The sequence below is a fragment of the Carex rostrata genome, chromosome 12 (assembly GCF_964058835.1).
Source record: "Carex rostrata chromosome 12, lpCarRost1.2, whole genome shotgun sequence".
NCBI lineage: Eukaryota > Viridiplantae > Streptophyta > Magnoliopsida > Poales > Cyperaceae > Carex > Carex rostrata.
In genome coordinates this window covers 11,484,961-11,557,049 of record NC_135929.1, presented here as the reverse complement: position 1 = coordinate 11,557,049, position 72,089 = coordinate 11,484,961, and the positions used below count along the sequence as shown (strand labels likewise).

Sequence of the window (72,089 nt, the reverse complement as noted above, 5' to 3'; positions counted from 1 at the left end):
AATTTTCCTGCCATCTATGAAAACTAATCAATCCTAGTCTGCCACGTTTCAGACCTCTCAATGATGGTTTTTACAATAATTAAATACTTGGTCCGTCATTAATATTTCTAAACATAGAAAAATTGACTCAGTCAACAAAAATAGAAAAAAAAATCTAGTTTGTCTTTATGAAATAGCCATTCTTATATTATGATACCACAAATAAAATAAATTTATAACAAATTACCATAAGATTTTATTCTATGAAAAAAAATGTAAGTTATATAGAAGAGAGTTCCAATATAATAAATTTTGTGTCAATTTGAGTTATAAATTTTCAAATATAAAGGAAAAAGTAAACTTTGAACATTTTATAGCACAAAAATTTTGCCAGAGAATTTTGAATTTTAAAATTATTATTAAATAATATAGGAAAATTGATTGAATACGTTAGATTTTCAAAGATCTAGAAAGCTCTGAGTTAGTGATTTGAATTAAAACTTTTGAACGCCAAGTTAGTAGTTCAGATTCAAACTTTGAAGCCGAATTAGTGGTTCCGACTTAAACTTTGGACCCAAACTACCAACTCAATTCCAAAATTTAAATCCAAGTTACCCACTCAGCGCCTGCTATGCCATAAAAAAAATTCACGTACTGAATCTATATTCTTATATTATTTAATAATAATTTCTAAAAATAAAAAATTCTCTATAATGCTATGACATTTTGTAGCAATTTTTTTAACCCAAATTGCACATTAAATTTGTTATATTGAAACTCTCTTCTGAATAACTTCACATAAAGAATACCTTGTGATATTCTTATTATTAATTTTTTTATATTCATTTATATTCATTGTAATGATTATTCTCTAGATAAATTGTGGTATTATTTATTATTTCATAAAAGACATTGGATTGTATTTTTCTATCGTTGTTCATTATGTGAGTTAATTTTTCTGCATTTAAAAAACTTTCTATATAAGTTAGTCTACACATATTAATGACAATTGATTATTGTAAAAACTTTCATTGAGAATTAACAAAATGAGGCATACACAGATTCATTAGTTTTTAATTTTTTATAGATGGCAGGGAAATGAAACGGAGAAAATGGAGAAATAAGTAAATAATTTAATTGGTAGAATAGAAGATAGATGTAAGGAGAAATAAGGAAACAAATTGCTAAAGATTTATTCAATTTTAATATGATAAACCATGTAGCAGTCTGTGTGGCGAGCATGTTTTTAACTAAATTTAAATTTATACACATAAAATAGATATATATAATCAAAAGAAGACAGATTATGTGATTGGAGGGTTGATATTCAATTGGAAAACTTATCTTTCAATCTCGGCCGTTGAAGGATCAGGACAACTACGTGCATAATATAAGAATGGAGATATTATTGAGATAACAAGTTATAATTTTGCTGACTTGCAATAAATTATTCCTAAAAGGTCCATTATAAACATTTCACTTGTGAAAACACTTCGAAGGTTTAATTTTTCTTATTTTTTTATATTTTTGATTGAGATAACAGGCCTACTCGGAAGCATCTAGTTCCAGTGCAGGTCATAATTATTGAACCATTTCTTTGAGGGTTATAAAATAATGATAAATATAGATTACATTATTCTTAGCAACATCGATCAGAAAGGTGTCCTGTAATCAATAATAAACGAAGGAGAAATTTAGTTCCAGAACCACATTCTCCATACACTAGTTAAGAAAAAAAAATAGTTATGAATTTAATTAGGAAGACTTAACTTTCTCTGCATTTCTTGTGCATTACGTGGCTCACTGTTAGACCTAATTTATTTCAGGAAAGAGTTTTCAATAATGCAAGGGCTATGTTGAAAAGTAGCATTTTCCAGCTCAGCGTGATGGGGCCACACCTACTAATGATCAATATAAATACAAATGATAAAGGTCGATCGTTTTGTTCAAGTTCAACCAAAACTCTTCCATTCACCAAAAAAATATTAATGGAAGAAATCCAGATAGTTGTAGATCTCGATGCAATGCACCACACATACACTCCTTCAGAATCAATGCAACTTGAAGCCTCTCCTTTGTCAGAATCCTCTCCTCTGTCAAAAGTAGTTGTATCTCTGCAACGTGAACTCGATACATGGGCCAATACGGACGAGGCGAAGAACTTCACAATCTTTCGCACACCACATAACATTTCAAAAAGCAAGAAGGATTTCTTCGAGCCCTCTGCCGTCTCCATCGGCCCATTCCACCATGGTCAAAAGCACCTTCGAGCCTTGGAGGAACAAAAAATGCGGTTCTTACAGGATTTCTTGTCCCGTGAGGACCACATAAGTTTGGATCTCTGTTTATCAGAGATGAAGTTGCTTGAAATGAGAACACGGAAGTGTTATAATGAGACGTTTGATCATCTTGACAGCAACGCATTTGTCAAGATGATGCTGCTTGATGGATGCTTTGTGTTCGAGTACTTTTTAAAACTTTTAGATAACAATGTCATGGTTTTTGGTGAGATTGGCTGGAATTCTATTTTCATAGCGCGTGAGTTGCTACTTCTAGAGAACCAAATTCCCTTCTTTATAATTGATAAGTTGTACGAGATTGGTAATTTAAATAAAGCATTAGATAGAATGGTTTTTGTTAAATCAATTACTTATATTCTTTTGTTCCAAATTCGACCCACAGAGTACTCCCCAGACTCCCTAGACTCCCTAGACTCCAAAATTCCAGACCCACCAACTGAAATTCATCATTTGATCCATCTGTGTTACCACTCTTTAGTGCCCATCTCAGAGAAAGCAATTGTATTGAGTTCCAAATCATTTTGCACCAATAGAATCAAAGGTTTGCTCACAAAAAGATTTCCTCATTCAAATTCACGAAGCTTGTCAGTGTCATTGCTGAATTCTACCAGGAATATATCCTTGATGATCCCTTCTGCCACTGAGCTCAAACAAAAGGGCGTGAAATTCGCACCACAGAGCAACCCGAAACATATGCTCGACATATCATTTGAATATGGTGTCTTGAAAATCCCTACACTACAAATAGGCGATGACACTAAGCCTATTTTCGCAAACCTTATGGCATTTGAACATTCCAAATATGGCAAAGATCAGTTACCCTTTACAAGTTTTGTATCATTCTTGGATAGTCTAGTGAGCACACCATATGATGTGACAATATTACAAGAATGCGGAATCATTGAGAACTGGCTAGGCAGTGAAGCAGATTTGGCTGATTTCCTCAACCATGTTACCGAAGGTTGTGTTGTGGAGAAAGATCACTATTTAACGAAAGTATACACGGAAGTGAAGAGATACAGTGAATCATGGTGGAATAAGCAGCGAGCAAAATTGATTCGTGATTACTTCAGTAGTCCGTGGTCAATAATTTCTCTCATTGCTGCTTTCATACTTCTAGTTCTTACATGTGTACAATCTTTCTATGCAGTTTATGCCTACAAATACCCCCCGAGTTCATGATGCTTAAATTTCACAGTACTATTCGGGGCTTTTAAATTGAACAAGAGAAAAGTGGCGTTACCATGTATGTTAGTGTTAAAAATAACGGCTAATTGTAAGAAATAGTGTCATGTAATTAATAGGCTAGAATATAGTGGTTAATGGTCGTAATTAATAGTGCAATAGTTAGTTTTTTTTTATTTCTTTTATAAATAGAGATACATCTAAAACAAATAATAAGATTGTAATAGTAAGTTGTTTTCTTACATCTCTTTTCTCTTACAAAAATTAACAGTTAGGAAAGAGTTATTTTTTTAATTTTTCTTTTCTTTTTTGTTTGTCATTCCTTTTAGGAGGTGTTTGGTTCGTGCTATAAATCATTTTAGGGAGTAGAAGAATTCCACAACATTTCGTTTTTTGTTTTTATGATTCGGTACGAAGTATTATTCAATTTTCAAGGTTATTTTTGGCACCGGTTACATGTCATGTATTGTCTTTTTCTTTTTTTATAAGAGAAATGAGAATCATGTCCATATTTATATTAAGTACTTTTTTTTGAGAAATTTGACTTTGGCAGTTGCTGTCAAGTGACTTAATTAAAATTTAAATAAAGTACATGAATCAATACAAAACGCTACAGGTAATTGGACAAAACAAAGCAAAGTTTGCAGACATGTTTTGATCGATTTCAATATGCACAATTCATCTAATAACAATAAACATAAATTAAATACACCGGATCTGCCTTGACAGCAACGGTAATGTAATTTAACAGCTATCAAGAAGAAGATAAAAGAAGAAATTCCGGCCATCACTGCTCTCTTCTTCCTCTACCTCTCTCTCTATTTCATTCTTCTCTCTTTCTAATTTTTTGCCTGGCATAGTGATATCCGTCTCTCTCTCGTCTCTATCTCCTCAAGCGGAGAAGAGAATGAGGGAGAGAGGAGAGAGCCAAGTCGATCGGAGCAGAGAGTGCGGTATCGTCGAAACCTAAAGTGTAGAGTCTTTACTCCGATTTTGATCGGAGCGCGGCAAACCCGTTGTCAGAGTGCGATGGCTATCAGATGAAAATACATCTAGTTGTAGATAGAGATGGAGAAGTAATATGATGTTTTTTAGAGTAGATAAATATCATTAGTTGATTAGAGTAATTTAAGTGATTTCATGAAAATAAATGAGTTTAGATCTATAAAAGAGGATCATTTGACCCGTTGTAAGTTCTTTTTTTATTAATGGAATTGTTAGTGTGCATTAAAAGCCACTAATTAACCTTCAAAAAATTTAACAACTATCCCAGACAATTACACCGCACCTTGAATCTAAGTTAATTAGTAACTTTAATTAATATCGTTTCTAAATATTAAATACTTTTATTATTTGGTTATTTTAAATCTTTATATATCATAATTTTAAATTCATTAAAATATTAAATCCGAAACTAAATAATTTATTGAAAAAAAAAACTGAAAACTTACATTTAATTGGTTAAAGTCATATAATAGTTCTAATTCAAAACTGCAGATCACCTCTGTGGACTAATTTAATCATACATTTTCACTGGAAAATACAATAAAAATGAATTTGGATCCGTTAGAATTGTAAAATAAAATCCTACGACTTTAAAGATCTTTTTTGAAGGCGAAATTTGAGGAGAACAAAAATATTGTTCTATCAAATGTTAAAGAAAATGTACCGTAATAAATTTCTATCAATAATCATCATTTTAAATAATGTTCTATCAATGTTAATATGAAAATCTAATTAATTATAATAGTACTTGTGAAACAAAAAAAAGACGTAATATGATAATCATGCTATTTAAAAAATATTCATGATTTTCGGATATGAGGATTTAATCTAATATTGACCGATGACTTATCTTTCACTTTGAAATATAATTAAGAAAAACACTCTTTCTTCTTTGTTATGTATAAAAGATTCCGGCTAGTATGACATTGGTGTCATATGACGCTAACTTCAAAATTGATTGAATAGACTTCAAACGACTAATTCAAACCGTTCAAACCTACTTACTTTATGAGTGATATGCGTTTACATGCAATTTTTTTTTACATTTTTGAGTTATCTTAGTATCAAATCAAGTGGTAAAAATGTTGAAAAATGAATGTATTAAAATTAACTTAAAAACTCACACATTTGACCGCTTGACTTTATACTAAATAAATTCGTAAAATTATAAATTTTGCATGTAACGCACAACTAATGAAGTAGTTTGGTTTGAACGGTTTAGATTCACCATTTGAAATCGATTCGATAGGTTTTGGAATTGGGGTTATATAGGCTGAAATAACACTCATGTTATACTAACCATACTCTGTATAAAGCTCTGACAAGCTGTAAAATCTATTAATTGTTTTAATATGTTTTGTATAATGCTTTGTCCACAGCTCGTCACACTTTTTTTTTTTTTTTAATTTAAGCTTGACGTTAGAATCTAGCTATATGTCTCTAGGAGCGTGGCATTGTGTAGGGCTCATAAAAATATACAATTAAATTTTCAGTTCTAAAACTGAGACAATAAAAGATAAATTTTGTAAGTACAAATCGCTAGGATGATATTAAAACACAAATTATGTTACGTGCATCTTTATGGTCATTTTAATTTTTGAATAATCTTAACGCATGTAATTTTTAAGATACATTCTATTATATCTATATCCTTAGCAGTTAATTTTAACAAATTGTGTTCATTAGTTAAAATCTCCAGAAATCATCCATGAAAAATAGCAATTTTCGTAGATATATCACATCTAAAAAGTAATTTGTTTGCTATCAGAAAATCTTTACTATGTATAAAAGAGAAACAAAAAGTTGCAAAGCAGCAAATAGTCAACAGCTTTCTGAAAACAAGTCTAACATAATTACGTAAAACATTCGAGATGCACTATTTCATCAGAGGAAAAAAAGATTGTGAGATGTGAAATATATTTTATATGAACTTTCCCGTCTTATTTTTCAGGTAATACATTATTATTTTTGTAGCTAGAAAAATTATGAAAGAAAATATAAGAATATTACGATCTATAGTAAATTATTAGTAATACTGTTATTTCTTGAAAACTAACCATACATATTTTGTTCTAGTAACCAAGAGAAGTGAGAGTATAGAAGGACTTAATCCTCTTATAAATATAAAATTAGTAATCTTTTGAGTCTGCTTATAAAATAAAATTATATTATATTAAATTATCTAACTCAATTTGATTTTTCTGAGCTTGTCCCTGATTTAACCCGTCTATACTAATTTTTTTGAAAACTTCTTATAATTAACATTTTTGGTGTAATTTTGTTGTGTCAAAACGCATAACCCTTTTGTTATTCTTTTAAGATAAATATTCATTTCCAATGATGTCCCCTGCTTCTCTCCATTTGGCTCTCCTCCATAGATTTATAATTTCTTCTCGGTTCCTTCTTTTTTGTATGAGCGGTGTTGTGCCTTGAATTGGGTAAACAATTTAACACAGTAGTTTTAGAGTCATGCAGTGCACTGATTACAGAATCAAAACAGCACTTTATAGTGTTCCTGCTCTGCATTGAGCCAAAATCTGCTCTGTTAATATCCTTACCCCATGAATGGCCTTGGAAGTTGGAACTAGAAAGTCGGTGAGCTAGTTTTTGTTTTCTTATTGGATTTATTGTGTTACCTGCCGTATAGTATCTATGTAACGGATGCAAAGTCTTTATGTAAGGTATGATATATATATATATTTTTTATGAAAATTGCTTCATTTATTTGTTGTGTGGTTCATATTTATTTGATCTAATAATTAATGAAGTATTTTTGGATTTTCCGTCACGCAAGTATTTTTACCTCGTCATACAAGTATTCATACCTCATTGAGCAAATATTTCTACCTTGTTGTGTCAGTATTCATACATTGTTAAGCAAGTATTCATACATTATAATACAAGTATCCATATCTCCTCAAACAATTATTCACACCTTATCATACGAGTAGTATTTTATTTAGTGCACAGCAAGTAGTATTGTTCTTCTTGACAAATTAGTACCAGTACAACACTAAAATGCTCAAATATTCCTAATTCTTGCTCTAAGCGCACAACAAGTAGTATTCGAAAAAAAAACAACTAGAAGAGGATAAAAGACAAGTAGCATTTTATTTAGTTTATATTTAATTTATTTTAGGCATAATTAAATTTTCCAACATGTGTAATGCTGGAGGGAAAGAAGGGGAAATGATTTTGCTTATAACATTGTTTTTATGATGCTCTATGAGGAGGAAAACTGATGTGTTAGCATTTGTAAAAATTATAAAATATAAATAACAAAATTATTAATTTTTATTTATAGAGAACATAGTCATCTCCAGCACCTTCTTAAATCCATTTGTTAGGTCCTTCATCAAAACTTGTGTACCACACAAAATATCCCATATAATGTAAGAGCCTGAATCATATAATTTCATGTTTTCCATCATTGTTTCTTAGAAAAAAAAATTGTTTATTATGCAAGCAATAAAAATTGACAATACATTAAAAAGATTTAAAAAAAAAAAAGTGCTAAGCACACATGTCATGTGCTTGATCTTGTGGGATCAAGAGGCCGTCACTATCAATTTTCACATTATGAATTGCTAAACGTGCATGTCGCACGTGTGGACTGCCTCTGTCAATCCATTGCTGTGCCTTCATGAGGACACATTTCCCTCCTCTCAAATCCCTATAATATCTAGTTAATAAACTACATCAATAAGGAATGTGGGACTAATAAATGTCAAAGAGGAAATAAGGATCCGGATTGAACAAGTCTTGGATTTCAACAATATTCTATTTTTTTAAAAACATAAAATGATAAAAACTTGCATTATAGATTTAAATTAAAGAAGCGCGTAGTGAAAAAAAATGATAAATTGTGTAGTAATTGTAGGAATGTGAAACCATAAATCATAGTGATTTCTAATTAATCTGAAATTAATTTCAATCGTTGTTTCTTACATTAAAAACATTTGTCTAACATACAAGCAATAAAAAATAATAATACATGAAAAAGGAGTGATTTCTAATAAATCTGAAATTAATTTCTATTGTTGTTTCTCAAATAAAAACATTTGTATATTATACAAGCAATAAAAAATTGAAAATACATTAAAAATATGAGTGATTTCCAATAAATATGAAATTAATGTATATCGTTCTTTTTTTTAAATAAAAACATTTGTCTATTATACAAGCAATAAAAAAAATTGAAAATACATTAAAAATATGAGTTATTTCCAATATATCTGAAATTAATGTATATCGTTGTTTTTTAAACAAACACATTTGTCTATTATACAACCAAAATTTTTATTTATATCCTTTCAAAAAAAAAAAAAAACGGACAATTTTAAAGATCTTTTGAAGGCGAAATTTGAGGAGAACAAAGATATTGTTCTATCAAATGTTAAAGAAAATGTAACCTAAAAAACAGGCAAATTAAACAGGACACTTTCCGATAGTGCGCACCATAGTTATAATTAATACCTCTCACTACTCATTAAAAAAAACATTCCAATCACTTGCCATTGGTGAAGAATTAAGAGCTTAAGGAGCGCTAAATAACTGATATTCGGTTGTCTTAATCCGTTGATGAAAGCTAAAAGAAGAGGTAGAGGTGCCTTAAGGTCCGGGTAGAGAATTAAGATTCGGACAAAAGGAGATTAAAGAAGGTGTTCTTAATCCGCGCTAAGGAATCGGCGTTCGACATGATTAAGCAGCTAAGGAAGTTAAATGAAGCGGATTAAGCTTAAGGAGACTTAATCCGTTGTTATTGAACAGCTCCGCTGAAACAATATATATCCCTACTTGTCACCGGAAAAAGCGTAATAATTAAGAGTAATTTGGACAAATTCCTGCAATAGCATGTCCCATATATGAATGGAAATCCCATATCCAAACAAAAGAAGAAGAAGAGAGATGATGACGCTTGAGTTTCACCATTTATTCAAAATGGTTAGAATGAGGCAATATAAACCAGTTGTCATGGAAAATTTAAAAATTCAATTTTACTCTCTGAACATTAAACAACACTTTTTGATAAATTTCAAGTTTTAACATAGTTAGACAGAGATCTTGGTAGTCTCTACCGAGCTTTCAAAAATAAACATAGTTGACAGAGAGCAAAAGAGAGAGGTTGCTTGGGAAGTATACCCATTTTAGATGAGTCCTATTGACTTAGGCATCATGGCCCATTAGCCCAATAACGACTCAGCCCAGTCCAAACTTCTCTTTAATTAACGCACGGAGCGGCGTTGGACGGTTATGAAAATGAAAAATACTGAAAGATAAGAAGTAAGAACAATGAACAATACAGTATGCCCATTAGCCCAATAGCGAATAATAATAATTGTCCGATTCATATATATAAAGAGGAAGAATTCAATTACACTATTTTTTTAAATTATATTTCTTATTTTTAAAGTTTTCAAATTTCAAACAGTCGATCTAAACTGTTTAACATACTGGATATATTAAAATGTGCTTGCAATTCAAATTTTATATTTTTTGAATTCTTTTTACTATATTAAGTATTTTACAAAATTATTGTTTTTAGACCATTGAATTTTTGTACTTATTTTAATAAATAGTAAAAAAATTCAAAAAAAAATGTAAAATTTGATATGCAAGTACATTTTAACATATCTATCATGTTGAACGGTTTGGATCGATTGTTTGGACTTTGAAAATATAGAGTATAATCCGGTGTTACCAAAAAAGAGTGTAAGTGGATTCCTCTTCATATATAAAACCAGGGTGTTGTCTTTGTTGTATAAGAAAAATATTTGATAATAAATTTTTAGTTTTCAATTGTACCTAAATCTTGTCATTTCTTTTTCTTTTCTTTACTGTAATTTAGAAACAATATGTCAATCTCAAAGACATGCTATCCCAATAAATAAGTAACCATAATTCAATACTATTACTAGGATCAAAGATAATTACTTATTCTTTTCGTTTTGTGGTACCTTTTCCTTTTGATTTCTCTTCTCTTTTGCAAATTTAAAGATTTAATTTTTTTAAAAGAGGTGGAGCATAATGGCAACACAAGGATACTATGAAATACTTTTGCTTTTGCATTTGCTTTTGATTTCTTTTCTGTTATTCATCACTTCATTTCCTCTTTGATGATATGGAAATTCATTGCTTGCCTCAAGGATACTATGAAATACTTTTGCTTTTGCATTTGCTTTTGATTTCTTTTCTGTTATTCTTTACTTCATCTTTCCTCTTTAATGATATGAAAATTCATTGCTTGCCACAAGGATACTATGAAATACTTTTACTTTTGATTTCTTTTCCTTGACACAAGGATACTATGAAATACTTTTGCTTTTGATTTCTTTTCTGTTATTATTTACTTCATCTTTCCTCTTTGATGATATGGAAATTCATTGCTTGCCACAAGGATACTATGAAATACTTTTTCTTTTGATTTCTTTTATGTTATTCTTTACTTCGTCTTTCTTCTTTGATGATATATATGGAAATTCATTGCTTGCAACAAGGATACTATTAAGTACTTTTGCTTTTGATTTCTTTCCTGTTATTGTTTACTTCATCTTTCTTCTTTGATGATATGAAAATTCATTGCTTGCCACAAGTATACTATGAAATACTTTTGCTTTTGATTTCTTTTATGTTATTCTTTACTTCATCTTTCCTCTTTGATGATATGAAAATTATTTGCTTGCACCCATATGTTTTATTCTTTACTTCATCTTTCTTCTTTGATGATATGGAAATTCTTTGCTTTACTTCATTTCGTAGTATATATATTTCATTTTGAGAGCAAAATAAGTCCAATATTAGATATACTTCTAGGTTTTATTGATATCTTTTTGTGATGAATTAGTTTTGAAACACAAAATACATGATTAATATCAAATTTTGCATATAAGCTCGCATTATTTTAATGGTTCAGTAAATCATTTTTATAGGATAGTGGAAATATTCAAGGTGCCTTTAAACCTCACTATACATATCAAGTTGGATTTAAATTATTTTCTAAATAGTCATCTCATCTATACATGGTTGCAGTAAATTATTTTCTAAATTATTAATATCGTTTTTATTTTTGATTGAGATAACAGGCCTACGTACTCGATCGGAGGCATCTAGTTCCAGTGTAGGTCATAATTAGAACCATTTCTTTGAGGGTTATAGAATAATGATAAATATAGATTAAATTATTCTTAGCAACATGTCCTGTAATCAATATTAAAAGAAGTAGACGTACTAATGATCAATATAAATACAAATGATAAATTAAGGTCGTTTTGTTCAAGTTCAATCAAAACTCTTCCATTCACCAAAAAAATATTAATGGAAGAAATCCAGATAGTTGTAGATCTCGATGCAATGCACCACACATACACTCCTTCAGAATCAATGCAACTTGAAGCCTCTCCTTTGTCAGAACCCTCTTTGCAACGTGAACTCGACACATTATGGGCCAATACAGACGAGGCGAAGAAATTCACAATCTTTCGCACACCACATAACATTCCAGAAAGCAAGAAAAATTTCTTCAAGCCCTCCGCCGTCTCCATCGGCCCATTCCACCATGGTCAAAAGCACCTTCAAGCCTTGGAGGAACAAAAAAGGCGGTTCTTGCAGGATTTCTTGTCCCGTGAGAACAACCTAAGTTTGGATCTCTGTATATCAGAGATGAAGAAGTTAGAAACAAGAACACGGAAGTGTTATAATGAGACGTTTAATGATCTTGACAGCAACGCATTTGTCAAGATGATGCTGCTTGACGGATGCTTTGTGCTCGAGTACTTTTTTAAAATTTTAGAAAATTCCAAGTTATTAAAAAATTTAGAAAACAATTCCATACCTTTTCATACCTTGGTTTTCAAAATTTTAGAAAACAATTCCAATTTTATTCATGAGATTGGCTGGAATTCTATTTTCATACTGCGTGAGTTGCTACTTGTAGAGAACCAAATTCCCTTCTTTATAATTGATAAGCTGTGGGAGATTGGTAATTTAAATAAAGTAGCAGATAAAAAGTATTTTTTTCAATTTATTGCTTATTATTTTTTGTCCCGAATTCGAACCATAGACTCCAAAAATCCAGACCCTCCAGCTGAAATTCGAAACCCTCCAACTGAAATTCATCATTTGGTCCATCTGTGTTACCACTCTTTAGTGCCCACCCCAGAGAAAGCAGTTGTATTGAGTTCCAAATCATTTTGCACCAATAGAATCAAAGGTTTGCTCACAAAAATATTTGCTTGTTCGAAGTCACAAAGCAAGTCGGTGTCATTGCCGAATTCTACCAGGAATATATCCTCGTTAGCGATCCCTTCTGCCACTGAGCTAAAACAAAAGGGTGTGAAATTCGCACCAAAGATCAACCCGAAACATATGCTCGACATATCATTTGAATCTGGTGTCTTAAAAATCCCTAGACTACAAATCGGCGATGAAACTAAGCCTATTTTCGCAAACCTTATGGCATTTGAACATTCCAAATATGGCCAAAAGCAGTCACCCTTTACAAGGTTTGTATTAATCTTGGATGATCTAGTGAGCACACCACATGATGTGGAAATATTACAAGAGTGTGGAATCATTGAGAACTGGCTAGGTAGTAAAATGGAGTTGGCTGATTTCCTCAACCAGGTCACTGAAGGTTGTTCTTGGCAGATGGATCACTATTTAGCGGAATTATACACGGCAGTGAACAGATACATTGAATCAAGCTGGCACAGGCATAAAGCAAAATTGATCCGTGATTACTTCAGCAGTCCGTGGTCAATAATTTCTCTCATCGCTGCATTGATACTTCTAGTTCTTACATGTGTACAATCTTTCTATGCAGTTTATGCCTACAAATATCCCCCGAGTTAATGATGCTTAAATTTCACAGTACTATTCGGGGCTTATAAAATGAACAAGAGAAAAGTGGCGTTACCATGTATGTTAGGAAGGAGTTATTTTTTTATCTTTTTTTTTTCTTCCTTGTTTGTCAATTGTCATTCCTTTCAGTGTTCTATCTTGTCTGTCTTGTTTTTTTTTTTTTTTTTATGATTTCCTACGAAGTTTTATTCAACAGCACCTTGTTACTCTGCACTATATATATATTTGAATTCCTTTACTTTGTGTCCTTTATTATTCAATTTTTAAGGTTAATTATTTTCAGCACCGGTTACAGGCATGTATTGTCTTTTTTTAGATTGCGATCAGAAAATCTTTACTATGTATAAAAGAGAAACAGTAAGTTGCAAAGCAGCAAATAGTCCACAGCTTTCTGAAAACAAGTCTAACAGAATTACCTAAAACATTCGGCATACAATTTTGTTAACTGAATTTCCAAACTCTGGTGTCACAGGGCAACCTAAGGAAAGCTTGTACTGCTCAATTTTTGTTTCCTCGCATTCTAAGGCCCTTATCCTGCATACCCTTTATGCAGCATACGAAAATTGAAAGAGAGACAAAGAAAGATGTGATAGATACAGAAAATTGAACTTTTGAAAATTTCAAAAAAAAACAAAAAATTTAATTCTAGGGCCCCACCCATAATGACAAACCACATAGGTGCTGTTCTAGATTGTATTGATGTGAGGCTGTTCTTATTTAATTTTATTAATTACTGTAATCACTGATAGCTTCTATCAGTTTTTCAAAAAAGAGAAAAACCACATAGGTGCATGCCTAATTAATTTGCGCATGTATGATATTGTACAATGACTACACAGGATTAAGCATTTCAATAAAAAGCAGATGATTGATATATCTAAAATTGTATTGTACCAGTACAACAATGTTGATAAAGTCTTACCACTCGAGTCTAATAGGTTGAACAAAACAGGGCACTTTCCGATAGTGCGCACCATGGTTATAGCGCGCAGCCCAAATTTTTTGGTGATCATATCTTGAGGCTGTTATAATACATATCTTGGTGATTTTATTTATATATTTCACTGCACGAGTGAATTATGTAAATCAGGGCTAATTTTACACAAGCACTGCATTCTGGAAAATAAATCAAGATGTGGCAATATCATCTCTTAAAATTGTTAATTCAGAATATCAAGAATTATAACTAGTCATAGTGTGAATCAAAAGTAACTATGCACCAAAATTACGCTGGTTGAAAAAATAAAACTCAAATTAAGCTTATTAATTGGGTCCTAGTTATAATTAATACCTCTCACTACTCATTAAAAAAACATCCCGGCCACTTGCAATTGGTGAAAATTTGACTCAACTGGAACAATATAATCCCTACTTGTCACAGAAAAAAGGGTAATAATTAAGAGTAATTTGGACAAATTCCTGCAATAGCATATCCCATATCTGAATGGAAATCCCATATCCAAACGAAAGAAAGAAAACCCAGAAAATGGTGAAGAAAGATGATGACGCCCGAGTTTCACCATTTATTCAAAATGGTTAGAATGAGGCAATATAAACCAGTTGTCATGGAAAATTCAGAAATTCAATTTTACTCTCTGAACATTAAACAACACTTTTTTTTGATAAATTTTAAGTTTTAACATAGTTTGACCCAGAGCAAAAGAGAGAGGTTGCTTGGGAAGTATGCCCATTTTAGATGAGTCCTATTGACTTAGGCATCTATGTTATGGCCCATTAGCCCAATAACGACCCAGCCCAGTCCAAACTTCTCTTTAATTAATGAAAAATATTGAAAGATAAGGACAATACAGTATGCCCATTAGCCCAATAGCGAATAATAATAATTGTCCGATTCATATATAAAACCAGAGTGTTGTCTTTGTGGTATAAGAAAAACATTTGATAATAAATGTTTAGTTTTCAATTCTACCTAAATCTTGTCATTTCTTTTCTTTTCTTTACTGTAATTTAAATTAGAAACAATATGTCAATCTCAAAGACATGCTATCCCAATAAATAAGTAACCATAATTCAGTATACTATTGCTAGAATCAAAGATAATTACTTAGGGCCTGTTCGGCCGACAAATGGGAATGGGCACGGGCACGGGAATTGAACTGAAAAATACTGTTCCCGTGGGAAAAAAAAATTTCAGTTTTTCCCACGTGAACAGTGATTCGGCCGAACAGACCCTTATTCTTTTCGTTTTGTGGTCCCTTTTCTTTTTGGTTGTCTTTTCTCTTTTGTAAATTTGAAGATTTATTTTTTTTAAAAAGAGGTGCAGCATAATGACAACACAAGAAACTATGAAATACCTTTGCTTGTGCATTTTCTTTTGATTTCTTTTATGTTATTCTTTACTTCATCTTTCCTATTTGATGATATGGAAATTCATTGCTTGATTGACTAGCCATTTGTTACTTCCTATAATCATCGTTTTCTTTAATTTGCTGGGGCTTAAAAAAAAATATTGTACTTGAATAATTCTTGTGGTAAACATTTATTTTATATATATATATATATATAGAGAGAGAGAGAGAGAGATGGGCTACGGTGAGTTGCGAAGTAAAGCGACTATTTTACTTCACGCTCATATTTTGCGATTTTAAAGTTCAAAACGTCGATCCGAACTGTTCATCTTGTTCTCCATATTGAAATGTGCTTGGAGACCAAATTTTACATTTTTGGAATTTGTTTACTATTTATTAAGCAATTTTGAAAGTCGCTGATCTGATGGTCCAGAAAATTTTACTGTTTTTTTACTGTTCACAACAAAACAACAATTTTCAAAAATGCTTAATAAATAGTAAAAAAATTTCAAAAAATGTAAAATTTGGTATCTATGCACATTTCAATATGAATTAAACATCTAACGGTTCGGATCGGTCGTTTGGACTTTCAAAATAAAAATACGGCGTGAAGTAGAAACGCGTTTTACTTCGCAACTCACCGTAGCCCATCTCTCTCTCTCTCTCTATATATATATATATACAAAATCAGTAAATCTGAACCATCTAAAAACATTATTTTTCTACCTATCTAAAAAAATAGTAAAAAAATTCCTAAAAATATAAAATTTGGTCTCCAAACATATTTTAGTATGGAGTTTAGGTTGAGCGGTTCGGATCGACTGTTTGAACTTTGAAAATGATGGAGGGAGATGGAGGCATGATGAAGGCACAAAAACATGGAGGCATTTGAACCCTCCTCATATATATATAGCTCATTACTCGGTCATTTAACGACTTGCTTCCAAATAAGTTTAAATAAAATAAATACAACTTTCAAATGGACTGGATTACTATATATACAAACATATCAAATTATTGTACAGTCCTGGCAAATCAATTAATTAATATAATTCCAAAATGGATACGGCTCTTCTGATAGATGGACTCAATTACGGTGTCTCTATCTTTGCCTATGCTGCATGCACGTACTCAATGATTTGCAATTTCATTTCATTGGTAGCCTTAAAACATTTGTTAATAATTTCTTTTTGCCTTTTTTTCATAATACATTGTTAATAATTTGTAAGCATCATGACGAAATCAATTGACTAATTCATTTCTACTAATGATAAAAAGAAAGAGAGATCAGAATGGGTCCGGATCCCCTAAAGTAATCCAATCTTTGAGTTTTGGATTGAGACCATCCGATTCGAATCCGTCACTCGAGATTGCTTCGTGATTCGAATTCATGTCTCAGAATGTGTGCGCTCCATTTCGGATAGATTATCACGGATTCGAATTGGACGGTCTCAATTTAAAACTCAAAGATTGGGTTACTTCACTGGATTTGAACTCAATCAGAATGGAATATGTGGTTATTGGGCAACTAAATTCCTTTCGTTTCCAGGGTACCTTTTCGTTTTGATTTTCTTTCCTCTTTTGTAAATTTGAAGATTTCATTATTCGAAAGAGGTGGAACTGAACATAATGGCAAGACAAGGAAAGGGTGAAAGTACCTTTGCTTTTCGTAATGTCGAGACACCCATATGTTCTATTCTTTACTTCATCTTTCCTCTTTGATGATATGGAAATTCTTTGCTTTACTTCATTTCGTAGCAAGAGTGGAACTAGAAAATTGGGATTGAAGAGGCCGAATGAATAAGTGTCATATAATTTCAATTTATAAGGGAGGCTACCAGTAATAAATTATTCCTAAAAGGTCCATTATAAACATTTCACTTGTGAAAACACTTTGATGGTTTAATTTTTTTATTTTTGATTGAGATAACAGGCCTACTCGGAGGCATCTAGTTCCAGTGTAGGTCATAATTATTGAACCATTTCTTTGAGGGTTATAAAATAATGATAAATATAGATTAGATTATTCTTAGCAACATCAGAAAGGTGTCCTGTAATCAATAATAAAAGAAGTAGTAATTTAGTTCCAGAACCACAATTCTCCATACACTAGTTAAGAAAAAAAATATAGTTATGAATTTAATTAGGAAGACTTAACTTTCTCTGCATTCATTGTGCATTACATGGCTCACTGTTAGACCTAATTTATTTCAGGAAAGATTTTTCAACAATGCAAGGGCTATGTTGAAAAGTAGCATTTTTATTTTCTTATGCATGAAGGTTAATTCAAGGTTATGTATGCACAATAATTAGAAGAGGGCGAAGGTCCTATCATTCTCCAAGCTCTATCTTCCAGATCACGCTGTGATGGGGCCACACTAATTAATGATCAATATAAATACAAATGATAGAGTTCGTTTTGTTCAAGTTCAACCAAACTCTTCCATTCACCAAAAAAATATTAATGGAAGAAATCCAGATAGTTGTAGATCTCAAAGCCTCTCTGCAACGTGAACTCGACACATTATGGGCCAATACGGATGAGGCAAAGAACTTCACAATCTTTCGCACACCACATAACATTTCAAAAAGCAAGAAAAATTTATTCGAGCCCTCTGCCATCTCCATCGGCCCATTCCACCATGGTCAAAAGCACCTCCGAGCCTTGGAGGAACAAAAAAGGCGGTTCTTGCAGGATTTCTTGTCCCGTGGGGACCACTTAAGTTTGGATCTCTGTATATCAGAGATGAAGTCGCTTGAAATGAGAACACGAAAGTGTTATAATGAGACGTTTGATGATCTTGACAGCAAAGCATTTGTTAAGATGATGTTGCTTGACGGATGCTTTGTGCTCGAGTACTTTTTAAAATATTTAGAAAAAGAATCCGCATATTTTGATGAGATTGGCTGGAATTCATTTTTCATACTGGATGATTTGCTACTTCTAGAGAATCAAATTCCCTTCTTTATAATTGATAAGTTGTACGACATTAGTAATTTAAATATAGTATCAGATAGAATGTATTTTGTTAAATTAATTGCTTATATTCTATTGTCACCAATTCGAACCCCACACTCCCTAGACTCCCTAGACTCCAAAATTCCAGACCGAACAACTGAAATTCATCATTTGGTGCATCTTTGTTACCACTATTTAGTGCCCATCCCAGAGAAAGCAGTTGTATTGAGTTCCAAATCATTTGATCTTACCAGAATGTTCGACACCAATAGAATCAAAGGTTTGCTCACAAGAATATTTCATCATTCGAATTCACGAAGCTTGCCAGTGTCATTGCCGAATTCTACCGGGAATATATCCTCGATGGTGATCCCTTCTGCCACTGAGCTCAAACAAAAGGGCGTGAAATTCAAACCAAAGAGCAACCCGAAACATATGCTCGAGATATCATTTGAATATGGTGTCTTGAAAATCCCTAGACTAGAAATCAGTTCAGCCACTAAGCCCATTTTCGCAAACCTTATGGCATTTGAACATTCCAAATATGGCAAAGAGCAGTCACCCTTTACAAGGTTTGTATTAATCTTGGATGATCTAGTGAACACACCATATGATGTGACAATATTACAAGAGTGCGGAATCATTGAGAACTGTCTAGGAAGTGAAGCGGAGTTGGCTGATTTCCTCAACCAGGTTACCGAAGGTGGTTCTTGGGGGAAAGAGAACTATTTAGCGGAATTATGCACGGAAGTGAAGAGATACAGTGAATCATGGTGGAATAGGCAGCGAGCAAAATTGATGCGTGATTCCTTCAGCAGTCCATGGTCAATAATTTCTCTCATCGCTGCTTTCATACTTCTAGTTCTTACATGTGTACAATCTTTCTATGCAGTTTATGCCTACAAATACCCCCCGAGTTCATGATGCTTAAATTTCACAGTACTATTCGGGGCTTTTAAATTGAACAAGAGAAAAGGGGCGTTACCATGTATGTTAGTGTTAAAAATAACGGTTATTTGTAAGAAATAGTGTCATGTAATTAATAGACTAGGAGATAATGGTTAGTGGTTAGTGGTTGTAATTAATAGTGCAATAGCTATAGTTTTTTTTATTTCTTCTATAAATAGAGATACATGTAAAGAAAATAATAAGATTGCAATAATAAGTTGTTTTCGTACATCTCTTTTCTCTTACAAAAATTAACAGTTAGGAAAGAGTTATTTTTTTAATCGTTTTTTTTCTTCCTTGTTTGCCATTCCTTTTAGAGGGCGTTTAGTTTGTGCTATAAATCATTCGATGGATTCCAGGACGTTTCGTTTTTGTTTTTATGATTCGCTACGAAGTACTATTCAATTTTCAAAGTTATTTTCGGCACCGGTTACAGGACATGTATTGTCTTTTTTTTTTTTTTTTTTAAGAAATGAGGATAATGTCCATATTTATATTAAGTATTGTCTTTTTTGAAAAATTTGACTTTGGCAGTTGCTGCCAAGTGACTTAATTGAAATTTAAATAAAGTACATGAATCAATACAAACGCTACAGGTAATTGGACAAAAGAAAGCAAAGTTTGAAGACATGTTTTGATCGATTTCAATATGCATAATTCATCTAATAACAATAAACATAAATAAATACACAGGACCTGCCTTGACAGCAACGGTAATGTAATTTAACAACTATCAAGAAGAAGAAAAAAAAGAGAGGAGAAACTCTGGCCGTCGCTGCTCGCTTCTTTCTCTCTCTTTTTCCATTTCATTCCTCTCACTCTTTCTAATTTCTTCTCTCGCATAGTGATATCCCTCTCACTTGCTTGTCTCTATCTCCTCAAGCGGAGAAGCTGAGAATGAGGGAGAGAGGAGGGAGCTGATTGGAGCCGAGAGTATGATATTGTCGAAACTCGAAGTGTAGATTCTTTATCGTGATCTTGGTTGGAGCGCGGCAATCCCACCGTCAGAGCGCGGTGGCTATCGGACGAAAATAAATCTAGTCATAGATAGAGATGAAGAAAGAGGTAATATGGTGTTTTTTAGAGTAGATAAGTATTATTAGTTGATTAGAGTAATTTATGTGATTTCATGAGAATAAATTAATGAGTTTAGATCTAAGAAGGAGGATTATTTGACCCGTTGTAAGTCTTTTATTTTTTTAACAATGAAATTGTTATTGTGCATTTAAAGTCACTATAACATTAAATAAATTTAACAACTATCCCAGACAATTACACCGCACCTTGAATCTAAGTTACTTAATTAGTAACTTTAATTAATATCGTTTCTAAATATTAAATACTTTTATTATTTGGTTATTTTAAATCTTTATATATCATAATTTTAAATTCATTAAAATATTAAATCCGAAACTAAATAATTTATTGAAAAAAAAACTGAAAATTTACATTTAATTGGTTAAAGTCATATAATAGTTCTAATTCAAAACTGCAGATCACCTCTGTGGACTAATTTAATCATACATTTTCACTGGAAAATACAATAAAAATGAATTTGGATCCGTTAGAATTGTAAAATAAAATCCTACGACTTTCGTGTTCGGCGTGAATCAAAATTCAGAATACATGCATATATACAATTTTAAAGATCTTTTTTGAAGGCGAAATTTGAGGAGAACAAAAATATTGTTCTATCAAATGTTAAAGAAAATGTACCGCAATAAATTTCTATCAATAATCATCATTTTAAATAATGTTCTATCAATGTTAATATGAAAATCTAATTAATTATAATAGTACTTGTGAAACAAAAAAAGACGTAATATGATAATATGCTATTTAAAAAATATTCATGATTTTCGGATATGAGGATTTAATATAATATTGACCGATGACTTATCTTTCACTTTGAAATATAATTAAGAAAAAAACACTTTCTTCTTTGTTATGTATAAAAGAGTCCGGCTAGTATGACATTGGTGTCATATGACGCTAACTTCAAAATTGATTGAATAGACTTCAAACGACTAATTCAAACCGTTCAAACTTATTTACTTTATGAGTGATGCGTTTACATGCAAAAATTTTACATTTTTGAGTTATCTTAGTATCAAATCAAGCGGTAAAAATGTTGAAAAATGAATGTATTAAAATTAACTTAAAAACTCACACATTTGACCGCTTGACTTTATACTAAATAAATTCGTAAAATTATAAATTTTGCATGTAACGCACAACTAATGAAGTAGTTCGGTTTGAACGGTTTAGATTCACCATTTGAAATCGATTCGATAGGTTTTGAAGTTGGGGTTATATAGGCTGAAATAACACTCATGTTATACTAACCATACTCTGTATAAAGCTTTGACAAGATCCAAAACTATTACTTGTTTTTAATATGTTTTGTATAATGCTTTGTCCATAGCTCGTCACACTTTTTTTTTTTTTTTTTTTTTAATTTAAGCTTGACGTTAGAATCTAGCTATATGTCTCTAGGAGCGTGGCATTGTGTAGCGCTCATAAAAATATACAATTAAATTTTCAGTTCTAAAACTGAGACAATAAAAGATAAATTTTGTAAGTACAAATCGCTAGGATGATATTAAAACACAAATTATGTTACGAGCATAAAATTAATTTTTGAATAATTTTAACACATGTAATTTTTAAGATAAATTCTATTATATCTATATCCTTAGCATTTGATTTTAACAAATTGTGTTCGTTAGTTAAAATCTCCAGAAATCATCCATGAAAAATAGCAATTTTCGTAGATATATCACATCTAAAAAGTAATTTATTTGCTATCAGAAAATATTTACTATATATAAAAGAAAAACAGAAAGTTGCAAAGTAGCAAATAGTCAACAGCTTTTTGAAAACAAGTCTAATATAATTACGTAAAACATTCGAGATATATGCACTATTTCATCAGAGGAAAAAAAGAAGATCGTGAGATGTAAAATATATTTTATATGAACTTTTCTGTCTTATTTTTCAGGTAATACATTATTATTTTTGTAGCTAGAAAAAATATGAAAGAAAATATAAGAATATTACGATCTATAGTAAATTATTAGTAATACTGTCATTTCTTGAAAACTAACCATGCATACATGTTTTGTTCTAGTAACCGAGAGAAGTGAAGAGTATATTTATTTTTCTTCTCGCTTCCATTTTTGGACTAGCGGTGTTGTGCCGTGAATTGGGTAAACAATTTAACACAGTAGTTTTAGCTTCATGCAGCGCACTGATTATAGAATCAATACGGCACTTTATAGTGTTCGTGCGCTGCATTGAGCAAAATATACTCTGTTAAAATCCTTACCCATGAATGGCCTTGGAACTTGATAGTCGGTGAGCTAGTTTTTGTTTTCTTATTGGATTTATAGTGTCACCTGCCGTGTAGTGTCTATGTAACCGGATTGCAAAGTCTTTATGCCGAAATTTTTATAAATACTCAAAAAAATATGAAATTACGCAATTTATTCAATTTTTAAATGGATTTCGATAAAGAACAAATTTCCGGTGACTTAATTCCCGGACCTAGAATAAAGTATCCGGTTACTTAGTAACCGGAAAGTTGTAGATTTTTTTTTTTTTTTACAAAATATAAATTTTTTAATTTTTTGTATTGAAGTATTATAAATATTGAATATATTTCTTTGAAAATAGATGAAATACAATATAATTTGATTTATTAGAAATATTGCAACAAATAATCCGGATCAATATTTTTCAGGTCGGATTTTTCACGACTGTAAGAAAAATTAATATATTTCTTTAAAATATAATCTTTATAGAAGTAAACAATAATACAATTTAAAGTATAATCTTTATAATAGTAACCTTTTTTTTATCTATGGACATTAAAAAGAAACACGGGTTCGAAAAGTATAAAATGTATATTAAATGTAGGAATGTGAAGACAAAAATCATAAATCATAAATCATAGTGATTTCTAATCAATCTGAAATTATTTTTCATCATTGTTTCTTAGAAATTTTTTTTTTTGTTTATTATGCAAGCAATAAAAATTGAAAATACATTAAAAATATTTAAAAGAAGAAGAAGTGCTAAGCACACATGTCATGTGCTTGTGCTTGGGGGATCAAGAGGCTACCATTGTCAATTTTCACATTATGAATTGCTATACGTGCGTGTCGCACGTGTGGACTGCCTCTGTCAATCCATTTATGTGCCTTCATAAGGACACATTCCCACCCTCTCAAATCCCTATAATATTTATCTGATAAACTACTTCAATAAGGAATGTGGGACTAATAAATGTCAAAGGGATTGAAGGTTCCGGGTTGAACAAATCTTAGATTTGAACAATATTCTATTTCAATTTTGAGTAATTGATATGAAGAGCTACACATGTTTGTCGCACGTGTGGATTGCCTTGTCAATTTTAGAGAAGAATCATGTTGTTAATAGGATTGGAAAAAACAAAAAAAACTTAGAAATTGATCGAAAGAGAACCATGTAAGTCTCTCTCCCTCTCTCCATGTCTCCATCTTTCTGATTAATCACCCAATTTCTTGTAAGAGAATAAGATATAATTATTTCTTCACAAATTAGGTAACTAATTTCAAACTCGGACAAAAGTTTCATGGAACTTAACAATGCTGTACACTTGAAATCAAGCTTTTGTATAATTAATTTGTCTTTTTTGTTTTCTGTATATTGTCCCAGTTCTATACAACATGAAGGAAAATTATGAACAGAGACGCTTAGCAAAAATGATGTGAAAGCTATAGTAGCAATAGGTAAGCAAATTACTATTCAATGAGGTATTTATTGATTAATACTTGTTCAAGAGTATACATTATGTGTAGTTTGTAATATTCTTTGTCAAAACCAAGGATGAACATATCAGTCTAGGTGGTACTGGTACTTGTTTTTTTAAACTGAAATTTTAGTATTAAGTTCAAATATCCTTGCTCGGACTTCGGTGAACTTATGTGCTATGAATTAAAAAAAATTAGTATCAAAACCAGCAGATGTTAATCAAGTCAATTATATCTATTGGGTTGAGTTGTTCTAATGTAATTGTCAATGAAATAAGAAATAGGGCTAGATTTATCAGGATTATTTTTGGTCCTCGTTTATTGAAGTAATTCATGTTCTGAGCTCCGGCAATTGAAGGTTTATTGAAGCAGTTCATGTTCAAATGCCTATTTGCAGGAGTTTCATCTCGCACTGTTCAAGGACAAGAAAAAAAAAAAAGATAATCTCTTTGCAAATAGGGTGAATTTTGAGTCTATTTGTACCCTTTTGTTTTTCTAAATTTAACAACAAATAATTCATCTATGGTATGAACTTATTTATATCCCCATATTTTTTTCTTTCTTTTTTGTACTAAATCCAACTTTTTCATTCTTGTCACAGCTTTTTCTATATGAACGGGATTATAAGAGTAAAACTGGAACAATAATTTTTCTTTTGTATTTGAATTTCACAACTAGGTGAATTTCAAAGGGTCAAGTTGTTATCATTTGACTCTACTTTTCTTTGAATTTGATGAGAAACAAGGTTTTTAGATGTGAGATATGTGCTAGAAGCTTCACTGAATCATACAAGAGTACATATGATTTACCTCGGAGAATAATTAACATGGGCAACTGGTATTACAAGACAGTACTAATACAGATATGATCGGTACTGAAATAACATGGCATGTGCTGGAGGCGGACTGGGATTTTACAAATCACTAATCAGATGTGAGATGATGGTGTTGGTACAAACAAAAATTGCTTTTTTGTTTGTTTCATGCAAAATATAAATTTCTGCTTTTTAAGGTGTCAAACTAGAAGATAGGAAAGATCTTGTCAGCATTGAAAATTTCAATGTTATTTAGGAATTTGGTATTTGTTTTATTTTAATATCTTACTATACTTCTCTAGCACTTTATACAGCTTTCTCATATGAAGTTGTCAAAATTAGCACATATTTCTCACATAGGCGCACGCATAGCTTTTTTTTAGCATCTTTCTGTTTTACTTGAATTTCATAGCTTGGTTGTAATCTACTTGAATTTCATAGCTTTCTTTTAGCATTGATTTTGTTTGAGACCTTACAGGGGCTAAATGATACAAATAGGAGGCAACAAATATCATCAATTTTTGTAAAAACTGATCATTAAACTACACAAAATAGGAAGCAATAAATAGCAAAATATGAAATAAACTAATAACTCACCATGTTTGTCACAAAATAATTAAGGATAATACAAGCAAACATTATCTGTTTACTAGAATGTTCTTTCTATCATAATATCATATTAAGACCTAGTTGCTGTTTTAACTGATCGATGCCAAAAACAAAAGGACAACTTGTTATACCAGTCCCACTATACTCAGCACTACCAACAAAAAAACAGAATGGATTACTTCCTAGCACCTAAACAAGAGAGATAGAGACAGAGGCATCGACCATGCTGGTGGTGCCAGCAAATAAAAAAAATATTCTAATGATATTACAAGAACCAGTGTCTATATCACATGCATCTGTATCAATTATCATTTTCCTTATGTATTTCTATTTCTGAAGATATAAATCACAAGCAATCAATACAAATCACAGTTTCAAAAATTCCCATAACACAAATTTTCTATGACAAAGCTATATTATAGCGAAACAAGATGTAAATCACAAGCAATCGGATATAAATCACAGTTTCAAACAATCCCATAACACTAGTTTTCTATGACAAAAGCTATATTATACATGCAGCCATTAACAAAACAAATAAAAATATTACAATAAAATTCCATACTCAACACAATCATTGCTAGATACCATGTACTAGACAATCATGCAAATTAACAGACCCAAGTAACACAGGAAGTATGAATTTAAGTAACTAAGTATATATAATTTAGAGCATATTCTTTACAATTACATATTTATTTTTCTAACAATAATATGCAAATATATTTCTCCACAAACCTAGTTCATATTGTCATTCAAAAATGAATTACAACTCTAGTTCATATTGCCAAAACTGGTACATAGATTCAAAATATATTGTCATCTTCACTCTCAAATTCAATGTCCTCTTTGACTCTCTGTCATCATGCTATAGAAACTCATGCTCGACCTTTACTTCAATTTTCATTGCTGATTCTCTACAATTGAAAAATAAGATAAAATCAATCAATTAAACAATCAACCAATTAAATGTCAAACTAAGATGTTATGTTCAAGGACATGCTAGAATCAAAATACTATAACCAAAACAGCAAAGAGAGGGAGATCAGAATCAATATGCTCAAATTAAATCACCCAAATTCTTCCACTGAGAATATCCAGAACAATTAATCAGTCTAATACACAGAAAAATTCAAACCAGCCCCTCAAATTTCTGAAAATTGCTTGAACTACATAAATTGATGTTTATGATAAAAATTTCTAAATTTCACGAAAAGAACAATGCTACGTATCAATCTATGACCTTGGATGATTAGGTTTTAATTGGTCAAGCAAATCAATTAGTCTAGTATCAAACTAAAAAAAAAAAGAAACTAGGGTTTTTGAAAGATAGTCAATCTTTGAGCTAACCTGAAGCGATAGGAGCGAGAGGCACTGGGCGGAGGGAGAAGAGTACGAGCCAGATCAAGATAGGCGAGCAGAAATCACATAGGAGAGGCACTCGCGCACAGAGGAGGATGAGAAATCGCACAGGAGAGGTTGGTGAGGAGAAATCGCACAGAGAGGAGAGATATAGATTGGGAGGCGCAGGCCGGTGGGGAGGAGCCGAGGAGGGGGGAGTCAGAGTCGCTGGAGGGGGACCGTGATTGGGGTTCGTTGTTCTTCTTTTTTTCTTTTCAAAGGGAAAATGTGGTAGAGAGGAGACGGGGGCCTTGATCCCGTTAGTTAAACAAACGGAGCATTTTTTCCGTTCCCTCAAATCAAATTAGCGCTTCATCAGACACGAATCACAAAGCATATCCGACGGCTAATAGATCTGACAGCACTTTGCTGAAATGCTGCTGACAGCAAATTAGCCATACTCTTTAGAGCATCTACATTCCTGAAATTCTTGGAGTTTCTAATCTGATGTGGTAGTTTCTAAACCAGTTTCAGGATGTAGATGGATTTCTTATTTAGCAACTTTATTCCAAAGTTTCTTAATAGGAAACTGTTTATAAACTCTGACGTGGCCAAATAATTCGCTGAAATTCTTCTCTCTTGTAATTTATTTACTGATGCGGCAATTAAGAAACTCTAATTTTAGTTTCAGGGATGTGGGGGGTTTAGAAATTTTCAGAGACAAAATTTCTAAAAATTAGTTAATAGTTATTTAGAAACTCCAAGAGTTTCATGGATGTAGATGCTCTAACATATTATTTGAAAGGAATGAAATATTTCTACATAAAATTATTAAATTTAATTTATGATAATAACTTAGTTTTATAAATGAACATATCGTACTAATTGAAAAAGTTACATCAGTAATTAATAGAAAAATATATTGTATATAAATAACATAAAAAATAATTAATTTCAAAGTAAGTAAGAAGAAAAAAAAATATAAAATATTGGATGTATGTCCAAACACAAATAAAACTACAATATGTTGATTTATAAAACTTATTATCACACGCTATCACAGAAAAAAAAATCAGTGAAAAATAAATATTCACTGAAATAAATTGAAATAAATTGAAATAAATAGGAATAAACGGACAATTAAACGGTAAAATAGCCGATTAATTGTAAAAATGGCCGATTAATCGTTTTCATCCACAAACATGCATCCGTTAAGTATATTGGTAACGGTTTGGCCACGTTAACAATTAAATGGCCGTTAAGATTGTTTTTTACAACATTGATCTGATATTCGAATATCCGTACGGATACATATATGATTTTGAATTTTAATTATACGTATCTGAATGTAAATATATACTATATAATTTACCATAAATTATAAAAATATATATGTATATCTACAGATATCTGATATTCAATCCGTATCTGAAAATTAACAACGGATATAGATATGGTTTTACCACTATTCGATCTGTATATGTAGGGGTGATTAATGAGCGAGCATGAGCGAGTTAGGGTATGCTCATGCTCGCTCATTAAGTAAATGAGCGAGTTGTTAATGAGCGAGTTTAAATGAGCGGATAAATGAGTGAGTTGTAAATGAGCGAGCTTTTAATGAGCGAGTTATGAGCGGCTCACGAGTTATGACTTATGACTCATAACAAAATTATATAGTGTGTCCACGCATAACAAAATTTGTTAAAAGTCATCGTAATAAAATCCAACAAATTGTTATAATTCATTTAAACGAGTGAGTTGTTATGACTATTACTTGTTTTGGGCTTTTGGCGGAGGTTTTGATTTTGCCGATTTACAAAAAAAATGAATATGAAACTATGAATATTAGTATATTACACAGGATTAAATGTTACATTGTACTCATTATATTACACATAATTAAATATGAAACTATGCTCACTATCTATCAATTTTAATGAGGCAAGGTTGATGTTATACAAAATTACATAGGATTAAATGTGGCAGGGATTAGGTGTGGCAAATTCTTAATGAGCGAGTTATGAGCGAGTTGGGTCATGCTCATGCTCGCTCATTAAATAAATGAGCGAGTTGTTAATGAGCGAGTTTAAATGAGCGGATAAATGAGCGAGTTTAGATGAGCTTTTAATGAGCGAGTTATGAGCGGCTCACGAGTTATGAGCGATTTACTCACCCCTATGTATATGTATCTTGGGTCCGGATCCCCTAAAGTAACTCAATCTTTTGGTTTTGGATTGGGACCGTCCGATTCGAATTCGTCGCTGAAAATTACTTCGAAATTCGAATTCATCTCTCGGAATGTGTGCGCTCCACTTTGAATAAATTATGGCAGATTCGAATTGGACGGTCCTGATTTAAAACTCAAAAATTGAATTAATCTAAATTCATCCGTTTCCAGAATTCAAGATGGGTCTAATATGATGAAAAATCGAACCCACGTAAGACAATCAGATCCGACCCGTAAATTCATTTTAATTTCACAAAATGCCCAGAAAAACCAGAAGGGTCTGGATCCCCTAAAGTAACCCAATCTTTGAGTTTTGAATCGGGACCGTCCGATTCGAATCCGTTGCTCGAAATTGCTTTGCAATTCGAATTCATCTCTCGGGATGTGCGCGCTCTACAGATTTAAATCAGACGGTCCGATTTAAAACTCAAAGATTGAGTAGAATTCGAAAAACCATGCCCGTACCGACCCGTTTAAATAACAGTTCTTGTTAGTTGTTAGTCGGATGTTTTTTCTTGCTGTCTGGTCTAAAGCTTCCAATCCTTCTCACTGTATCCAAAATTCGATTCTCTTTTGCCTGACGACTGCACTGCAAAATTCGATTTACGTATTCATTCAGGTAATTCTTTCCTTTCTAGGGTTTTAATTTCGATTTACGTATTGAATTATGGGGAACGAATTTAATCCTTACCTTTACACTATGATCGGAACACACTATTGGTGGAAGTTCAATTGATTTCAATTCAATAGAATTCAATAGAGATGAATTCCAATTGAACTTTGTTGATCAGAACCAAAATAGAAAATAATTCAATTCTTCTTCATTTATTGATTGGAAAGTATACACCATAGAAGAGAAATGATTTCATTCGAATAAAAATGACACTTGTGCCCTACATTTGATTTTTCTCATTTTAACACATATCAGTATCCACATCATTTGACCAGAAACACCTTTATTCTTGACCAGTCTGTTCCAAGTACAATAAAATATCTAAGTTCTGTAAAATTATTAAAAAGCTGAAATTTTATTTTTTTGAGAAAAAATGAGGGTCTTGTCCTTCATTTTATTGCATTTAACATGTAGATGACTTTTGTAACTTACATTATAGAAAGGCAAAGCTCAAAACAGTTGAGCATCAAAAAGTAGATTGAAAATGGAAATAAACACAAATTAAGACATCAGTAAAATTAAACCCAGTAGCACGCCTGGTTCACCCTTGCAAACATTTGATCTGAAAAATTGCAATGAATTAAAACATGTAGATGAGTTTTGAGGAAAGCCCTTAGGCATGCATTGAATTAAAACATGTCTTACATTGCAATTAAGGAAAAAGAAAAGAAACATCTATTTGCTATCCTACTTCTTAACCTTACATAGCTGTTACTGGTAAATAAAATTGTCTCAAATTCAAATACAATATGATCCGAAAAATTAAATCCTAGATGTAGAAAGTTAACATAAGTTCTAAAGTGACTATGTTGTTCCACTTATGCCCCTGTTACGTGTAGCAGAATATGGTTCTACTTAGGTCTGACTGCAGCCCCAATTCTTCCATAAGAGTCTTGCTTGGGTACCCATTAAAAGCACCGTTCTTTTGCCTTGCCCAGTTTGAACGATATATTATATCTTTTTTTTCTTCTTCTTAACTTTTCTCTGGTAGGAATTAGGGGGAACGAATTTAATCTTTACCTTTATTCCGACCAAAATTTTAATAGGAGCTGTGTTATGTATGCAGTATTGTCATTAATGAAAATTTTCACGATTCATAACTCATAAGAGAGATCTTGCTAAGTTGGAAGGTAGAAATGATCTTTTCTTTTTATATTGATTGATCACAGAAAAGATGGATAACAAACCGACCAACATGCCTAGTGATGCACCCTTTTCAAATAAGGCAAAGAAGTAAGTCATTTTTATGATATTAATTTGAGGGTTTGCATTGCTTAAACTTTCAATTTAACATGTGAATAATCAAGTTCCAATGTATGGGCATCTAAAGCTCGGATTTGCACGAAAAAACCCTAAGAATTATAGTTGTACCAATATTCAGGGACCGAATATGTCATGCAATCCAAGATATTCCATCAAATAGTTGAAAATTTGTATGGTTTTTTCGTATTCTTAGGAGAGAATGAACTTAGGGGGTCAAAAGGTGAATGTGCCCAAAGGGGTTCTTCAATGAATGATAGGGTAGCAATTGAAATTTTTTAAATTTCAGCAGAACTGTCATTTTCTTTTTGAACTTTTGACATGTTGTCTTTTTGTTATTTCTGTATGTATTTTGTTTTTTTTAGTTTGTAGGTATGTATTGTTAATTTTTCTATTTCTTTTTAAATGCAAGGTCTGGCCCATCTGGACAGCGAGGCAAATTTTTTGGTAAAGGAGGGAACAAGAAAAGGTTAGTATATTGAGATTTGTTTAGTTCCACCTTTTGTAATATGTATTTCAGTCTAATTTAAATACTTTAAATTTAGTGCTTCAAAATAACACTTGCCTAGTACCAGTACAAAAAGGCAATTAAACAATCTCTTACAACGACTTGTCAAGTTGGATGTCAATGCCTAGTATCAGTTTTTTCTGGTATGGATGTGCTTCTTGTTGGGCCTCGAACTTCACCATAGATTCTGTTGCTGACAATTCATTTTTTAGATCAGGTCACGGTTTATTTATGTTTACGTAGGAATTAATCGATTGAAAGGTGTACCATTCCTAGCTATACCGAGAAAAGATGGATAACAAAACTGACCAACATGCGTAGTGTTCCAAAACATAACATTGGTACCGCTAAACAGTAATAAGCACCATGCAATGGAGTACTGGCTTTAAGGAGTAGTTGATGTTTTTTAATTTTCTAATTAGTGTTTGGATGTACTAAAGTCAGAAGACGTTGTTGTAAACTCTTTTTTTTATCCATTTAATAAAATCTAGCATCCTCTGCTAGAATGTTTAAAAAAAAAATAAAAAAATTGTATTGTTTTTTGGTGTGTTCTTAGAGTTCCAAAGGTGAATGTGTCCCAAGGGGTTCTTCAATTGATAATAGGGTAGTAATTGAAATAGCACCGTCATTTTCTTTTGCACTTTTGACGTGTTGATTCTTCGTTATTTCTCGATGTATTTTGTTTATTTCATCTGTTGGTATGTTATGTATTGTTTTTTTTTTTAGGGTAAGGTGGCAAGCAGCCATCTTACGGTTTTTCATTGATAAAAAAAATAATTACAAGGCCCAACGGACCATATTTAATCCCATAATATTAAAGGATAATAATAAGAAAAAAAAAAGAGAAAGCAAATAAGAAAAGTATGTACAATCAATTATTAGTCAGTAACTAACTGTGTGGTCTATGTTAACCATTGCAATGTGCACCCCATTGTCTGACCTCAAAGGTGGTTTCACTGGCCAGGATTAATGCCGGCTTGGAAGTTTGGCTAAAAATTCTCCTGTTCCGTATTGTTAACTTTTCTATTTGTTTTGAACTCAAGACCTGGCCCATCTGGACAACAAGGCGAGTTTTTCCATGAAGGCAGGAACTATAAAAGGTTAGTTTTTCAACAGTGTCAAGGTTTGTTTAGTTTTGTAGTCTGGTCTAAATTAATAATTTTAATATAGTGCTTGATAATTTAAACTTTGAGCCTGGTACTAGTTTAAAAGGCAATTAAACCATCTCTTATAAATTAAGACTTGTCAAGTTGGATGTCAATGTCTGGTATCAATTTTGTCTGGTATAGATGTGCTTCTTCTTGGACCTCAATAAGATGGGGGAAATAACTAATTTTTCAATTTAGCTGGGGAAATATCTAAATCAAGTGTTTATGATGGGTATATATCTACATTCTCTATTAATATTTATAATAATAATATTATTATTATATTATTTTTATTATTTATAATTATTACTTAAAGTTTATTTTTGGGCTCACAGACTCAAAGGAAGCCCCTCTTGTTGTGCTTTAACAACTGCGATCAATGTTCGGTGCAATTTGTAAATAGGATAGAATAATTGGTATTTTCAAAACACCTCTCTCCGGCTATACATCTTGGTTTTAACCATTCACCATTTGATGTTTTACTTTGAAATCAGCTCCATGCTCTCGGTTGTAATAATTATCACAAGTTTTGAGTGCTAACTGATATTTGTAATTTGTAAATATGAAAATGCACCATTAACTATTTTCAGAAGACCAACTTTTCCCTTTTTAAACTATAATTTATAATATCTAGCTTATCTTTTTTACTTTAAATAAATGAAGCAGGAAAACTGGCCCACCCGCCATCTCCACCCCTAACTCCACTGCCTCCACCGCCACCTCTATCAGAGCAACCACCGACGGTAGCACTCCTTCCAAGACCACTCAATCAAAGATCCTCTTTGGGCCCTATGAGATAGACACCACTGTCACCACTGACCCCTCGATCACCGACCAATGGATCTGTGACACCCGTGCAGCCCATCCCACCACTGATGGAAAGAAAATTGTGGTGGGCCTTGATTGCGAGTGGAAGCCCAACCGTGTGCACCACCAAGACAACAAGATAGCGCTTCTTCAACTCTGCATTGGGAACAGGTGCTTGATATTGCAGTTGATTTACATGAACCCTGTTCCCGATTCACTCAAGGCATTTCTTCTTGATGAGATGATTACTTTTGTAGGTATGATTAAGACCAGGATGTTGGTTGTTTGGGATTTCGCAATTTTTTATTTTTAAAGCCAATCAAAATTAGGTCAGTCTGATGGCTTGGCTTGACATGATAGATACAGCAAAACACAAAAAAGAAAAAATGATGGTAAATTTGGCACAAAACACTAAAAGAATGTAACATAGGATTAGTACAGTATACATAATGTACTGTGTATGCCGCATTTGTAGATACCATTGAGTCAACGAGTTGGTCAAGTGATAGTGAGGCATAATTAAGGGAGAACTACATCATTTGATTACACTAAAAGAGTAAAATTTAGACACTAAAAAACCAACAATCGTCCAGTAAGACAGCTTTCACAACCAGCACCTATTTAGAATTTATTGAACAACTGTTGCTTTACTAAAATTCCAGGTGTTGGGGTTGGTGAAGATTTGGCTAAACTAAAAGGCCACTACGGGATCAAATGCACCAAGTCCGTGGACCTACAAAAACCATGCAATGCATTTCTGGGAATAGAAACAAAGAAATGCATGGGTCTGAAGGGTTATGCCCGAGCGATTGTGGGTTTTGAATTGGAGAAATCGAAGAACGCAACTCAGAGCAACTGGGAGCTATGGAATTTGAAAGAGATGCAAATTCGTTATGCATGCCTTGATGCATTTATGTCCTATTTGCTGGGTTCCAAGGTTTTGGAGGCAAAATCTGATTGATTTTTTTTTTTTTTTTTTTTTCGGGCGGATGTCAGTGTCATTTGTCAATCTGTTCCATTTTTTGCATTAGGACCTGATAGAAAATTTACTGATAGAATAGTAAGCTGAAGCTGTTGTCATTCTAGGGCTCTTTTGTGAATGATAAGACCTTCACTTTGGTTTCTGTTTCTAGTGATTAGTGATTAGCGAACTTGACTAAAGGAGGAGACTTCATTCTCTTCAAAATTGAATATTTGATGAGGTTAAATATGTTTCATTTGATGGGCCCTTTAAAGCCCAATAAGCAAGGCCCAATTGATATATATTTTTAGAACTCTCGGTTTCAGATGTTTATAACTTTTATATCAAGTAATTTTCTACCTATTTAACAATAATATATATTTTTTAAATATAAAATCTGATCTCCAAACACAAGTGATGGACGGTCCAAATGCAATATCCCTTTCCTTATTTCCTTTTAATTCCATTTCACTTATTTCCTTTTAATTCCATTTCACTTATTTCCTTTTAATTCCATTTCACATTCCTTTTATCTCGTTCTGGAGAAATGCCGAGAGCACTGCTCAGCTGGAATTAAAAAAGTGAGGTGTTAAAATTAGCCAAAATTTTCATTAATAACCCAAAAAAAATTAAATTTTTATAATCTACATCCTGTTTAACAAGATTTTAAAAATTGCCCAAACTGCCAATTTTTTTTGGAAAGTTAGCTAAATTTGTGTTTTAAGTTTTTTTAATTAAAAAGAAATTGTTATAATTTATTTATTTTTTTATTAAAATATTAGAAATATATTATATATTTCTTTAAAAATAGATAAAATATTATATAATTTGCTTTATTAAAAAGATTGCGACAAATAACCCGGATCAATATTTTTCAGGCCGGATTTTTTGCAGCTGTAAGAAAAATTAAAATATTTCTGTGTTATTGAAAAAAATAAAAGTTTTTTAGATCTGAGTTATTGATTCCGGTTCAAAAGTCACTTCTAGATAAATACATAAAATATTGTGATCCTAAATTTTTTTTTTTTGACATTCTCTGACATAAACACATTGAAATTGATTGTCATCTAATTCGTGAAAGAATTCAAAGCAAAGATATCTCCACTTACTTTGTTCCTACCGAGGATCAAGTTGCTAATATATTTACAAAACCCTTGGATCATGAAAGGTTTACTTTTTTATTATTTGGGTAATTAGGCAAAAATCTCAGCCGGATAACCACATCAAAATCAAAAGAAAAATAAAATAATATAAAATTGATCCAATCTATTGGAGATTCCCGCTGATTTGACATATAAGCCTTGTAAAAATCTGAAATATATCAGAAATCCACTAGTGGAAAATATGGAATCAGGATCGATTATATACGCATATTAGTATCAGAATACAACCGATTCTGATGAAGGCGATATTGATAATACACTAATCTGGATCGGTTAAATAACCGATCCTAATAGTAACTATCAGGATCGGTTGTTTATGAAACAATCGATCCTGATAGTAACTATCAGGATCAGTTGTTTATGCTAGTAACTGATCCTAATAGTTACTATCAGGATCGGTCGTTTCAAACAACCGTTCCTGATGTTATATTGGATCTAAAAAAAATATTTTTTTTATTTGGCCAGCTTCTATATATATTTGCTGGCCAGCATAATTTTTTTTTTTTATTTACTATTGATTTATTGAAGCTCAAAACCAATTAAGAACACAAAATAAAGTTCATGAAACACAAAAAAAAGTACAATAGTTGAAGAAATTTGGTGCAATAGCAAAATAAAATTCAGCCACATGTATGGCACTCCCTCTTTTATCGTCTCCACCAGTGCAAACTTCAAAATCTGAACAAATATTTATATCATTTGCTTGCTTATGCATCTTCGATACATGTATTATTTAAATTGAAAGACAAGGAAAACCTAGCTAGCATACCTCAAAGTGTACCTCTTCACCGCTGATGGAATAATCTCAAAAAGCCTTTCTCAAATGAAAAAAAAAAAAAATTGAAACCATGAACTGTAATACTGCAATTTAGTGTAAATTAAAAATACAAAAGATGCTCAAATGTACATAAGATATTTGAGGAAATAAACAGTATGTACCTTAAGTATAATTTAAGGGCATAAGCCGGGGCATCACCCTTCATCTCATTCCATGAACTTGGAAGAGATGGATGGCACATCATTGTCAGTTTTTGTCTTCTTTGTCTTTTTTTGACATGATCGAGAGAGAGAGACGGACGAGTTGAGAGGCGGGTTTGATTTTTGCTAAGTTGAAAATGAGAGGCGCGAAATGAAAATAAGAACCCTAAAAGAGGGAGAGACTGAGACAGAGAGAGAGACGGAGGAGTTGAGAGGGGGGTTTGATTTTCGCTAAGTTGAAAATAAGAGGTGCGAAATGAAAATAAGAACCCTAGGGAGTTATCAGAATCGGTTGTTTCAAAATAACCGATACTAATAGTATCAGGATCGGTTGTTTGAAATAACCGATCCTGATAGTTATACTACAAATATAATTATGTTTAATGGTCCTGATAGTTACACAAGAGTTTAATGGTCTGATCTTGTGCCGAATAACATGATATTTTAACATTATTTTTGAGTTTATCTTACAAATATAATTATGTATAGGAAAAGTTTACAACCTTGTCTGATCTTGTGTTTTTTCTGAGAAACAGAGTTTCTATTTTTTCTGTGATTTTTAATGGTCTAGAATCTTTAGATCAAGTGACTTTCTACAATTTTTCTGTGTATGTTTAATCACTAAGAGAAACACTTTTACTACATTTCTTTTTCAAATGATTTGCCTGCTTGGTGCGTATATATTACATTATCTGTTTTCTTACAGGGGTATATTTGTAATTTAGCTGTTTTCACTAGAAAGTATCCAACTTTACCATTACTGCTGCTAATGTATTAGGACACTTTACCATATTTCCTTTTTCAAGTGATTTGTTCCTTGACTTGAATTTCATGTTATATATTTTTTTTGGCATTGTCTCAGTTCTTAAATTGTGCAATTTCACCTCAAGAATGGTACATTTTGTTTTTTTATCTCTTGTTCTTGCGTGTAGCTTTTTCTTTAGAGTGAGTCATGAGACAATGTTAACTATGCATAGCATGGATTGGTCCGTACGTCAGAACATGTGCTGAGAAGCGAAGGAAAGCCAACGCCAATTGGGTCGATGGCACAACAGTTAGTTAGTGGCCATTCTACATGCTTCGTGCCGTCATTAAAATTTGGTAAATATGTGTGCTATTAAAATTTTAGATGGTAAATACTTAATTATATAAATAATTTGGAGAGAAAAAAAATACATATATAGTTTTACATCTTTTGAGAGTACAACAAATACTTATTCTAAAGAAAATAAAAACAAGAATTAATTTGCACAACCTGACCCGCAACCTGTTAAGAGAATATGTCGGGAGCTTGAAGGATGCACGGAAGGTGTTTGACAAAATTCCCGAGAGAAATCTTATCACTTGGTCAGTCATGATTGGAGCTATCCTGTACGTGCATGTGCATGACAAGAGGGGAAAAAATAATGCCCTATACTCTCAGGTAACATAATACTTGCAGTGTAGATTATGACCGTTCGATCGTAATGAATGTAATAGGAGTTGTTAGCTTAGCACTGGAAGAAAGAATAGGGAATGTCAGCACTGGACTTACTGACGAAGCAGTTGCTAAGCTCTTGAAGCAGCACAAGTTACACTTCTTACAACCCTCACATTTCCATGGAAGACGTACGTACAAGCCCTGCTGCATTTTCCAGGTATAATTTTTGTTATTTGCAAGGGTCTTTTTGAAAAAAAAACTACTTGTCAGTCGCACAACTTTTTTGTATTTCTCAAAGAGTTAGGCTGGGGTGCTATGGATAGCATAGTGGCCTTCCGTGCTACGGCTCAATATTCGAGTTTTCAAAATCCAAACGGTCGATCTGAACCGTTCATCTTATTCTCCATATTAATATCTGCTTGGAGACCAAATTTTATAATTTTCTGAATTTTTTTACTATTTATTAAGTCACTTTGAAAATCGCTAATCCAACGGTTTTACTGTTTTGTGCAGCCACCGTTGGATCAACAATTTTGTAAAATACTTAATAAATAGTAAACAAATTCAGAAAAATGTAAAATTTGGTCTCCAAGCAGATATTAATATGGAGAATAAGATGAACGGTTCAGATCGACCGTTTGGATTTTGAAAACTCGAATATTGAGCCGTAGCATAGAGGCCTCTATGCTATCCATAGCACCCCAGCCTAACTCTTTCTCAAAACCAAAATTTATAATAACAAAATTTGTGTTAAAGACTTTTGTTAAAGACTATTAGTCATGAAAGATAATTGATATCAGTCTAAAAATTTATTTGCTATTTTGTGTTTCCATTAATATTAATTTGTTTCAGTAAAACAAGTGATCCATGTAGATCTTGATTAAAATAATTAAATAGAGATGGGTATAGAGAATGACACAGGGTCCCAGTTAACAAGATTCATTCTTAATTTCCTAGTTTTTCTATGAAGTTTTTCAATTAATCAATTCCCGTACATACATTTACAATCTGTTAAATTTCCTATTTTCAGGTTTTATAAGTTAGACAATGGAAATATATACTGAGTGGAAAATGCCAAAAAAAGAAAAAAAAGAAAAAGAAGAGAACTGAAACATAGGATAAATGATGAAAAAAATATTACAAAACAGTAACTAGGATTAATTAATGTGATGAATTGACCGACACCCTTGTAGTACATATAGGTCAACATAGCAGTTAATTATGAGATACTAAACAGTTGGGCATTCACAACTAACACAACCTAAAACAAATTTTAGGAAATAACTGGGAGCTTTTTGAAAATGTGATATCTGGTTATATAACTATTAATATATATATTTTTTCACTTAGAAATAACGGGTGCCAAGCTTGTCATACCCATGGCCATTGTGCAAGCCGTTGATCTCTAAGAGACGATCCTCACTAGATCCTATTATTGATAGATTTGTGAAAGAGGTATTACGTACATCTTTTAATGCTTTTTTTTTTTTTTTTTTTGGGGGGGGGGGGATTTTGGCATGTTATATTTTCTTGAGAAGTTGCTGATATTCAGACTTAGTGGTACCACTCTTTTTTTGTGGTGCCGAATAACATGATATTTTAACATTATTTTTGAGTTTATCTTACAAATATAATTATGTATAGGAAAAGTTTACAACCTTGTCTGATCTTGTGTTTTTCTGAGAAACAGAGTTTCTATTTTTTCTATGAATTTTTAATGGTCTACAATCTTTAGATCAAGTGACTTTCTACAATTTTTCTGTGTATGTTTAATCACTAAGAGAAACACTTTTACTACATTTCTTTTTCAAATGATTTGCCTGCTTGGTGCATATGTATATATTACATTATCTGTTTTCTTACAGGGGTATATTTGTAATTTAGCTATTTTCACTAGAAAGTATCCAACTTTACCATTATTGCTAATGTATTAGGACACTTTACCATATTTCCTTTTTCAAGTGATTTGTTCCTTGACTTGAATTTCATCCTATATTTTTTTTTGGCATTGTCTCAGTTTTTAAATTGTGCAATTTCACCTCAAGAATGGTACATTTTGTTTTTTATCTCTTGTTCTTTTGTGTAGCTTTTTCTTTAGAGAGTCATGAGATAAATTTTTTTATGTGGTTAGTCAAAGATGGCAAAATCCTAACAAAAGATAACCTTGCCAAGAAGGGTTGGACTGAAAACCAAACCTGTCATTTTTGTAATGAAAATGAAACCATTGACCACTTATTTGTCACCTGTCCTGTTATCTCTTCAATTTGGTCCTGAATAGCTACATACAATAATTTTACTTTTGACTGTGTCACTATAGCTGATCTATGGGTACTAGATGTTCATATTCCCCTAAAAGATAAACTTCTCATTGAATTAATAAGAGCAGCCACATTATTGGTAGTTTGGCTAAATAGAAATAAAGTATGCTTTAATAATGCTGCAGTTCCAACCTTAGCTTCTCTAGGATCCCATATTATAGCACTTACCTCTTTCTGGTGTAAATCAAATAATGATGAAACTTTTTTTAAACTAACCATGATTTTATCAATGGATGTCACCAATTTGTATCAGGCATGCTCAATTATAACACTCTTGGAGACCGATACCTCCACAGGGGACAACAACTCTTGGGATTCCGAGAAAGATTCCTTTCTTGGGTTAGAGGGGTCAGATCTCTCGAACTACCTTAGAGACAGAGCAGAACTTGATGCCATAGATGGAGCCTATATGCTTTCCTCTAATCCAGCTGCCAATTCATCTCATGCCAGCTCCTCAATAGCTGACTAGCTACTACTTCTATTAGCATATCAACTGTTAATTCCCTTTAGTTACTGCTTTGTATGAAATTCCTCAGACTATTTGGTGCTTAGCTAGCTTTTGTCTACCTTCTGGTTGCTTAAAAACCATACTTTGTTGTTTAGAAAATGGTGCAATCAGTTGGTTTGTATCTGCCTTACGGCATATTTTTGTATGAACAATTAGTTTCTAATGAAACTGGTGGTCTTTGAACCACTTTTATCAAAAAAAAAAAACTATGCATAGCATGGATTGGTTCGTACGTCTATACATGTGCTTAGAAGCGAAGGAAAGCTGATGCCAATTGGGTCGATGGCACAACAGTTAGTTAGTTAGTTAGTGGCCATTCTACATGCTTCGTGCCTTCATTAAAATTGGGTAAATATGTGTGCTATTAAAATTTTAGATGGTAAATACTTAATTATATAAAGAATTTGGAGAGAAAATAATACATATATAGTTTTACATCTTTTGAGAGTACAACAAATACTCATTCTAAAGAAAATAAAAACAAGAATTAATTTGCACAACCTGACCCGCAACCTGTTGAGAGAATATGTCGGGAGCTAGGAGGATGAGTGTTTGACAAAATTTCCGAGAGAAATCTTATCACTTGGTCAGTCATGATTGGAGGATATGTGTATGTGCATGTACATGACAAGAGGGGAAAAAATAATACCCTATACTCTGAGGTAACATAATACTTGCAGTGTAGATTATGACCATTGGATCGTAATACTTGCCTCCTTTTTCTCCTCAAATACATCGGATGGTTACCATCTGTAACTAAATATTATGTTACTGCAGGTCAGATGACAGAATGTTTCTTGAGGGAATACTTGTAGTTTTCTGCTCTAATTAAGGCTTTTTGTTATTGATGTATGTATTTTGTTTTTTTAGTTTGTAGGTATGTATTGTTAATTTTTCTATTTCCTTTTAAACGCAAGGTCCGGTCCATCTGGACAACGAGGCAAGTTTTTTGGTAAAGGAGGGAACAAGAAAAGGTACCAGTATATTGAGATTTGTTTAGTTCCACACCTTTTGTAATATGTATTTCAGTCTAATTTAAATACTTTAAATTTAGTGCTTCAAAATAATACTTGCCTGGTACCAGTACTAAAAGACAATTAAACAATCTCTTACAAAGACTTGTCAGGTTGGATGTCAATGCCTAGTATCAGTTTTTTCTGGTATGGATGTGCTTCTTGTTGGGCCTCGAACTTCACCATAGATTCTGTTGTTGACAATTCATTTTTTAGATCAGGTCAGGGTTTATTTATGTTTACATAGGAATTAATCGATTGAAAGGTGTACCATTCCTGCTGGTAGCTACTACCATGCTTTTCAAAAAAAAAGAAAAGAAAGGTGCACCATTCCTATACCGAGAAAAGATGGATAACAAATTAAACCGACCAACATGCGTAGTGATGCACCCCTTTCAAAGCAGGCACAGAAAACCTAAGAATTATAGTACCGATATTCAGGGACCTAATATGTCATACAATCCAAAACATAACATTGGATAGTTGAAATTTTGTATTGTTTTTTGGTGTGTTTACCATCAAATACACTTCGAAGGTTAATTTTTTTTTTTTTTTTTGATTGAGATAACATTCCTACTCGGAGGCATCTAGTTCCAGTGCAGGTCATAATTATTGAACCATTTCTTTGAGGGTTATAAAATAATGATAAATATAGATTAAATTATTCATAGCGACATCAGAAAGGTGTCCTGTAATCAATAATAAAAGTAGAAATTTAGTTCCAGAACCACATTCTCCATACACTAGTTAAGAAAAAAAAATAGTTATGAAATTTAGTTCCAGACTTGACTTTCTCTGCATTCCTTGAGCATTACGTGGCTCACTGTTAGACCTAATTTATTTCAGCAAAGAGTTTTCAATAATGCAAGGGCAATGTTGAAAAGAAGCATTTTTATTCTCTTATGCATGAAGGCTCAAGGTTATGTATGCACTGGTGTGAAGGTCCTATCTTCCAGCTCAGCGTGATAAAGATCGTTTTGTTCAAGTTCAACGATTTCTTTGAGGGTCATAAAATAATGATAAATATAGATTAAATTATTCTTAGCAACATCAGAAAGGTGTCCTGTAATCAATAATAAAAGTAGAAATTTAGTTCCAGAACCACATTCTCCATACACTAGTTAAGAAAAAAAAAAAGTTAATTATGACATTTAGTTCCAGACTTGACTTTCTCTGCATTCCTTGAGCATTACGTGGCTCACTGTTAGACCTAATTTATTGCAGGAAAGAGTTTTCAATAATGCAAGGGCAATGTTGAAAAGAAGCATTTTTATTCTCTTATGCATGAAGGCTCAAGGTTATGTATGCACAATAATTAGAAGAGAGCTGGTGTGAAGGTCCTATCTTCCAGCTCAGCGTTATAAAGATCGTTTTGTTCAAGTTCAACGATTTCTTTGAGGGTCATAAAATAATGATAAATATAGATTAAATTATTCTTAGCAACATGCATGTCCTGTAATCAATATTAAAAGAAGTAGACGTACTAATGATCAATATAAACACAAATGATCAAGGTCGTTGTGTTCAAGTTCAATCAAAACTCTTCCATTCACCAAAAAAATATTAATGGAAAAAATCCAGATAGTTTTAGATCTCGAAACCACTCCTCTGTCATCAGAATCAATGCAACTTGAAGCCTCTGTGCAACATGAACTCGACACATGGGCCAATACGGACGAGGCGAAGAACTTTACAATCTTTCGCACACCACATAACATTTCAGAAAGCAAGAAAAATTTCTTCAAGCCCTCTGCCGTCTCCATCGGCCCATTCCACCATGGTCAAAAGCACCTCCGAGCCTTGGAGGAACAAAAAGGGCGGTTCTTGCAGGATTTCTTATCCCGTGAGGACCACCTAAATTTGAATCTCTGTATATCAGAGATGAAGTTGTTAGAAACGAGAACACGAAGGTGTTATAATGAGACGTTTGATGATCTTAACAGCAACGCATTTGTCAAGATGATGCTGCTTGACGGATGCTTTGTGCTCGAGTACTTTTCAAAAATTTTAGAAAACAATTCCATGTCTTTAAAAACTTTAGAATACAATTCCATGTCTTTTGATGAGATTGGCTGGAATTCTTTTTTCATACCGCATGAGTTGCTACTTCTAGAGAACCAAATTCCCTTCTTTATAATTGATAAGTTGTACGATATTGGTAATTTAAATAAAGAACTAGATAGAATGGTTTTTGTTAAATCAATTGCTTATATTCTTTTGTCCCGAATTCAAACCCTAGACTCCCTAGACTCCCTAGATTCCGTAATCTCCAAAATTCCAGACCCTCCAGCTGAAATTCATCATTTGGTCCATCTGTGTTACCACTCTTTAGTGCCCATCCCAGAGAAAGCAGTTGTATTGAGTTCCAAATCATTTGATCTTACCAGAATGTTCGGCACCAATAGAATCAAAGGCTTGTTCACAAGAAGATTTCCTCGTTCAAATTCACAAAGCTTGTCAGTATCATTGCCGAATTCTACCAGGAATATATCCTCGATGGTGATCCCTTCTGCCATTGAGCTCAAACAAAAGGGCATGAAATTCGCACTAAAGAGCAACCCGAAACATATGCTCGACATATCATTTGAATATGGTGTCTTGAAAATTCCTAGACTAGAAATCAACGAAGGCACTAAGCCTATTTTCGCAAACCTTATGGCATTCGAACATTCCAAATATGGCAAAGAACAGTCACCCTTTACAAGGTTTGTAGCAATTTTGGATAATCTAGTGAACACACCATATGATGTGACAATATTACAAGAGCACGGAATCATTGAGAACTGGCTAGGCAGTGAAGCGGAGTTGGCTGATTTCCTCAACCAAGTCACCGAAGGTGGTTCTTGGGGGAGAGATCATTATTTGACGGAATTATACACGGCAGTGAACAGATACAGTGAATCAAGCTGGCACAAGCATCGAGCAAAATTGATTTGTGATTACTTCAGCAGTCCGTGGTCAATAATTTCTCTCATCGCTGCATTGATACTTCTAGTTCTTACATGTGTACAATCTTTCTATGCAGTTTATGCCTACAAATACCCCCCGAGTTCATGATACTTAAATTTCAGAGTACTATTCGGGGCTTTTAAATTGAACAAGAGAAAAGTGGCGTTACCATGTATGTTAAGGAGTTATTTTTTGATTTTTTTTTCTTCCTTGTTTGTCAATTGTCATTCCTTTTAATTAGTGTTCTATCTTGTCTGTCTTTTTTTTTTTTTTTTTTTTTATGATTTCCTACGAAGTTTTATTCAACAGCACCTTGTTACTCTGCACTATATATATATATTTGAATTCCTTTACTTTGTGTCCTTTATTATTCAATTTTTAAGGTTAATTATTTTCAGCACCGGTTACAGGCATGTATTGTCTTTTTTTAGATTGCATCAGAAAATCTTTACTATGTATAAAAGAGAAACAGTAAGTTGCAAAGCAGCTAATAGTCCACAGCTTTCTGAAAACAAGTCTAACAGAATTACCTAAAACATTCGGCATACAGTTTTGTAATGCTTTTATTATCTCAAAATTAGTTTTAACTGAATTTCCAAACTCTGGTGTCACAGGGCAACTTAACGAGAGCTTGTACTGCTCAGTTTTTGTTTCCTCGCATTCTAAGGCCCTTCTCCTGCATACCCTTTATGCAGCATATGAAAATTGAAAGGGAGACAAAGAAAGATGTGATAGATACAGAAAATTGAACTTTTGAAAATTTGGAATTTTTTTTTTAATTCTAGGGCCACCCATAATGAAAACCCACATAGGTGCTGTTCTAGATTGTATTGATGTGAAGCTGTTCTTATTTAATTTTATTAATTACTGTAATCACTGATAGTTTCTATCAGTTTTAATTTAAAAAAAAAAGAAAAACCACATAGGTGCATGCCTAATTAATTTGCGCATGTATGATATTGTACAATGAATACACAGGATTAAGCATTTCAATAAAAAGCAGATGATTGATATATCTAAAATTGTATTGTACCAGTACAACAATCTTGATAAAGTCTTACCACTCGAGTCTAATAGGTTGAACAAAACAGGGCACTTTCCGATAGTGCACACCATGGTTATAGCAAACCAATTTTTGGGGTGATCATCATATCTTGATGAGGCTCTTATAATACATATCTTGGTGATTTTATTTATATATTTCATTGTACGAGTGAATTATGTAAATCAGGGCTAATTTTACACAAGCACTGCATTCTGGAAAATAAATCAAGATGTGGCAATATCATCTCTTAAAATTGTTAATTGATCAGAATATCAAGTTAACTAGTCCTAATGTGAATCAAAAGGAACTATGCACCAAAATTACGCTGGTTGAAAAAATAAAACTCAAATTAAGCTTATTAATTGGGTCCTAGTTATAATTAATACCTCTCACTACTCGTTAAAAAACATCCCGGTCACTTGCAATTGGTGATAATTTGACTCAACTGGAACAATATATATATCCCAACTTGTCACCGCAAAAAGGGTAATAATTAAGAGTAATTTGGACAAATTCCTGTAATAGCATGTCCCATATATGAATGGAAATCCCATATCCAAACAAAAGAAAGAAAACCCAGAAAATGGTGAGGAAAGATGATGACGCCTGAGTTTCAAAATGGTTAGAATGAGGCAATATAAACCAGTTGTCATGGAAAATTCAGAAATTCAATTTTACTCTCTGAACATTAAACAACACTTTTTGATAAATTTCAAGTTTTAACATAGTTGACACAGAAAAAGAGAGAGGTTGCTTGGGAAGTATATCCATTTTAGATGAGTCCTATTGACTTAGGCATCTATATTATGGCCCATTAGCCCAATAACGACCCAGCCCAGCCCAGTCCAAACTTCTCTTTAATATTGAGAGACAAGGACAACAGAGTATGCCCATTAGCTCAATAGCGAATAATAATAATTGTCCGATTCATATATATAAAACCAGGGTGTTGTCTCTGTGTATAAGAAAAACATTTGATAATAAATTTTTAGTTTTCAATTCTACTTAAATCTTGTCATTTCTTTTCTTTTCTTCTCTTTACTGTTATTTAGAAACAATATGTCAATCTCAAAGACATGCTATCCCAATAAATAAGTGACCATAATTCAATACTATTGCTAGGATCAAAGATAATTACTTATTCTTTTCGTTTTGTGGTACCTTTTTCTTTTGATTTTCTCTTCTCTTTTATAAATTTGAAGGATTCATTATTTAAAAGAGGTGGAGCATATATAATGGCAACACAAGGATACTATGAAATACTTTTGCTTTTGATTTCTTTTATGTTATTCTTTACTTCATCTTTTCTCTTTGATGATATGAAAATTCATTGCTTGCCACAAGGATACTATGAAATACTTTTGCTTTTGATTTCTTTTCTGTTATTCTTTAATTCATCTTTCCTCTTTGATGATATGGAAAGTCATTGCATGATCGACTAGCCATTTGTTAATTTCTATAATCATCGTTTTTAATTTGCTGGGGCTTAAAAAAAATATTGAATATATATAGGACTTCTGAAATTAGCATGTAAATTGAGATTGAGTGGTAATCGGCTGTCTTTTTTTTGTTATTAAAAATATGGGTTAAGTACATGTTTAGTATGGGTGTTAATGAATACGATACAGTCCAGTGGAGGATTTCGTATCCGTACTTATTTTCACTCATTAAATATTCAGACCCTCATAACAGTTCCCACACTTCAGTTCTTGCACTGTCTCCTCATTATAACTACTATAATTGACTGGGAACCGCAAAAACTCCAATGTTGAATTTTTTTTCTAAAGTATTAATAACTATGCACGAATACCTATGCATGAAAGAATGTATACTTATAAGGTGAACAACTTTTAATAATTGTCTCCCCAACTAAATCTCTCAAACGTTGTTGTATCATAAATATCTGTGGAGGACCATTCAACTAAATGGGGGCGGGAACTATACACGTTTCTAAGAATATTAATATTGCCATAATTATCTGGGGGAGCAAAATTTGATATCTTGTTACATATGGCGCTGGATGATGTCTAAAAGCATTAATCTAAAGTATTGTAAGTATTTGTATATGAGGAGGGTTCAAATGCCTCCATTTTTTGTGCCTCCATCATGCCTCCATTTATAAAAACTTAAATAACTCAAAGTTTAAAACTTAAACGTCAAAATAAAACCGTTAGATGTAATCTATGTTATTTTCTCTATGTGCCCATAAAAAATTATCACATTTTGATTTTGATTTTATATGAATCAATAAGTTGAAAAATTAACGTCTAAAATTATCCACATTTGTATACATTTTTACAAGCTCAAGATGACAATCAAAACAAAGTTGAAATGCCATAATTTTTTACACGTGCATAGATAAAATGATATAGTTCATATCCAACGGTTTTATTTTGAATTTTAAGATTTAAATTTTGAGTTATTAAAGTTTTTAAAAATGGAGGCATTTGAACCCTCCTCTTTGTACATATGCACTGATGTATTTATATGTATATATATTGTACAGGGTTTAATCTTCAAGTGTTCAATCATATCAAGTTACACATCAAGTATTAATATCTTTTTTTGCATATATTTATACAAATGCACTAAAATATTTATTCCTATGAGAGTAACTATTTTTGTTAGAGGAAGGTTGAAGCGGAAATGATTGGGGAAAGTTGAAAAGGTATACGGGGGTCCTCACTACTTCATTAGAAGAATGATTATAATAAGTTATGCATCAAAGTATTAATATCGTATCTTCCAAGTATTTATATCTATAAAGATTGATGGAAAGATGAGTTCGAAACTGTAAAAGAAGGGATCATAATACAACCTTCCTTTATTGTTGCTATAGAGGTGGAACTGAAGTGAGAAAATTCATATAATTATTCTAAATATTCATAGCTCTCTCTCTTTATCCATTAAGACTAATGAATAGCAAATGATTACCATTGTCACATCATGTTTAGAGACATGATCAAAACGGCACCATCACATCCATCTGACAGTCTCTGTTGATTTACAACGGCAACAAACTAGAAAAACAAAACAGAATCAACTATATATATATAAATAGCTCAGAACTCGGTCATTTAACGACTTGCTTCCAAATAACTAGTTTAAATAAAATATATACAACTTTCAAATGGACTGGATTACTATATTTACAAACATATCAAATTATTGTAGAGTCCTGGCAAATCAATTAATGTAATTCAAAATGGCTACGGCTCTTCTGATAAATGGACTCAATTACGGTGTCTCTAACTTTGCAATTTCATTCCATTGGTAGCCTTAAAGCATTTGTTAATAATTTCTTTTTGTTTTTTTTCATAATATATTGTTAATTTTGTAAGCATCATGACGAAATCAATTGAGTAATTCATTTCTACTAATGATAAAGTAATGTGGATTGTTGGGGAAAAATAAAGAGAGATCAGAATGGGGATTGTTGGAGAATGTGGTTATTGGGCAACTAAATTCCTTTCATTACTTATATTCCTTTCGTTTCTGGGGTATCTTTTTCTTTTGATTTTCTTTTCTCTTTTGTAAATTTGAAGATTTCATTATTCAAAAGAGGTGGAACATAATGGCAAGACAAGGAAAGGGTGACAGTACTTTTGCTTTTCGTAATGTCGAGACACCCATATGTTCTATTCTTTACTTCATCTTTCCTCTTTAATGATATGGAAATTCTTTGCTTTACTTCATTTCCTAGCAGGGGCGGAACTAGAAAATTGAAATTGAGGAGGCTGAATGAACAAGTGTCGTGTAATTTCAATTTATAAGGGAGGCTACTAGTAATAAATTTTGCAAAAATTAAATACTTGAAAGGATAAAATTACAAAATTTCAATTTATGAGGGGTGCTTAGCACCCTTTCCCATATAATATGTTCTGCCTCTGTTTCATAGTATATATATTTCATTTTGAGAGCAAAATAAGTAATATTAGATATACTTCTAGGTACGTTATAAGTAACTAGTATTGTGCCTGTGCGTTGCAACAGAAACATATTATAAGATTGGATATAATATGAAGATACTTTTTTATTTGACATTCACACAAAATTAAAAAAAATAAAAGACAAATTGAAAAAAAATGAAAATCCAAATAATAAATAACAATAAAAGAAACAACAACAAATGAAAAAAAGATCAAATATAACATGATTTTTTGTTTAAAATATCATTGCGATTCAATATCTAATTTTCTCTACAAGCGAGACAGGTTATTAAACAATTTAGAGGAGATGATATGTAAAGAAACAAATTTGAAAAATATATAATTAAATGATTCAAATAAGAATTTTCTCTATATATATATTATTCATGAAAATTATTTTAAAAGTAGAAATTTATGTACACGAAAGTTCTAGATATTATTTATTTTCTCTTCATATCAGAAAGATTTATTGCTTTTGTTAGCATAAAATCTGATATTCATCTATTCACAAAAATACAATAGCCATAAACAAAATACGAAAAAATATGATTGTTTCTATTTTCATTGTTGAAACTATAGAGAAAGAGAAGAAATGAAGGAATCAAATCCTCTGCCCACTGGTGGGCAAAATTTTCCTGCCATCTATGAAAACTAATCAATCCTAGTCTGCCACGTTTCAGACCTCTCAATGATGGTTTTTACAATAATTAAATACTTGGTCCGTCATTAATATTTCTAAACATAGAAAAATTGACTCAGTCAACAAAAATAGAAAAAAAAATCTAGTTTGTCTTTATGAAATAGCCATTCTTATATTATGATACCACAAATAAAATAAATTTATAACAAATTACCATAAGATTTTATTCTATGAAAAAAAATGTAAGTTATATAGAAGAGAGTTCCAATATAATAAATTTTGTGTCAATTTGAGTTATAAATTTTCAAATATAAAGGAAAAAGTAAACTTTGAACATTTTATAGCACAAAAATTTTGCCAGAGAATTTTGAATTTTAAAATTATTATTAAATAATATAGGAAAATTGATTGAATACGTTAGATTTTCAAAGATCTAGAAAGCTCTGAGTTAGTGATTTGAATTAAAACTTTTGAACGCCAAGTTAGTAGTTCAGATTCAAACTTTGAAGCCGAATTAGTGGTTCCGACTTAAACTTTGGACCCAAACTACCAACTCAATTCCAAAATTTAAATCCAAGTTACCCACTCAGCGCCTGCTATGCCATAAAAAAAATTCACGTACTGAATCTATATTCTTATATTATTTAATAATAATTTCTAAAAATAAAAAATTCTCTATAATGCTATGACATTTTGTAGCAATTTTTTTAACCCAAATTGCACATTAAATTTGTTATATTGAAACTCTCTTCTGAATAACTTCACATAAAGAATACCTTGTGATATTCTTATTATTAATTTTTTTATATTCATTTATATTCATTGTAATGATTATTCTCTAGATAAATTGTGGTATTATTTATTATTTCATAAAAGACATTGGATTGTATTTTTCTATCGTTGTTCATTATGTGAGTTAATTTTTCTGCATTTAAAAAACTTTCTATATAAGTTAGTCTACACATATTAATGACAATTGATTATTGTAAAAACTTTCATTGAGAATTAACAAAATGAGGCATACACAGATTCATTAGTTTTTAATTTTTTATAGATGGCAGGGAAATGAAACGGAGAAAATGGAGAAATAAGTAAATAATTTAATTGGTAGAATAGAAGATAGATGTAAGGAGAAATAAGGAAACAAATTGCTAAAGATTTATTCAATTTTAATATGATAAACCATGTAGCAGTCTGTGTGGCGAGCATGTTTTTAACTAAATTTAAATTTATACACATAAAATAGATATATATAATCAAAAGAAGACAGATTATGTGATTGGAGGGTTGATATTCAATTGGAAAACTTATCTTTCAATCTCGGCCGTTGAAGGATCAGGACAACTACGTGCATAATATAAGAATGGAGATATTATTGAGATAACAAGTTATAATTTTGCTGACTTGCAATAAATTATTCCTAAAAGGTCCATTATAAACATTTCACTTGTGAAAACACTTCGAAGGTTTAATTTTTCTTATTTTTTTATATTTTTGATTGAGATAACAGGCCTACTCGGAAGCATCTAGTTCCAGTGCAGGTCATAATTATTGAACCATTTCTTTGAGGGTTATAAAATAATGATAAATATAGATTACATTATTCTTAGCAACATCGATCAGAAAGGTGTCCTGTAATCAATAATAAACGAAGGAGAAATTTAGTTCCAGAACCACATTCTCCATACACTAGTTAAGAAAAAAAAATAGTTATGAATTTAATTAGGAAGACTTAACTTTCTCTGCATTTCTTGTGCATTACGTGGCTCACTGTTAGACCTAATTTATTTCAGGAAAGAGTTTTCAATAATGCAAGGGCTATGTTGAAAAGTAGCATTTTCCAGCTCAGCGTGATGGGGCCACACCTACTAATGATCAATATAAATACAAATGATAAAGGTCGATCGTTTTGTTCAAGTTCAACCAAAACTCTTCCATTCACCAAAAAAATATTAATGGAAGAAATCCAGATAGTTGTAGATCTCGATGCAATGCACCACACATACACTCCTTCAGAATCAATGCAACTTGAAGCCTCTCCTTTGTCAGAATCCTCTCCTCTGTCAAAAGTAGTTGTATCTCTGCAACGTGAACTCGATACATGGGCCAATACGGACGAGGCGAAGAACTTCACAATCTTTCGCACACCACATAACATTTCAAAAAGCAAGAAGGATTTCTTCGAGCCCTCTGCCGTCTCCATCGGCCCATTCCACCATGGTCAAAAGCACCTTCGAGCCTTGGAGGAACAAAAAATGCGGTTCTTACAGGATTTCTTGTCCCGTGAGGACCACATAAGTTTGGATCTCTGTTTATCAGAGATGAAGTTGCTTGAAATGAGAACACGGAAGTGTTATAATGAGACGTTTGATCATCTTGACAGCAACGCATTTGTCAAGATGATGCTGCTTGATGGATGCTTTGTGTTCGAGTACTTTTTAAAACTTTTAGATAACAATGTCATGGTTTTTGGTGAGATTGGCTGGAATTCTATTTTCATAGCGCGTGAGTTGCTACTTCTAGAGAACCAAATTCCCTTCTTTATAATTGATAAGTTGTACGAGATTGGTAATTTAAATAAAGCATTAGATAGAATGGTTTTTGTTAAATCAATTACTTATATTCTTTTGTTCCAAATTCGACCCACAGAGTACTCCCCAGACTCCCTAGACTCCCTAGACTCCAAAATTCCAGACCCACCAACTGAAATTCATCATTTGATCCATCTGTGTTACCACTCTTTAGTGCCCATCTCAGAGAAAGCAATTGTATTGAGTTCCAAATCATTTTGCACCAATAGAATCAAAGGTTTGCTCACAAAAAGATTTCCTCATTCAAATTCACGAAGCTTGTCAGTGTCATTGCTGAATTCTACCAGGAATATATCCTTGATGATCCCTTCTGCCACTGAGCTCAAACAAAAGGGCGTGAAATTCGCACCACAGAGCAACCCGAAACATATGCTCGACATATCATTTGAATATGGTGTCTTGAAAATCCCTACACTACAAATAGGCGATGACACTAAGCCTATTTTCGCAAACCTTATGGCATTTGAACATTCCAAATATGGCAAAGATCAGTTACCCTTTACAAGTTTTGTATCATTCTTGGATAGTCTAGTGAGCACACCATATGATGTGACAATATTACAAGAATGCGGAATCATTGAGAACTGGCTAGGCAGTGAAGCAGATTTGGCTGATTTCCTCAACCATGTTACCGAAGGTTGTGTTGTGGAGAAAGATCACTATTTAACGAAAGTATACACGGAAGTGAAGAGATACAGTGAATCATGGTGGAATAAGCAGCGAGCAAAATTGATTCGTGATTACTTCAGTAGTCCGTGGTCAATAATTTCTCTCATTGCTGCTTTCATACTTCTAGTTCTTACATGTGTACAATCTTTCTATGCAGTTTATGCCTACAAATACCCCCCGAGTTCATGATGCTTAAATTTCACAGTACTATTCGGGGCTTTTAAATTGAACAAGAGAAAAGTGGCGTTACCATGTATGTTAGTGTTAAAAATAACGGCTAATTGTAAGAAATAGTGTCATGTAATTAATAGGCTAGAATATAGTGGTTAATGGTCGTAATTAATAGTGCAATAGTTAGTTTTTTTTTATTTCTTTTATAAATAGAGATACATCTAAAACAAATAATAAGATTGTAATAGTAAGTTGTTTTCTTACATCTCTTTTCTCTTACAAAAATTAACAGTTAGGAAAGAGTTATTTTTTTAATTTTTCTTTTCTTTTTTGTTTGTCATTCCTTTTAGGAGGTGTTTGGTTCGTGCTATAAATCATTTTAGGGAGTAGAAGAATTCCACAACATTTCGTTTTTTGTTTTTATGATTCGGTACGAAGTATTATTCAATTTTCAAGGTTATTTTTGGCACCGGTTACATGTCATGTATTGTCTTTTTCTTTTTTTATAAGAGAAATGAGAATCATGTCCATATTTATATTAAGTACTTTTTTTTGAGAAATTTGACTTTGGCAGTTGCTGTCAAGTGACTTAATTAAAATTTAAATAAAGTACATGAATCAATACAAAACGCTACAGGTAATTGGACAAAACAAAGCAAAGTTTGCAGACATGTTTTGATCGATTTCAATATGCACAATTCATCTAATAACAATAAACATAAATTAAATACACCGGATCTGCCTTGACAGCAACGGTAATGTAATTTAACAGCTATCAAGAAGAAGATAAAAGAAGAAATTCTGGCCATCACTGCTCTCTTCTTCCTCTACCTCTCTCTCTATTTCATTCTTCTCTCTTTCTAATTTTTTGCCTGGCATAGTGATATCCGTCTCTCTCTCGTCTCTATCTCCTCAAGCGGAGAAGAGAATGAGGGAGAGAGGAGAGAGCCAAGTCGATCGGAGCAGAGAGTGCGGTATCGTCGAAACCTAAAGTGTAGAGTCTTTACTCCGATTTTGATCGGAGCGCGGCAAACCCGTTGTCAGAGTGCGATGGCTATCAGATGAAAATACATCTAGTTGTAGATAGAGATGGAGAAGTAATATGATGTTTTTTAGAGTAGATAAATATCATTAGTTGATTAGAGTAATTTAAGTGATTTCATGAAAATAAATGAGTTTAGATCTATAAAAGAGGATCATTTGACCCGTTGTAAGTTCTTTTTTTATTAATGGAATTGTTAGTGTGCATTAAAAGCCACTAATTAACCTTCAAAAAATTTAACAACTATCCCAGACAATTACACCGCACCTTGAATCTAAGTTAATTAGTAACTTTAATTAATATCGTTTCTAAATATTAAATACTTTTATTATTTGGTTATTTTAAATCTTTATATATCATAATTTTAAATTCATTAAAATATTAAATCCGAAACTAAATAATTTATTGAAAAAAAAAACTGAAAACTTACATTTAATTGGTTAAAGTCATATAATAGTTCTAATTCAAAACTGCAGATCACCTCTGTGGACTAATTTAATCATACATTTTCACTGGAAAATACAATAAAAATGAATTTGGATCCGTTAGAATTGTAAAATAAAATCCTACGACTTTAAAGATCTTTTTTGAAGGCGAAATTTGAGGAGAACAAAAATATTGTTCTATCAAATGTTAAAGAAAATGTACCGTAATAAATTTCTATCAATAATCATCATTTTAAATAATGTTCTATCAATGTTAATATGAAAATCTAATTAATTATAATAGTACTTGTGAAACAAAAAAAAGACGTAATATGATAATCATGCTATTTAAAAAATATTCATGATTTTCGGATATGAGGATTTAATCTAATATTGACCGATGACTTATCTTTCACTTTGAAATATAATTAAGAAAAACACTCTTTCTTCTTTGTTATGTATAAAAGATTCCGGCTAGTATGACATTGGTGTCATATGACACTAACTTCAAAATTGATTGAATAGACTTCAAACGACTAATTCAAACCGTTCAAACCTACTTACTTTATGAGTGATATGCGTTTACATGCAATTTTTTTTTACATTTTTGAGTTATCTTAGTATCAAATCAAGTGGTAAAAATGTTGAAAAATGAATGTATTAAAATTAACTTAAAAACTCACACATTTGACCGCTTGACTTTATACTAAATAAATTCGTAAAATTATAAATTTTGCATGTAACGCACAACTAATGAAGTAGTTTGGTTTGAACGGTTTAGATTCACCATTTGAAATCGATTCGATAGGTTTTGGAATTGGGGTTATATAGGCTGAAATAACACTCATGTTATACTAACCATACTCTGTATAAAGCTCTGACAAGCTGTAAAATCTATTAATTGTTTTAATATGTTTTGTATAATGCTTTGTCCACAGCTCGTCACACTTTTTTTTTTTTTTTAATTTAAGCTTGACGTTAGAATCTAGCTATATGTCTCTAGGAGCGTGGCATTGTGTAGGGCTCATAAAAATATACAATTAAATTTTCAGTTCTAAAACTGAGACAATAAAAGATAAATTTTGTAAGTACAAATCGCTAGGATGATATTAAAACACAAATTATGTTACGTGCATCTTTATGGTCATTTTAATTTTTGAATAATCTTAACGCATGTAATTTTTAAGATACATTCTATTATATCTATATCCTTAGCAGTTAATTTTAACAAATTGTGTTCATTAGTTAAAATCTCCAGAAATCATCCATGAAAAATAGCAATTTTCGTAGATATATCACATCTAAAAAGTAATTTGTTTGCTATCAGAAAATCTTTACTATGTATAAAAGAGAAACAAAAAGTTGCAAAGCAGCAAATAGTCAACAGCTTTCTGAAAACAAGTCTAACATAATTACGTAAAACATTCGAGATGCACTATTTCATCAGAGGAAAAAAAGATTGTGAGATGTGAAATATATTTTATATGAACTTTCCCGTCTTATTTTTCAGGTAATACATTATTATTTTTGTAGCTAGAAAAATTATGAAAGAAAATATAAGAATATTACGATCTATAGTAAATTATTAGTAATACTGTTATTTCTTGAAAACTAACCATACATATTTTGTTCTAGTAACCAAGAGAAGTGAGAGTATAGAAGGACTTAATCCTCTTATAAATATAAAATTAGTAATCTTTTGAGTCTGCTTATAAAATAAAATTATATTATATTAAATTATCTAACTCAATTTGATTTTTCTGAGCTTGTCCCTGATTTAACCCGTCTATACTAATTTTTTTGAAAACTTCTTATAATTAACATTTTTGGTGTAATTTTGTTGTGTCAAAACGCATAACCCTTTTGTTATTCTTTTAAGATAAATATTCATTTCCAATGATGTCCCCTGCTTCTCTCCATTTGGCTCTCCTCCATAGATTTATAATTTCTTCTCGGTTCCTTCTTTTTTGTATGAGCGGTGTTGTGCCTTGAATTGGGTAAACAATTTAACACAGTAGTTTTAGAGTCATGCAGTGCACTGATTACAGAATCAAAACAGCACTTTATAGTGTTCCTGCTCTGCATTGAGCCAAAATCTGCTCTGTTAATATCCTTACCCCATGAATGGCCTTGGAAGTTGGAACTAGAAAGTCGGTGAGCTAGTTTTTGTTTTCTTATTGGATTTATTGTGTTACCTGCCGTATAGTATCTATGTAACGGATGCAAAGTCTTTATGTAAGGTATGATATATATATATATTTTTTATGAAAATTGCTTCATTTATTTGTTGTGTGGTTCATATTTATTTGATCTAATAATTAATGAAGTATTTTTGGATTTTCCGTCACGCAAGTATTTTTACCTCGTCATACAAGTATTCATACCTCATTGAGCAAATATTTCTACCTTGTTGTGTCAGTATTCATACATTGTTAAGCAAGTATTCATACATTATAATACAAGTATCCATATCTCCTCAAACAATTATTCACACCTTATCATACGAGTAGTATTTTATTTAGTGCACAGCAAGTAGTATTGTTCTTCTTGACAAATTAGTACCAGTACAACACTAAAATGCTCAAATATTCCTAATTCTTGCTCTAAGCGCACAACAAGTAGTATTCGAAAAAAAAACAACTAGAAGAGGATAAAAGACAAGTAGCATTTTATTTAGTTTATATTTAATTTATTTTAGGCATAATTAAATTTTCCAACATGTGTAATGCTGGAGGGAAAGAAGGGGAAATGATTTTGCTTATAACATTGTTTTTATGATGCTCTATGAGGAGGAAAACTGATGTGTTAGCATTTGTAAAAATTATAAAATATAAATAACAAAATTATTAATTTTTATTTATAGAGAACATAGTCATCTCCAGCACCTTCTTAAATCCATTTGTTAGGTCCTTCATCAAAACTTGTGTACCACACAAAATATCCCATATAATGTAAGAGCCTGAATCATATAATTTCATGTTTTCCATCATTGTTTCTTAGAAAAAAAAATTGTTTATTATGCAAGCAATAAAAATTGACAATACATTAAAAAGATTTAAAAAAAAAAAAGTGCTAAGCACACATGTCATGTGCTTGATCTTGTGGGATCAAGAGGCCGTCACTATCAATTTTCACATTATGAATTGCTAAACGTGCATGTCGCACGTGTGGACTGCCTCTGTCAATCCATTGCTGTGCCTTCATGAGGACTCATTTCCCTCCTCTCAAATCCCTATAATATCTAGTTAATAAACTACATCAATAAGGAATGTGGGACTAATAAATGTCAAAGAGGAAATAAGGATCCGGATTGAACAAGTCTTGGATTTCAACAATATTCTATTTTTTTAAAAACATAAAATGATAAAAACTTGCATTATAGATTTAAATTAAAGAAGCGCGTAGTGAAAAAAAATGATAAATTGTGTAGTAATTGTAGGAATGTGAAACCATAAATCATAGTGATTTCTAATTAATCTGAAATTAATTTCAATCGTTGTTTCTTACATTAAAAACATTTGTCTAACATACAAGCAATAAAAAATAATAATACATGAAAAAGGAGTGATTTCTAATAAATCTGAAATTAATTTCTATTGTTGTTTCTCAAATAAAAACATTTGTATATTATACAAGCAATAAAAAATTGAAAATACATTAAAAATATGAGTGATTTCCAATAAATATGAAATTAATGTATATCGTTCTTTTTTTTAAATAAAAACATTTGTCTATTATACAAGCAATAAAAAAAATTGAAAATACATTAAAAATATGAGTTATTTCCAATATATCTGAAATTAATGTATATCGTTGTTTTTTAAACAAACACATTTGTCTATTATACAACCAAAATTTTTATTTATATCCTTTCAAAAAAAAAAAAAAACGGACAATTTTAAAGATCTTTTGAAGGCAAAATTTGAGGAGAACAAAGATATTGTTCTATCAAATGTTAAAGAAAATGTAACCTAAAAAACAGGCAAATTAAACAGGACACTTTCCGATAGTGCGCACCATAGTTATAATTAATACCTCTCACTACTCATTAAAAAAAACATTCCAATCACTTGCCATTGGTGAAGAATTGAGAGCTTAAGGAGCGCTAAATAACTGATATTCGGTTGTCTTAATCCGTTGATGAAAGCTAAAAGAAGAGGTAGAGGTGCCTTAAGGTCCGGGTAGAGAATTAAGATTCGGACAAAAGGAGATTAAAGAAGGTGTTCTTAATCCGCGCTAAGGAATCGGCGTTCGACATGATTAAGCAGCTAAGGAAGTTAAATGAAGCGGATTAAGCTTAAGGAGACTTAATCCGTTGTTATTGAACAGCTCCGCTGAAACAATATATATCCCTACTTGTCACCGGAAAAAGCGTAATAATTAAGAGTAATTTGGACAAATTCCTGCAATAGCATGTCCCATATATGAATGGAAATCCCATATCCAAACAAAAGAAGAAGAAGAGAGATGATGACGCTTGAGTTTCACCATTTATTCAAAATGGTTAGAATGAGGCAATATAAACCAGTTGTCATGGAAAATTTAAAAATTCAATTTTACTCTCTGAACATTAAACAACACTTTTTGATAAATTTCAAGTTTTAACATAGTTAGACAGAGATCTTGGTAGTCTCTACCGAGCTTTCAAAAATAAACATAGTTGACAGAGAGCAAAAGAGAGAGGTTGCTTGGGAAGTATACCCATTTTAGATGAGTCCTATTGACTTAGGCATCATGGCCCATTAGCCCAATAACGACTCAGCCCAGTCCAAACTTCTCTTTAATTAACGCACGGAGCGGCGTTGGACGGTTATGAAAATGAAAAATACTGAAAGATAAGAAGTAAGAACAATGAACAATACAGTATGCCCATTAGCCCAATAGCGAATAATAATAATTGTCCGATTCATATATATAAAGAGGAAGAATTCAATTACACTATTTTTTTAAATTATATTTCTTATTTTTAAAGTTTTCAAATTTCAAACAGTCGATCTAAACTGTTTAACATACTGGATATATTAAAATGTGCTTGCAATTCAAATTTTATATTTTTTTAATTCTTTTTACTATATTAAGTATTTTACAAAATTGTTGTTTTTAGACCATTGAATTTTTGTACTTATTTTAATAAATAGTAAAAAAATTCAAAAAAAAATGTAAAATTTGATATGCAAGTACATTTTAACATATCTATTATATTGAACGGTTTGGATCGATTGTTTGGACTTTGAAAATATAGAGTGTAATCCGGTGTTACCAAAAAAGAGTGTAAGTAAATCCCTCTTCATATATAAAACCAGGGTGTTGTCTTTGTGGTATAAGAAAAATATTTGATAATAAATTTTTAGTTTTCAATTGTACCTAAATCTTGTCATTTCTTTTCTTTTCTTTACTGTAATTTAGAAACAATATGTCAATCTCAAAGACATGCTATCCCAATAAATAAGTAACCATAATTCAATACTATTACTAGGATCAAAGATAATTACTTATTCTTTTCGTTTTGTGGTACCTTTTCCTTTTGATTTCTCTTCTCTTTTGCAAATTTAAAGATTTAATTTTTTTAAAAGAGGTGGAGCATAATGGCAACACAAGGATACTATGAAATACTTTTGCTTTTGCATTTGCTTTTGATTTCTTTTCTGTTATTCATCACTTCATTTCCTCTTTGATGATATGGAAATTCATTGCTTGCCTCAAGGATACTATGAAATACTTTTGCTTTTGCATTTGCTTTTGATTTCTTTTCTGTTATTCTTTACTTCATCTTTCCTCTTTAATGATATGAAAATTCATTGCTTGCCACAAGGATACTATGAAATACTTTTACTTTTGATTTCTTTTCCTTGACACAAGGATACTATGAAATACTTTTGCTTTTGATTTCTTTTCTGTTATTATTTACTTCATCTTTCCTCTTTGATGATATGGAAATTCATTGCTTGCCACAAGGATACTATGAAATACTTTTTCTTTTGATTTCTTTTATGTTATTCTTTACTTCGTCTTTCTTCTTTGATGATATATATGGAAATTCATTGCTTGCAACAAGGATACTATTAAGTACTTTTGCTTTTGATTTCTTTCCTGTTATTGTTTACTTCATCTTTCTTCTTTGATGATATGAAAATTCATTGCTTGCCACAAGTATACTATGAAATACTTTTGCTTTTGATTTCTTTTATGTTATTCTTTACTTCATCTTTCCTCTTTGATGATATGAAAATTATTTGCTTGCACCCATATGTTTTATTCTTTACTTCATCTTTCTTCTTTGATGATATGGAAATTCTTTGCTTTACTTCATTTCGTAGTATATATATTTCATTTTGAGAGCAAAATAAGTCCAATATTAGATATACTTCTAGGTTTTATTGATATCTTTTTGTGATGAATTAGTTTTGAAACACAAAATACATGATTAATATCAAATTTTGCATATAAGCTCGCATTATTTTAATGGTTCAATAAATCATTTTTATAGGATAGTGGAAATATTCAAGGTGCCTTTAAACCTCACTATACATATCAAGTTGGATTTAAATTATTTTCTAAATAGTCATCTCATCTATACATGGTTGCAGTAAATTATTTTCTAAATTATTAATATCGTTTTTATTTTTGATTGAGATAACAGGCCTACGTACTCGATCGGAGGCATCTAGTTCCAGTGTAGGTCATAATTAGAACCATTTCTTTGAGGGTTATAGAATAATGATAAATATAGATTAAATTATTCTTAGCAACATGTCCTGTAATCAATATTAAAAGAAGTAGACGTACTAATGATCAATATAAATACAAATGATAAATTAAGGTCGTTTTGTTCAAGTTCAATCAAAACTCTTCCATTCACCAAAAAAATATTAATGGAAGAAATCCAGATAGTTGTAGATCTCGATGCAATGCACCACACATACACTCCTTCAGAATCAATGCAACTTGAAGCCTCTCCTTTGTCAGAACCCTCTTTGCAACGTGAACTCGACACATTATGGGCCAATACAGACGAGGCGAAGAAATTCACAATCTTTCGCACACCACATAACATTCCAGAAAGCAAGAAAAATTTCTTCAAGCCCTCCGCCGTCTCCATCGGCCCATTCCACCATGGTCAAAAGCACCTTCAAGCCTTGGAGGAACAAAAAAGGCGGTTCTTGCAGGATTTCTTGTCCCGTGAGAACAACCTAAGTTTGGATCTCTGTATATCAGAGATGAAGAAGTTAGAAACAAGAACACGGAAGTGTTATAATGAGACGTTTAATGATCTTGACAGCAACGCATTTGTCAAGATGATGCTGCTTGACGAATGCTTTGTGCTCGAGTACTTTTTTAAAATTTTAGAAAATTCCAAGTTATTAAAAAATTTAGAAAACAATTCCATACCTTTTCATACCTTGGTTTTCAAAATTTTAGAAAACAATTCCAATTTTATTCATGAGATTGGCTGGAATTCTATTTTCATACTGCGTGAGTTGCTACTTGTAGAGAACCAAATTCCCTTCTTTATAATTGATAAGCTGTGGGAGATTGGTAATTTAAATAAAGTAGCAGATAAAAAGTATTTTTTTCAATTTATTGCTTATTATTTTTTGTCCCGAATTCGAACCATAGACTCCAAAAATCCAGACCCTCCAGCTGAAATTCGAAACCCTCCAACTGAAATTCATCATTTGGTCCATCTGTGTTACCACTCTTTAGTGCCCACCCCAGAGAAAGCAGTTGTATTGAGTTCCAAATCATTTTGCACCAATAGAATCAAAGGTTTGCTCACAAAAATATTTGCTTGTTCGAAGTCACAAAGCAAGTCGGTGTCATTGCCGAATTCTACCAGGAATATATCCTCGTTAGCGATCCCTTCTGCCACTGAGCTAAAACAAAAGGGTGTGAAATTCGCACCAAAGATCAACCCGAAACATATGCTCGACATATCATTTGAATCTGGTGTCTTAAAAATCCCTAGACTACAAATCGGCGATGAAACTAAGCCTATTTTCGCAAACCTTATGGCATTTGAACATTCCAAATATGGCCAAAAGCAGTCACCCTTTACAAGGTTTGTATTAATCTTGGATGATCTAGTGAGCACACCACATGATGTGGAAATATTACAAGAGTGTGGAATCATTGAGAACTGGCTAGGTAGTAAAATGGAGTTGGCTGATTTCCTCAACCAGGTCACTGAAGGTTGTTCTTGGCAGATGGATCACTATTTAGCGGAATTATACACGGCAGTGAACAGATACATTGAATCAAGCTGGCACAGGCATAAAGCAAAATTGATCCGTGATTACTTCAGCAGTCCGTGGTCAATAATTTCTCTCATCGCTGCATTGATACTTCTAGTTCTTACATGTGTACAATCTTTCTATGCAGTTTATGCCTACAAATATCCCCCGAGTTAATGATGCTTAAATTTCACAGTACTATTCGGGGCTTATAAAATGAACAAGAGAAAAGTGGCGTTACCATGTATGTTAGGAAGGAGTTATTTTTTTATCTTTTTTTTTTCTTCCTTGTTTGTCAATTGTCATTCCTTTCAGTGTTCTATCTTGTCTGTCTTGTTTTTTTTTTTTTTTTTATGATTTCCTACGAAGTTTTATTCAACAGCACCTTGTTACTCTGCACTATATATATATTTGAATTCCTTTACTTTGTGTCCTTTATTATTCAATTTTTAAGGTTAATTATTTTCAGCACCGGTTACAGGCATGTATTGTCTTTTTTTAGATTGCGATCAGAAAATCTTTACTATGTATAAAAGAGAAACAGTAAGTTGCAAAGCAGCAAATAGTCCACAGCTTTCTGAAAACAAGTCTAACAGAATTACCTAAAACATTCGGCATACAATTTTGTTAACTGAATTTCCAAACTCTGGTGTCACAGGGCAACCTAAGGAAAGCTTGTACTGCTCAATTTTTGTTTCCTCGCATTCTAAGGCCCTTATCCTGCATACCCTTTATGCAGCATACGAAAATTGAAAGAGAGACAAAGAAAGATGTGATAGATACAGAAAATTGAACTTTTGAAAATTTCAAAAAAAAACAAAAAATTTAATTCTAGGGCCCCACCCATAATGACAAACCACATAGGTGCTGTTCTAGATTGTATTGATGTGAGGCTGTTCTTATTTAATTTTATTAATTACTGTAATCACTGATAGCTTCTATCAGTTTTTCAAAAAAGAGAAAAACCACATAGGTGCATGCCTAATTAATTTGCGCATGTATGATATTGTACAATGACTACACAGGATTAAGCATTTCAATAAAAAGCAGATGATTGATATATCTAAAATTGTATTGTACCAGTACAACAATGTTGATAAAGTCTTACCACTCGAGTCTAATAGGTTGAACAAAACAGGGCACTTTCCGATAGTGCGCACCATGGTTATAGCGCGCAGCCCAAATTTTTTGGTGATCATATCTTGAGGCTGTTATAATACATATCTTGGTGATTTTATTTATATATTTCACTGCACGAGTGAATTATGTAAATCAGGGCTAATTTTACACAAGCACTGCATTCTGGAAAATAAATCAAGATGTGGCAATATCATCTCTTAAAATTGTTAATTCAGAATATCAAGAATTATAACTAGTCATAGTGTGAATCAAAAGTAACTATGCACCAAAATTACGCTGGTTGAAAAAATAAAACTCAAATTAAGCTTATTAATTGGGTCCTAGTTATAATTAATACCTCTCACTACTCATTAAAAAAACATCCCGGCCACTTGCAATTGGTGAAAATTTGACTCAACTGGAACAATATAATCCCTACTTGTCACAGAAAAAAGGGTAATAATTAAGAGTAATTTGGACAAATTCCTGCAATAGCATATCCCATATCTGAATGGAAATCCCATATCCAAACGAAAGAAAGAAAACCCAGAAAATGGTGAAGAAAGATGATGACGCCTGAGTTTCACCATTTATTCAAAATGGTTAGAATGAGGCAATATAAACCAGTTGTCATGGAAAATTCAGAAATTCAATTTTACTCTCTGAACATTAAACAACACTTTTTTTTGATAAATTTTAAGTTTTAACATAGTTTGACCCAGAGCAAAAGAGAGAGGTTGCTTGGGAAGTATGCCCATTTTAGATGAGTCCTATTGACTTAGGCATCTATGTTATGGCCCATTAGCCCAATAACGACCCAGCCCAGTCCAAACTTCTCTTTAATTAATGAAAAATATTGAAAGATAAGGACAATACAGTATGCCCATTAGCCCAATAGCGAATAATAATAATTGTCCGATTCATATATAAAACCAGAGTGTTGTCTTTGTGGTATAAGAAAAACATTTGATAATAAATGTTTAGTTTTCAATTCTACCTAAATCTTGTCATTTCTTTTCTTTTCTTTACTGTAATTTAAATTAGAAACAATATGTCAATCTCAAAGACATGCTATCCCAATAAATAAGTAACCATAATTCAGTATACTATTGCTAGAATCAAAGATAATTACTTAGGGCCTGTTCGGCCGACAAATGGGAATGGGCACGGGCACGGGAATTGAACTGAAAAATACTGTTCCCGTGGGAAAAAAAAAATTTCAGTTTTTCCCACGTGAACAGTGATTCGGCCGAACAGACCCTTATTCTTTTCGTTTTGTGGTCCCTTTTCTTTTTGGTTGTCTTTTCTCTTTTGTAAATTTGAAGATTTATTTTTTTTAAAAAGAGGTGCAGCATAATGACAACACAAGAAACTATGAAATACCTTTGCTTGTGCATTTTCTTTTGATTTCTTTTATGTTATTCTTTACTTCATCTTTCCTATTTGATGATATGGAAATTCATTGCTTGATTGACTAGCCATTTGTTACTTCCTATAATCATCGTTTTCTTTAATTTGCTGGGGCTTAAAAAAAAATATTGTACTTGAATAATTCTTGTGGTAAACATTTATTTTATATATATATATATATAGAGAGAGAGAGAGAGAGAGATGGGCTACGGTGAGTTGCGAAGTAAAGCGACTATTTTACTTCACGCTCATATTTTGCGATTTTAAAGTTCAAAACGTCGATCCGAACTGTTCATCTTGTTCTCCATATTGAAATGTGCTTGGAGACCAAATTTTACATTTTTGGAATTTGTTTACTATTTATTAAGCAATTTTGAAAGTCGCTGATCTGATGGTCCAGAAAATTTTACTGTTTTTTTACTGTTCACAACAAAACAACAATTTTCAAAAATGCTTAATAAATAGTAAAAAAATTTCAAAAAATGTAAAATTTGGTATCTATGCACATTTCAATATGAATTAAACATCTAACGGTTCGGATCGGTCGTTTGGACTTTCAAAATAAAAATACGGCGTGAAGTAGAAACGCGTTTTACTTCGCAACTCACCGTAGCCCATCTCTCTCTCTCTCTCTATATATATATATATACAAAATCAGTAAATCTGAACCATCTAAAAACATTATTTTTCTACCTATCTAAAAAAATAGTAAAAAAATTCCTAAAAATATAAAATTTGGTCTCCAAACATATTTTAGTATGGAGTTTAGGTTGAGCGGTTCGGATCGACTGTTTGAACTTTGAAAATGATGGAGGGAGATGGAGGCATGATGAAGGCACAAAAACATGGAGGCATTTGAACCCTCCTCATATATATATAGCTCATTACTCGGTCATTTAACGACTTGCTTCCAAATAAGTTTAAATAAAATAAATACAACTTTCAAATGGACTGGATTACTATATATACAAACATATCAAATTATTGTACAGTCCTGGCAAATCAATTAATTAATATAATTCCAAAATGGATACGGCTCTTCTGATAGATGGACTCAATTACGGTGTCTCTATCTTTGCCTATGCTGCATGCACGTACTCAATGATTTGCAATTTCATTTCATTGGTAGCCTTAAAACATTTGTTAATAATTTCTTTTTGCCTTTTTTTCATAATACATTGTTAATAATTTGTAAGCATCATGACGAAATCAATTGACTAATTCATTTCTACTAATGATAAAAAGAAAGAGAGATCAGAATGGGTCCGGATCCCCTAAAGTAATCCAATCTTTGAGTTTTGGATTGAGACCATCCGATTCGAATCCGTCACTCGAGATTGCTTCGTGATTCGAATTCATGTCTCAGAATGTGTGCGCTCCATTTCGGATAGATTATCACGGATTCGAATTGGACGGTCTCAATTTAAAACTCAAAGATTGGGTTACTTCACTGGATTTGAACTCAATCAGAATGGAATATGTGGTTATTGGGCAACTAAATTCCTTTCGTTTCCAGGGTACCTTTTCGTTTTGATTTTCTTTCCTCTTTTGTAAATTTGAAGATTTCATTATTCGAAAGAGGTGGAACTGAACATAATGGCAAGACAAGGAAAGGGTGAAAGTACCTTTGCTTTTCGTAATGTCGAGACACCCATATGTTCTATTCTTTACTTCATCTTTCCTCTTTGATGATATGGAAATTCTTTGCTTTACTTCATTTCGTAGCAAGAGTGGAACTAGAAAATTGGGATTGAAGAGGCCGAATGAATAAGTGTCATATAATTTCAATTTATAAGGGAGGCTACCAGTAATAAATTATTCCTAAAAGGTCCATTATAAACATTTCACTTGTGAAAACACTTTGATGGTTTAATTTTTTTATTTTTGATTGAGATAACAGGCCTACTCGGAGGCATCTAGTTCCAGTGTAGGTCATAATTATTGAACCATTTCTTTGAGGGTTATAAAATAATGATAAATATAGATTAGATTATTCTTAGCAACATCAGAAAGGTGTCCTGTAATCAATAATAAAAGAAGTAGTAATTTAGTTCCAGAACCACAATTCTCCATACACTAGTTAAGAAAAAAAATATAGTTATGAATTTAATTAGGAAGACTTAACTTTCTCTGCATTCATTGTGCATTACATGGCTCACTGTTAGACCTAATTTATTTCAGGAAAGATTTTTCAACAATGCAAGGGCTATGTTGAAAAGTAGCATTTTTATTTTCTTATGCATGAAGGTTAATTCAAGGTTATGTATGCACAATAATTAGAAGAGGGCGAAGGTCCTATCATTCTCCAAGCTCTATCTTCCAGATCACGCTGTGATGGGGCCACACTAATTAATGATCAATATAAATACAAATGATAGAGTTCGTTTTGTTCAAGTTCAACCAAAACTCTTCCATTCACCAAAAAAATATTAATGGAAGAAATCCAGATAGTTGTAGATCTCAAAGCCTCTCTGCAACGTGAACTCGACACATTATGGGCCAATACGGATGAGGCAAAGAACTTCACAATCTTTCGCACACCACATAACATTTCAAAAAGCAAGAAAAATTTATTCGAGCCCTCTGCCATCTCCATCGGCCCATTCCACCATGGTCAAAAGCACCTCCGAGCCTTGGAGGAACAAAAAAGGCGGTTCTTGCAGGATTTCTTGTCCCGTGGGGACCACTTAAGTTTGGATCTCTGTATATCAGAGATGAAGTCGCTTGAAATGAGAACACGAAAGTGTTATAATGAGACGTTTGATGATCTTGACAGCAAAGCATTTGTTAAGATGATGTTGCTTGACGGATGCTTTGTGCTCGAGTACTTTTTAAAATATTTAGAAAAGGAATCCGCATATTTTGATGAGATTGGCTGGAATTCATTTTTCATACTGGATGATTTGCTACTTCTAGAGAATCAAATTCCCTTCTTTATAATTGATAAGTTGTACGACATTAGTAATTTAAATATAGTATCAGATAGAATGTATTTTGTTAAATTAATTGCTTATATTCTTTTGTCACCAATTCGAACCCCAGACTCCCTAGACTCCTTAGACTCCAAAATTCCAGACCGAACAACTGAAATTCATCATTTGGTCCATCTTTGTTACCACTCTTTAGTGCCCATCCCAGAGAAAGCAGTTGTATTGAGTTCCAAATCATTTGATCTTACCAGAATGTTCGACACCAATAGAATCAAAGGTTTGCTCAAAAGAAGATTTCATCATTCGAATTCACGAAGCTTGCCAATGTCATTGCCGAATTCTACCGGGAATATATCCTCAATGGTGATCCCTTCTGCCACTGAGCTCAAACAAAAGGGCGTGAAATTCGCACCAAAGAGCAACCCGAAACATATGCTCGACATATCATTTGAATATGGTGTCTTGAAAATCCCTAGACTAGAAATCAGTTCAGCCACTAAGCCTATTTTCGCAAACCTTATGGCATTTGAACATTCCAAATATGGCAAAGAGCAGTCACCCTTTACAAGGTTTGTATTAATCTTGGATGATCTAGTTAACACACCATATGATGTGACAATATTACAAGAGTGCGGAATCATTGAGAACTGTCTAGGAAGTGAAGCGGAGTTGGCTGATTTCCTCAACCAGGTTACCGAAGGTGGTTCTTGGGGGAAAGAGAACTATTTAGCGGAATTATGCACGGAAGTGAAGAGATACAGTGAATCATGGTGGAATAGGCAGCGAGCAAAATTGATGCGTGATTCCTTCAGCAGTCCATGGTCAATAATTTCTCTCATCGCTGCTTTCATACTTCTAGTTCTTACATGTGTACAATCTTTCTATGCAGTTTATGCCTACAAATACCCCCCGAGTTCATGATGCTTAAATTTCACAGTACTATTCGGGGCTTTTAAATTGAACAAGAGAAAAGGGGCGTTACCATGTATGTTAGTGTTAAAAATAACGGTTATTTGTAAGAAATAGTGTCATGTAATTAATAGACTAGGAGATAATGGTTAGTGGTTGTAATTAATAGTGCAATAGCTATAGTTTTTTTTATTTCTTCTATAAATAGAGATACATGTAAAGAAAATAATAAGATTGCAATAATAAGTTGTTTTCGTACATCTCTTTTCTCTTACAAAAATTAACAGTTAGGAAAGAGTTATTTTTTTAATCGTTTTTTTTCTTCCTTGTTTGCCATTCCTTTTAGAGGGTGTTTGGTTTGTGCTATAAATCATTCGATGGATTCCAGGACGTTTCGTTTTTGTTTTTATGATTCGCTACGAAGTACTATTCAATTTTCAAAGTTATTTTCGGCACCGGTTACAGGACATGTATTGTCTTTTTTTTCTTTTTTTTTTAAGAAATGAGGATAATGTCCATATTTATATTAAGTATTGTCTTTTTTGAAAAATTTGACTTTGGCAGTTGCTGCCAAGTGACTTAATTGAAATTTAAATAAAGTACATGAATCAATACAAACGCTACAGGTAATTGGACAAAACAAAGCAAAGTTTGCAGACATGTTTTGATCGATTTCAATATGCATAATTCATCTAATAACAATAAACATAAATAAATACACAGGAGCTGCCTTGACAGCAACGGTACTGTAATTTAACAACTATCAAGAAGAAGAAAAAGAAAAAGAAAAAAAAAAAAGGAGAAATTCTGGTCGTCGCTGCTCGCTTCTTTCTCTGCCTCTTTCTCCATTTCATTCCTCTCACTCTTTCTAATTTCTTCTCTGACATAGTGATATCCCTCTCTCTCGCTTGTCTCTATCTCCTCAAGCGGAGAAGTTGAGAATAAAAGAGAGAGGAGGGAGCCGATTGGAGCCGAGAGTACGGTATCGTCGAAACTCGAAGTGTAGATTCTTTATCCCGATCTTGGTCGGAGCGCGGCAATTCCACCGTCAGAGCGCGGTGGCTATCGGACGAAAATGGATCTAGTCGTAGATAGAGATGAAGAAAGAAGTAATATGATGTTTTTTAGAGTAGATAAGTATTATTAGTTGATTAGAGTAATTTACGTGATTTCATGAGAATAAATTAATGAGTTTAGATCTAAGAAGGAGGATTATTTGACCCGTTGTAAGTCTTTTATTTTTTTTAACAATGAAATTGTTATTGTGCATTTAAAGTCACTATAACATTAAAAAATTTAACAACTATCCCAGACAATTACACCGAACCTTGAATCTAAGTTACTTAATTAGTAACTTTAATTAATATCGTTTCTAAATATTAAATACTTTTATTATTTCGTTATTTTAAATCTTTATATATCATAATTTTAAATTCATTAAAATATTAAATCCGAAACTAAATAATTTATTGAAAAAAAAAACTGAAAACTTACATTTAATTGGTTAAAGTCATATAATAGTTCTAATTCAAAACTGCAGATCACCTCTGTGGACTAATTTAATCGTACATTTTCACTGGAAAATACAATAAAAATGAATTTGGATCCGTTAGAATTGTAAAATAAAATCCTACGACTTTAAAGATCTTTTTTGAAGGCGAAATTTGAGGAGAACAAAAATATTGTTCTATCAAATGTTAAAGAAAATGTACCGTAATAAATTTCTATCAATAATCATCATTTTAAATAATGTTCTATCAATGTTAATATGAAAATCTAATTAATTATAATAATACTTGTGAAACAAAAAAGACATAATATGATGATCATGCTATTTAAAAAATATTCATGATTTTCGGATATGAGGATTTAATCTAATGACCGATGACTTATCTTTCACTTTGAAATATATTTTAAAAAGCACACTTTCTTCTATGTTATGTT

At 32.0% G+C, this 72,089-nt stretch overlaps 5 protein-coding genes and 1 pseudogene across 7 annotated transcripts in view; 5 read left to right on the top strand and 1 right to left on the bottom strand.

Moving 5' to 3' along the window:
• The window catches only part of LOC144563633 (UPF0481 protein At3g47200-like), an 11,036-nt gene extending 6,989 nt beyond the window's left edge, over positions 1 to 4,047 (top strand). The window contains exon 2 of the mRNA XM_078313114.1: positions 3,110 to 4,047. Coding sequence (XP_078169240.1) covers positions 3,110 to 3,461 — 352 coding nt within the window. The 3' untranslated portion in view covers positions 3,462 to 4,047. The remainder of the gene's footprint in view (positions 1 to 3,109) is intronic.
• A 7,736-nt stretch (positions 4,048 to 11,783) lies between these two features.
• LOC144563632 (uncharacterized) lies at positions 11,784 to 13,186 on the top strand. Its single transcript, XM_078313113.1, has 3 exons — positions 11,784 to 12,238; positions 12,671 to 13,091; positions 13,181 to 13,186. Exons 1-3 carry the CDS (start codon positions 11,784 to 11,786, stop codon positions 13,184 to 13,186), a joined length of 882 nt encoding a protein of 293 aa, XP_078169239.1.
• Positions 13,187 to 30,990: 17,804 nt separating this feature from the next.
• Positions 30,991 to 34,884, top strand: LOC144563224 (3'-5' exonuclease-like). Of its 3 annotated transcripts, none has more exons than XM_078312655.1 (5): positions 30,991 to 31,234; positions 31,674 to 31,730; positions 32,813 to 32,869; positions 33,581 to 33,981; positions 34,387 to 34,884. In XM_078312655.1, the coding sequence occupies exons 1-5, from the start codon at positions 31,176 to 31,178 to the stop codon at positions 34,683 to 34,685; spliced, it is 873 nt and encodes a 290-aa protein (XP_078168781.1). In that variant the 5' UTR covers positions 30,991 to 31,175; the 3' UTR covers positions 34,686 to 34,884. The 3 variants fall into 3 exon arrangements, with proteins under 3 accessions (XP_078168781.1, XP_078168782.1, XP_078168783.1); XM_078312656.1 differs by having other exon boundaries at positions 33,584 to 33,981; positions 34,387 to 34,882; XM_078312657.1 differs by lacking the exon at positions 30,991 to 31,234 and adding an exon at positions 31,241 to 31,522.
• An 8,824-nt stretch (positions 34,885 to 43,708) lies between these two features.
• LOC144563630 (UPF0481 protein At3g47200-like) lies at positions 43,709 to 45,635 on the top strand. The gene has a single exon (XM_078313112.1). It carries the CDS (start codon positions 43,709 to 43,711, stop codon positions 45,140 to 45,142), a length of 1,434 nt encoding a protein of 477 aa, XP_078169238.1. The 3' UTR covers positions 45,143 to 45,635.
• Positions 45,636 to 52,577: 6,942 nt separating this feature from the next.
• LOC144563629 (UPF0481 protein At3g47200-like) lies at positions 52,578 to 70,296 on the top strand. The gene is made up of 3 exons (XM_078313111.1): positions 52,578 to 52,626; positions 52,678 to 52,723; positions 68,754 to 70,296. The coding sequence occupies exons 1-3, from the start codon at positions 52,604 to 52,606 to the stop codon at positions 70,155 to 70,157; spliced, it is 1,473 nt and encodes a 490-aa protein (XP_078169237.1). The 5' UTR covers positions 52,578 to 52,603; the 3' UTR covers positions 70,158 to 70,296.
• On the bottom strand, positions 64,380 to 65,654 carry LOC144562951 (putative ribonuclease P/MRP protein subunit POP5 pseudogene; annotated as a pseudogene).
• Positions 70,297 to 72,089: the final 1,793 nt, after the last annotated feature.

What these genes read in the sequence shown, in the direction of transcription:
- LOC144563632 (XM_078313113.1), top strand. Translation starts at nt 11,784, where the DNA reads ATGGAAGAAATCCAGATAGTTGTAGATCTCGATGCAATGCACCACACA. An exon ending in GACGGATGCTTTGTGCTCGA is followed by an intron (nt 12,239 to 12,670) that starts GTACTTTTTTAA and finishes TTGCACCAATAG; the next exon opens with AATCAAAGGTTTGCTCACAA.
- LOC144563224 (XM_078312655.1), top strand. Translation starts at nt 31,176, where the DNA reads ATGGATAACAAACCGACCAACATGCCTAGTGATGCACCCTTTTCAAAT. An exon ending in AAAGGAGGGAACAAGAAAAG is followed by an intron (nt 31,731 to 32,812) that starts GTTAGTATATTG and finishes TTTGAACTCAAG; the next exon opens with ACCTGGCCCATCTGGACAAC. An exon ending in GAAGGCAGGAACTATAAAAG is followed by an intron (nt 32,870 to 33,580) that starts GTTAGTTTTTCA and finishes AAATAAATGAAG; the next exon opens with CAGGAAAACTGGCCCACCCG.
- LOC144563630 (XM_078313112.1), top strand. Translation starts at nt 43,709, where the DNA reads ATGCAACTTGAAGCCTCTGTGCAACATGAACTCGACACATGGGCCAAT.
- LOC144563629 (XM_078313111.1), top strand. Translation starts at nt 52,604, where the DNA reads ATGGAAGAAATCCAGATAGTTGT. An exon ending in GAAGAAATCCAGATAGTTGT is followed by an intron (nt 52,627 to 52,677) that starts AGATCTCGATGC and finishes ATCAATGCAACT; the next exon opens with TGAAGCCTCTCCTTTGTCAG. An exon ending in CTCCTCTGTCAAAAGTAGTT is followed by an intron (nt 52,724 to 68,753) that starts GTATCTCTGCAA and finishes GAAGAAATCCAG; the next exon opens with ATAGTTGTAGATCTCAAAGC.